A 63,878-nucleotide genomic window follows, 5' to 3' on the forward strand; every position below is an offset into this window, starting at 1 on the left:
AAGAATTATAAATAATAAAATACAAACATATTAGTAAAATAAACAATTTTATTGTATTTATAAATTTAACAAATAATTGGTTAGTTAATTGGAAGTTTTCATTTTATCTATTTATTTATGATGATTTTTTTTTAATTGCATCTCTGAACTGCCTCTGTCAATTTTAAAAATCTCATGTGGCCAGAGAGCACAAAAGTTTGACCACATGTTCTCGGTAAACACAAATGTATGGATCGATGAGAGGTACTGCTGGAAATGGCAAGGCAACAGAAACAGAAGGAGGCAAGAGGGGGAAAAAAATAATTGGACTCATTTCCCAGATCACATGCATTAGCCTTTCACATGCATTAGCCTTTCAAAAAAAAAGAATTAGATTTTTTTTTTTTTTTTTTTTTTTTAAAGACAAAATCTGTCTTCTAATGTAGCCATTATTGCTCCCAGACATACACAGTCATTTGAGACACCACTTAGCTGATGGGGGACATGCTAAAGCAGGGGTGCCAAACTCTTTTCTTGTCTCGGGCCGCATTGTAGTTATGATTTCCCTCAGAGGGCCGTTAGAACAGTGAAACCATATAAATGTTTAGACAAAGGCATTATTCGGCTATGCAATAGCACCTACTCGGCACCTCTCTGGCCAGTTCTAAAGACGAACGGTAAATGGCAGCCCACCATCGACTATCGTAGATTAAACACTCAAATTCCCTTGTCCCGCTGGCCTATGGCCCAGCTCGAACAAGAACTTCCTAAAGTGCGCAATGCTAAATTCTTCAACACGATCGATGTAGCCTCCGTCTTTTGGACCATTCCAGTGGATCCAGCACAAATTGGCTTTCACGTTTGCCAACAAGCAATACACATTCACCAGGTGTCCATTTGGCTACGCCAACTCACTGACTGAATTCAACATTTTCCTCAATAAGGCTCGCCCTGACGCTGCAGCCAGAGGCAACCTCATCCGTTGATGACATCATGATGAGAAGTCCCTCGCTGGATGCCCACCTGGCAGAAATTGACCACGTCCTATCCCAACTTGCAACCGCCGGGGCCAAAATCTCCCTCCTCAAGGGAAATTGGTGCCGTCAATTATGTCGGCCTCCTGATTGCCCGAATGGCATCGAACCCCAATCCGGCCGTATTCAGGGCCCCCCACTAATGTTTCCAAACTTCGCAGTTTTATTGGTGTGTGTAATTATTCCCGGCAGTTCGTCGAACACTTCGCGGATATCGCGCGCCCCTAACCGAACTCCTGAAAAAGGACACTCCTTTAGTTTGGGGTCAAGAGTAAGAAGCCGCGATGCAGTCCCTAAAAGAGCGGCTATGCTCTGCCCCATGTCTTGTCTATCCTGACAGCAAGAGACAATTCTTCCTCGAAGCAGGGTTTTCGGACCATTGCCTTAGCGGTAGTCTTTACCAAATGTACAACCAAGATGAGCGCGTCGTTGCCTATGCGAGCAAAACTCTAAACCGTCCCGAGTTTAAATACTCGGACTGTAATAAGGCCCTGCTCTCCACAGTCATCAAACTACATTGGAGGCCAAAAAGTGACCATTGGCACAAACCGCCATCCGGTTACCTTCCTTCACAACCAACGCATCAGAGAAGGGACCTTAACCTTCGCGGTAAAACACAAAACCACCTCCTTGGTTATCTGTACCGACTCAAACTACACACGTCTCGCATTCACCTGCCACTTACTGACGTGGGAACGTAATGGGTTACTCACGTTGGAGAGAAAACCGGTCAAACACCGCGATCGTTACATGCAACCATCTAGTTAATTCAAACAACATGCACGTCTATTGGAAGAAAGTCGGAGGTCACGCTCCTATTGTGGGACCGGATAAGGTTTTTAAATAGACTTGACTGACTCTCTGGCGATGCAAGGCGCCTTCATGGTACCCATTGGCAGTTTGACGCCTCATGGCTTCCAACCCCTATCAACCCATCGGTGTCTGTAATCATGCGCTGTCAAACCCCCTCCGCCGCACCTGCCATCGCTCGGCCGCATGATGAGACTTCGTATGACTCCGTCAACCCAATGCTTTGCGCCTCTGCGCCTCTGCGACTCGTGACTTTGACTTGACCGCTGTTAAATATATTCTAGAAGTTATCATTTATTTGCTTAGCTTGCATTAGTATTATGGACGATTTTAGATGTCTCGCCTTCAAAAAGATGACTCAGCATCATCCGATGGAAGGGCGCCTGGACCAAGGACGTGATCGGATGTGGTCGGGGACGTGACAGGTGTTGGTCCAATGTTTTGTGTTGTGTCTTATTGTTTAGAACATTATGTCTGGGAAAAACCCTCCTATTTTCAAATAAATGCAGGAGCGACGGGGGAGATTGGTTAGAGCGTGTTGAGAGACTGTGATCTGAACAATCTCCCATACGCCCTCCTCATGAGAAAAAGAAACCAGTGTCTTCATTCCTTTTGTGTCTATTTTTTATAATGTTGGGTAAGATAAATCCAACATTAAATTGGTCCTTCGAGCTGGATGTCAACACACCCGAGGATTCCAGTTGTGGAGCCGACTTCCAGTTAAGAGACCGTGGCCACGGCAAGTAAGACCCTTTACGGGACTGGTCTTCGTCCTCCTCAACTGGGATCTGAAGGTTGACGACAATCCACAGGATTGAAGACGACTGGTGAGTTAAATTCAAAAAAATTTTTTAGGAAAAAGGACGGCGGAGTCCACAAATTCCGTGAGGACGGCGGAGTCCTGTACGTACTTAAATTCCGTGTTTAATAAACCTTGTGTAATACTAGTCACTGGCAAGTAATGGAGGGACGGCGGAGTCCGACAAATTCCGCGAGGACGCCGGAGTCCTGTACGTACTTAAATTCCGTGTTTAATGAATAAAGAAACTAGGAAAGTTTCATGGCGTCGTAGTTAAATTCCGTATAGGACGGCGGAGTCCTCTAATGAGCTGTTGACAAACGTAGTTAAATTCCGTATAGGACGGCGGAGTCCTCTGACGAGCCAGTGTGAATGAAAACTGTTTGAATGAGAGTGTAAATGGGAAATGGGAAACCATTAGGTTTTTCATTCCATACCAAAACAGTGGGAAAGTAAACGGTGGACTTTTGTGGATGCAAAGGCAAGAATTCTCCACTCGAAAGAGTTGAAGTGAGAATTACCACAGAAAGTAAATTTTAATCACCGTCCTACTGAAAAGAAACAGTGTTCTAGACGACCCTAGGTAGTATTACACTGAACCAAATTCTTTCAAATGGGGAAAGGAAGTAGTAAAATAAAAAACAGGAATACACTGCAGTGTAAAGGTTGGAGGTTCATTAAATTAAATTTAAAAAAAAAAAAAACAGGATCCTGATAAAATTTAATATTTAGAGACAGGGATAACCGAACACGGTTTTAATGGTTGGTTAAATACACAAAAAATAGCCGCGTTGCAGGAATCAAATTATATAAAAAATAAAAGACAAACCACCGTTAAACGTGGGAAAGGCCCTATTGTCTGCAGCCTTGCAGCTTATGACAAAAATAGAAGATAAAAAAAAGAATGTGATGAGCTGCAGTAATACAGAAAGCAGCATGCGTACCAAACCCACGCACATTGTTAAATTCATTAAGACCAGACGCTACTGTGTTTACCGTAGTGGACATAAGTAATGCATTCTTTTCAGTACCAATAGAAAATAACAGTCAATTTTGGTTTGCATTCACATTTGAGAAAAAAAATATATATATATACATTTACTAGATTACCGCAAGGTTACTGTGAAAGTCCAACTAATTATTCACAAGTTATGACAACACGCATGTCTTCTGGCATCTACAGATGGAGAGACATGCAAGGATTCATTGGTCTTGCTGCATCATCTAACAGAAGAGGGACATAAAGTTAACAAAAATAAATTGCAATGATGTAAAAGGCAAGTCAAATATCTAGGCCTGTCATGTGTGTGTGTGTTCCGGGTTTTGTCTTCCCCCCTGTTTCACACACACCTGCTCCTGTGAGCATCTTCACCACCTGTGCCTCGTTCACCCTAATTACCCATTGTATATAACCTCGTGTCTCATTTCCTCTCGTTGCCAGTTCGTTGTACCTTGTTGTCGCGTTCCAGCATTCCTTGTTTCCACGTCATAGACTCACAGTAAGGCTTGACCCTGTTCCGATTATCGACCTTGCCTCTTTGCCTCATGTTTTTGGATACTGTTGCCTTTCTTGGATTGCCTGCCTGTGTACCGACCTATGCCCGTCTATTAAACCTCTCTTTTTGGAAACTGTCCATTTGTTTTGGAGTCGTGCATTTTTGGGTCCTATCCTCTGTTCCGTTCATGACAGAACGAACTGGCCATAACATGGACCCAGCAGACTCAGACCCGGTGCGCAAAGCCCTTCAAGCGCAGGGTCAACGCCTCTCGAAGCAGGATGAGCAGATTGGTGCCCTCCACCTTCATCTAGAGGGACTGTCAAGGCATCAGGACAATAGGTGGCCTCGCAGTTTGAACTTCTCGTGAAATTTTTTCAAGAGAAGGAACCAGTTGGCACCACACCCAATACCGCCACGGTATTTCCATGTGAAGTAGTCACCATGCAGCCACCTGCCACCTCCGCTGCTGTCTGCCCACAGCTCTCTCGACCGGAGAGGTTCTCTGGAAATTCTGAGAACATTAAGCCGTTCATCACGCAGTGCGAACTCCACTTTGAACTGCAGGCAGCTGCCTTCCCCACCGAGCGGGCAAAAATCGCATTCGTCATTTCCCACCTGACTGGTCGTGCGGAGGCGTGGGCTACTGCTGAATGGAGCCGCAATTCAGCCGCGTGTCAGTCATGGGCTTTTTTCGTAAAGATTATGGAGCAAATTTTTCAATTTTCCACTCCTGATCGTGAGGCAGCTCGCTCCCTTGTCACCTTACAACAAGGCAAGCGCAGGGTGTCAGATTACGCGATTGAATTTCGCATTCTAGCAGCTGAGAGTCATTGGAATAATTGGGCGCTACTCGATGCCTTTTTTCAAGGACTATCCCCCGCCGTCAAGGATCATTTAGTCCCGCTAGACCTGCCGACCGACTTGGACGCTCTCATTGCTCTTGCCGTAAAAATCGACAAGAGGCTTTTGGATCGCGAGCTAGATGGAGATCGGCGGAGGGCTGCGTCAACGCGCACTTGGAGGACGAGCCTCGGTGACCAGCCAAACCAAGGCAGATCCCCTGGTTCCGGTCTCAACCCACTGGCTAGCGTCCCCACGGATGAACCCATGCAACTGGGCAGGTTCCGTCTCTTCCCTGAGGAACGTCAACGCCGGCTGAGGGAAGGGCGGTGCTTCTACTGCGGTCAGTTGGGTCATTCCGTGAGCAACTGTCACGTCAAAGTTGCCGGTGCCGGTAGCAAGGGCACGGGAGAGGTGAGTCTGAATTTCATTAAGGAAGACCCTACACGGGTTCTTCCTAAAGTGACACTATGCTCTCCTGATCAAGAAATTCATACACCTGTAGTAATTGACTCTGGTTCTGACACAAACTTACTCAACTCCATCCTTGTTAGACGTTTGCCCCTTAGAACCTTTGGAATAAAACGCCACCGCAACACCTATGCTGCAGACGGCAGTTTTATGGGCAAGATCACTCACCGCACCCAAACACTCACATTGACATTTCCTGATTCTCACTCGGAACGCATTAGTTTTCATGTTTTTGACGCCATGAATCATGACCTTATCTTAGGGAACCCATGGTTGAAATTACATAACCCCCACATTGACTGGTCCTCTGAGCAGGTTATGTCATGGGGCAGCTATTGCGCCCAGAACTGTTTCAAGCCGCCATGTGATGTTCAGGGTCATGTTTCTAAGGACAATCCACAGACCCCATCTGGGGAGCCTGATTTATCTCAAGTGCCCACCTGTTACCAGGATATTAAAGACGTTTTTTCCAAGTCCAAGCCCAAATCCCTTCCACCCCACAGACCTTATGACTGTGCTGTTGACTTGCTGCCTGGAACCACACCCCCACGAGGGAGGTTGTTCTCTCTTTCAGGGTCGGAACACAAGGCCATGAAGGAGTACGTGGAAGAATCACTGGCAGCCAGGATCATTCGCCCATCTTCATCCCCTGCGGGAGCAGGATTTTTCTTCGTGGACAAGAAAGACAAGACCCTGCGACCCTGTATCGATTACCGGGGTCTCAACGAGATCACGGTAAAAAACAGGTACCCTCTTCCTCTCATCTCCACCGCCTTTGAGTTCCTGGAGGGAGCCAAGATTTTCACCAAACTGGACTTAAGAAATGCATATCATCTCGTCAGGATAAGGGAGGGGGATGAATGGAAAACAGCATTCAACACACCAACGGGACATTATGAATATTTGGTAATGCCTTTTGGGCTTACTAACGCTCCAGCTGTTTTCCAGAACCTTGTCAACGATGTCCTGCGTGACATGTTGAATGTTTATGTTTTTGTTTATTGAGATGACATCTTGATGTCCGCTCTGTTTTGCAGCAGTTACTGCAGAATCAACTCTATGTCAAGGCTGAGAAATGTGAGTTCCACAAGGCGTCCGTTTCTTTTCTGGGTTTCGTCCTGGCTCAAGGTGAAGTCAAGATGGACCCTTGCAAAGTCGATGCAGTTATTAATTGGCCTACTCCCACGTCACGCAAAGATGTACAAAGGTTCTTAGGGTTCGCAAACCTCTACAGAAAATTCATCAGAAATTTCAGTTCTATAGCCTCTCCTTTGCATGATCTTACCTCGCCACACAAACCTTTTGTATGGAACCCGCTTTGTCAGGCAGCTTTTCAAAAACTTAAGTCGAGCTTTACCTCCGCTCCCATCCTTACTTTGCCAGATCTCAAACAGCAGTTTGTGGTAGAAGTCGATGCGTCTGATGCCGGAATAGGAGCAGTGCTCTCCCAGAAATCTCTCAAGGATGATAAATTACATCCTTGTGCTTTTCTCTCAAAAAAACTGACCCCTGCTGAGAAAAATTATGACATTGGTGACCGTGAACTGTTGGCAGTCAAGGTGGCTTTGATGGAGTGGAGGCACTGGCTAGAGGGGGCACAGACTCTGTTTTTAGTATGGACAGATCACAAGAACCTTGAATACATTAAAACTGCTAAAAGATTAAATGCGAGGCAGGCTAGATGGGCTCTGTTCTTCACTAGATTTAATTTTACGTTATCCCACCGACCTGGTTCTAAAAATGGTAAGCCAGATGCTTTGTCACGCATTTTCTCCGAAGATAATTCTTTGTCCGACCCTAAGACTATTTTGCCTAAATCATGTTTCATTTCCGCTTTTGTTTGGGACATTGAAACTGTGGTTAAAGGGGCTCTGAAAGACACTCCTAGCCCTGAAGATTGCCCCGAAAACAGGCTTTATGTGGTTCCGACCTTAAGGGGAAGAGTCATCCACTGGGCTCACACAAACCGAACTGTATGTCACCCAGGCATTGTCAAGACGCAATCAGTGGTCGAACAGCGCTTTTGGTGGCCTAATGTTAGGAGGGATGTTATCGATTACGTCAATGCTTGCGAGGTATGTGCTGCTAACAAGCCCTCTCATCAACGTCCTTCTGGGGAGTTGCGGCCCCTGCCAATACCACAACGTCCTTGGTCAGACATTTCCGTCGACTTTGTGACAGGATTACCGGCCTCTAAAGGCAATACCACCATTCTTACAGTTGTTGACAGGTTCTCTAAGATGGCACACTTCATTGCACGTCCAAAACTCCCCTCAGCTAAAGACACTGCCGATCTAATGATTAATCAGGTTTTTAAGTTCCATGGTTTCCCCAAGAATGTGGTGTCTGATAGGGGTCCCCAATTCATTTTGCAATTTTGGAAGGAGTTTTGCAATCTCATAGGTGCTACCGTCAGTCTGTCATCTGGGTTTCATCCTGAAACAAACGGCCAAACCGAGAGGCTGAACCAGGATCTGGAGACGGGGCTCCGATGTCTCGCTTCACAGGAGCCGCGATCCTGGTCCCAGAAACTGGTTTGGGTCGAATTCTCCCACAATTCCCTCCCCTCTGCATCCACTGGTCTATCGCCTTTTCACGTTGTGCATGGTTACCAACCATCTCTGTTTCCTGCCATAGCCCCAAAATCCACAGTTCCAGCGGCATTAACCTTGGTGAGACGCTGCAGGAGGACCTGGGAGCGAGCCCAAGCCAGCCCGGGAGTCCCCTCGGGGGGCCCTGTGTTCTCTGTGAAGCGGCTGTTGTCGTCTGGTCAGAGGGGCAGGGGTTTCAATATCTGGTGGACTGGGAGGGCTATGGGCCTGAGGAATGTTCATGGGTACCGTCTGCGTTTATCATGGATGATTCGCTCATTCGGGACTTCCACGTTGCGCATCAAGGGGCCCCAGGGCCGTCTGGGGCCGGCCGTTAAGGGGGGGGGTACTGTCATGTGTGTGTGTGTGTGTTCCGGGTTTTGTCTTCCCCCCTGTTTCACACACACCTGCTCCTGTGAGCATCTTCACCACCTGTGCCTCGTTCACCCGAATTACCCCTTGTATTTAACCTCGTGTCTCATTCCCTTTCGTTGTGCCTTGTCGTCGCGTTTCAGCATTCCTTGTTTCCACGTCACAGACTCACAGTAAGACTTGACCCTGTTCCGATTATCGACCTTGCCACTTTGCCTCATGTTTTTGGATACTGTTGCCTTTCTTGGATTGCCTGCCTGTGTACCGACCTATGCCCGTCTATTAAACCTCTTTTTGGAAACTGTCCATTTGTTTTGGAGTCGTGCATTTTTGGGTCCTATCCTCTGTTCCGTTCATGACAGAAAGGGCAAAACACGATCACAAGCATCGACCGATATTTACAATTCAGTGGTACTTTGATGCGAGAGTCTCCTAATTTACGAACGACTTTATGTATAATTATCAGCCGGTCGATTTGTTTTGCTTTATGTTGGGAGCAAGAATTGGACTTAGAATACAGTATAATTCATTTATTTGATATATATGTCACAAAATATTGAATAAAAACAGATGCATTACTTTGTTTTAGCATGAGTGCTTTTTCTTTCTTTTTTGTGTGGGGCTGTTAGGTCAAGCAGAAAGGAGGATCTGTATCCCTTTTATGCCGGAACAGTTTTACTGTGTCACAGTAGACTTTTCAAGCTACCGCTGTGGTTTCTTAGTATTTTAATGGGTATTTATTTTGAATCAAAGTCTAACAGAACGTTTCTTGAAGGGAGTAAGAAAAGAAGACAACAAAAGACAAAGCACTAGCTGTAAACAAGATGGGGATCGTAAATCATTATCTACAGTACCTAGAACAACAACACATTAGATATGATTGTTGTGAGGGAAGGACAGGACAAGATGGAACAGGACAAGGACAGGAGGGGAAGCATGCAGGACAAGGGTCGTGAACCCGGCTGTACAACTGAAGTGTGGTGGGAGTGGATATGTAAATTGTAAATGTCTATAGGAGCAGTGTGAGTGAGAGGATACCCAAGAAATTTGCATAGTCACAAGTTATTTGTCGCAATGAATAAGTGGCCCCACACGCAGCAAATAAGTCCCAGGTGTGGGTGTGTGTCTGCGGACACTTGCAAGTGAATTGACATCGTTTTGCATGCACAATGACCATCAGAAGTGTCCTGTAATTGCTTTGCATGCACCACGGGGGCTGAGGACCCCACCCACTCAATCGAGAGGCGGGGTCGGGCCCAGGAGTTCACCCGAGAGCAACCCGGTGACTGACAGTCAGTGTTTAATGTTTGAATCTGTTCATGGAACGACACAATCTGTGTCTCGTCTGTCTGGACCTCAGTCCCAGGGACTTCATCCATCTGGACCTCTGCTTCTGGTGCAGGAGTTTGATGCAGAGTCAGAAGAGCTGTGGCAGCTAGCTCTCGACTTGTGTTCACAAGTCTTTTCGCCGAAGCTTCTTGAGATTGGAGACATCTTTCCAGTTTGTGGACACGCCGATTTCGATCAGTGGTGGAGGTGAAACTGAATAAACTTGGCACGTAGTCAGGGTGTAGGGGAGGGGTGGGCAAACTACAGCCCGCGGGCCACATCCGGCCCGTTGATCATTTCAATCCGGCCCGCCAAATATTGGAACAAAATTGCCCAAATCATATCAAAATCATGACTATATTCATTTGACCCTGTCCTGTCATGCCGAGTGGTTCCAACAGGTAGTGCAGTAGGTACAGTGATACATTGATTTGACTTTGGCTGGTCTGTTTTTACTCTGCTACCGTTCTGAACCCTTCTTCAACCATGAGTGGGCCAAAGAAAGGAAATGTCGACTGAGTGCTGTGTGTTTAATATAGAATGGACAACTAAATACTTATTCACTGAAGTCCAGTCAAAGGCTGTATGTCTAATTTGATAAGAAAGCATTGCGGTTTTAGAGGAATGTAACATCAGCCGTCACTTTTCTACCAAGCATGCTGATTATGCTAACAGCCAATCGACGCAGGAACTGATGGCTACGGCTCAGCGGTTAAAATCAAGCTTGCAGGCCCAGCAAAACAACTTTATCTGACAAACTGCCATCCAAGATTCAGTCACACAAGACCGGTGAAACAGCGCCACCGGAGCTGCAGATGGAACTGATTGATCTCCAATCTGATACTGTCTTAAAAGAGAAGTTCAACTCTCAAACTGGATGAGTTTTATGCTTCATGAAGCCCAGACAAATTTCCAAAAATCCAGAAGATGGCACAGAGGATGCTGGTGGTTTTTGGCTCTACATATGTGTGTGAACAGACTTTTAGTGTGATGAGCACCAACAAAACATCCTACAGATCCCAGCTGAGTGATGAACACCTCAGATGTGTTCTGAGAATTGCCACAACAAAACTAACAACAGACTTTGATGCACTGGCAAAAAAAAAGGTGATCAACAAAACAACACTGTTCCCATTAAAAGTAAGTCTAAGTATTAACACTACAATGCCTTTTTTGTTTGTTTATTTTTTTATATGTAAGCATCTGGTCCTGTCTTGGCCCCCCTGTCAAATTTTAAAAGTCAACATTGTCCCTGACTCATTTGCCTTTCCCTGATGTAGGGGATCATGGCTCTTTCTTTCTGAATAAAAAAACTAATAATAATAATAATGTTTTATAATTATTAATAAATAATATAAAATTATATGTATCATATTATATAATAGGCGGCACGGTGGAGGTTGGTTAGCGCGTCAGCCTCACAGTCCTGAGGACCCGGGTTCAATCCCCGGCCCCGCCTGTGTGGAGTTTGCATGTTCTCCCCGTGCCTGCGTGGATTTTCTCCGGGCACTCCGGTATCCTCCCACATCCCAAAAACATGCATGGTAGGTTAATTGACAACTAAATTGCCCGTAGGTGTGAATGTGAGTGCGAATGGTTGTTTGTTTGTATGTGCCCTGCGATTGGCTGGCAACCAGTTCAGGGTGTACCCCGCCTCCTGCCCGAAGATTGCTGGGATAGGCTCCAGCATGCCCGCGACCCGAGTGAGGAGAAGCGGCACAGAAAATGGATGTATGGATGGATTTCTGAACATTTGCATTCAAATTGTCAAAATGAAAGCAATTAAAAACATGTCAGGAGTGGGATTTGAACCCACGCCTCCATTCAGAACCAGAAATCCCATTTAGAAGGTGCTGAACCTTGAGTCTGGCACCTGAGACTGCTCTGCCATCCTGACATGTTGAAAAGCTGGCATGTTTTGCAACATAATTATATATGCCAGCTTTTCAAATTTGTTGAAAGTTTAAAATCTTTATTGAAATATAAGAAATCCAGACTGCCAAACCATATGGTACATGTGTTGGTTTCTCTGCCACTTATTCTTTCCAAAATTCCATGCTTTTTTTTCTAAGCGCCATATGTTGGAAATTTTCTGCATGATCAAATCCCAAATGGTGGAAAACAGGGAACATTCCCATTCACGGAGTCAGACCCTGGCCTCCTGGGTGAAAACCAGGAATCCTGACTGCTTGCCCATATGGGAAACGCCTTTGGTTTGGTTTTTTTTTTCCAAAATATTGAACGCTTCCCCAAGTTCAATCGGTCGTTTTCTGCATGAATGTTGAAGCCAAATGGGTGGAATGCAGGGTAAAAAAATCGCTCTCATTCTAGGAGTCGGAACTGGTTCCCTGGGTGAAGATCCCTCCCATAATATTTTTCAGGTGACCAAGTCTAAAAAATGCGGCACGGTGGCCGACTGGTTAGAGCATCAGCCTCACAGTTCTGAGGACCCGGGTTCAATCCCCGGCCCCGCCTGTGTGGAGTTTGCATGTTCTCCCCGTGCCGGCGTGGGTTTTCTCCGGGTACTCCGGTTTCCTCCCACATCCCAAAAACATGCATGAATTGGAGACTCTAAATTGCCCGTAGGCATGACTGTGAGTGCGAATGGTTGTTTGTTCCTATGTGCCCTGCGATTGGCTGGCAACCAGTTCAGGGTGTACCCCGCCTCCTGCCCGATGACAGCTGGGATAGGCTCCAGCACGCCCGCGACCCTAGTGAGGAGAAGCGGCTCAGAAAATGGATGGATGGAAGTCTAAAAAATAGAGTTCAGAAGAGATTCAAGGAACATTCCCATACCGGGTGTCAAACCTGGCCCACTTGGGTAAAAACCATACGAGACACATAGTGGTGTGAGTTCAAATTATTGTTTTTAAATTATTCACCTTCTTTCAAGCATTCGTAATCAGGCCAAAACAGAAGAATTCAGGTTACATTCCAATTCCTGGAGTAGGAAACCAGTGAAAACCACTAATCCTGACTGCCAGATCATATGGGACACGTGTTGGTGTCTCTAACTCTGATTCTTTCCAAAATGATGAATAAATTTTTTCAAGTGCAAAATATTGGAAATTTTTTGCATGAAGATCAAAGCCCTTCTTCTTCTTCTTTTCCTTTGGGCTTGTCCCTTTAGGGGTCGGCACAGCGCGTCATCCTTTTCCATGTAAGCCTATCGCCTGCATTCTCCTCTCGAACACCAACTGCCCTTATGTCTTACCTCACGACATCCATCAACCTTCTCTTTGGTCTTCCTCTAGCTCTCTTGCCTGGCAGCTCCATCCTCATTATCCTTCTACCAATATTCCTCTATAGTTCCCACAGCTCTGCACATCACCCTTGTTCTTAAAAATGCGCACTAGCACACTTTTCCTCCATTCCTCAGGCATCTTCTCACGCGCTAGAATTCTGATGAACAAGCTGGTCAAAAACTCCACACCCACCTCTCCTAGATGCTTCCATACCTCCACAGGAATGTCATCAGGACCAACTGCCTTTCCATTTTTCATCCTCGTTAAAGCCTTTCTAACTTCCCCCTTACTAATCATTCCCACTTCCTGGTCCACCACAGTTGCCTCCTCTACTCTTCCTTCCCTCTCATTTTCCTCATTCATCAACTCCTCAAAGTATTCTTTCCATCTAGCTCGCACACTGCTGGCACCAGTCAACATATTTCCATCTATGTCCTTAATCACCCTAAGATGCTGCACATCCTTCCCATCTCTATCCCACTGTCTGGCCAGCCTGGATTGATCCTTTTCTCCTCCTTTAGTGTCCAACCTGCCATATATGTGATCATATGCCTCTTGTTTGGGCTTTGCCACCTCTACCTTTGCCCTGTGTAGCATCTCAATATATTCCTTTCACCTCTCCCTCGGTCCTCTCAGTGTCCCACTTCTTCTTAGCTAACCTTTTTGCTTTTTCCTGTACTGTGTGGTTCCACCACCAAGTCTCCTTCTCTCCTTTCCTGCCAGAAGATACACCAAGTACTCTCCTGCCTGCCTCTCCTATCAACTTGGCTGGCTTGGCACATGCACACAACTAAGCTATGGTAACTTTCACTGCAGAACATCACCAGCACACCACGTACAACAGCTGCCTGATAAGCAAGAAAAGCTGTTTCCACTCGGTCTCGAACCGGGGACCTTTCGCGTGTTAGGTGAACGTGATAACCACTACACTATGGAAACTGTAGTGGCTGTTGTGTCCAAAAGCGGACATGGATTTATTGACAGACCAGCCCACCAAGTAACCAACTCACAAGCAGAATTTAATATTTACAAATGATAAGTCATAATGGAATTTATTTAAGCATTACTGAAGTCAGAATTCTTTGGAGTGGACCAAGTGTTTTGAGCAGTTATCGAGCCAAACATCTTTTCTTCTTATTTCTACATCAATGGAATTCCTACGGTCGTTTGTGATTTGAAGAAAGGAAACAAGGAAACAAACAAAGTGAACATATGCAATGCAGCACTCTGAATTGGGTTTAACACAATATGCAAAGCTGTACACGAGTTAGCCAGGAGTTGATACTAGAATCTTCTGATCCAAAGTCAGATGTATTATCCATTGCACCATTAGCCCCAGGAAGGTTTGAGCCCTCTACAAGTCCCTGTGGAGGATTTTCACTGTCCAAGCAGCACTGCACAAAAAGCAACTGCAGGAGTTCGCTCTTGCCGTGACCCGGATTTGAACCGAGCTTGTTGCGGCCACAACGCAGAGTACTAACCACTATACAATCACGGCTTGGGTTGGTGGAAGAGTATTTTCTGTCATTTTGATGCGTAATGGGGACCAATTAAAACCACTAAAACCACATGTGAATAACCCAACACAGCTACAAATGGAAAATGTGCTCTAATGTGAGGATCATTTGAGTGTTTGCACCTCATTCAGCTGTTAAATGTGTAACTACAGTATTTGTGCAGACGACCTCAAGTTTCTTCCTCTCTCCTCCTTTGTTGGGGCTGCCACGTGGGAGTTAGAACAAGTGGTCAAAAGGGCTCAGAGAACGCCAACCGGATCCCAAGACTGGACTTCCAGACTGGCTTTTCGTCCCCAATTTCACACGCTCTGAAGTACTTCAGTGGGCCCACAACTCCAACTACATTTGGAAGGACGTCAGGGCTCGGTCGCTCCCCTACGCCTGTATACAAGGTGGGTCAGATGGTTTGGCTCTCCTCCCGTGACCTTTCTCTCCAGACCAAATCACGGAAGCTCACGCCACGCTACATTGGTACTTTTCCGATCACTAAAGTCTTAAATCCCACCTCTATTCAGTTGAAGCTCCCTCATTCTCTCAAAATCCACCCGACATTTTATGTGTCTCTGCTCAAGGCTGTCACCACCAGTACCCTTAGCCCTCCGGCCTTACCCCCCTCCGCCCCACATAATCAACAAACATCCTGCGTTCACGGTGTCACGCATCCCTTTCGGGGGGGTGGGGGGGGGGGCTGTCATGATCTGTGCCCTGCAGTTCCTTTTTGGAACTTGGGTGCCACTTTGTGCCTCCCTTTTCCCTCTCTAACTCTCCACCAAGCATCACCTCCTCTCCCGCGCACCTGTTCTCAATCAGCACTAATCACTGCCTGCATATACAGTAAGCCTTCCAGATCCATGAATCCAGCACCAGTAGTGTCGTCCGTGGTACTCTTGTGGTTCGTTCTCTTGTGTTCGATTGATTACTTGGCTACCCGCATTTGTACTGACTCTCTTGTGTTTTCCTCCACCTCCAGTCTTCCTTACACATTTGGCAAACATAACAACCACTACACGACTGAAACTGTTGCTCTCGTGCTATCCGTCAGCAGGACAAGCAAACCGTCTCGCTGGCATTGCCATGCATTCAGGTGCATACACTCAGTCAAAGTAGGTCAAAAGACTCCTCGTTAATATAGTGGACAGTATATCCGCCTGTCACGTGGAAGACAGGGGTCCGATTCACTGACGGGGATTTAACTTCAACTGGTCTTTAGCTTTTCGTGGGGCTCTTCTTTGTGGGAAAACAAAAAAGCCCATCAGCCTCGTTTCCAAACAGGGACCTTACGCCTGTTTGGTGAACATAACAACCACTACACGACTGAAACTGTCGCTCTTGTCCTATCCGTTAGCAGGACCAGCAAACCGCCTCGCTAGCTGGCATTGCTGATGCGTTCAGGTGAATTGACGTGGTAGACACTAGGTGAATGCAGTACAAGGGACTCCTCGTTAGTATCGAGGGTATGTCACATTCCCACTGGAACACGGCCCCTCATTGAGGTGCCACTCGGATTGAGTGGCAAAACATGCCTGCGTTCAACACATTCTTTAGGAGTTACTTAGGAAATAAAAAAATTTGACCCATCACTTCTAAATTTAAGTTTCAAAAGGTAATTAAATACCAAAAAAAAAGGTTTGCATACATTTCAATGATGCACCAGAGAGAAGAGAGTACTTTTTCCCCCCATTTTTATTTGTGTGTCTCATTGCTGAAATGCAAAACAAACATTTCTGTCGACAAGTAAATCTGACAATTATCAAAGTATGTTAGACTTAATGAGGAATCGCAGAGCTTTCTGTTGCTAATTAACTGATACGGGATGACGGTGAATTCTGATCTTGATGCGCCTGTTATTCGTTTTTATATAAACATTAGAATTTTTCATCCTGCATATCACCCTTGTTCTTAAAACCGGGCACCAGCACACTCTACCTCCATTCCTCAGGCATCTTCTCACCCGCTAGAATTCTAAAACAAGCTGGTGAAAAACTCCACAGCCACCTCTCCTAGATGCTTCCATACCGCCACAGGAATGTCATCTGGACCAATTGCCTTTCCATCCTTTTCATCCTCTTGAATGCCTTTCTAACTTTCCCCTTACTAATCATTACCACTTCCTGGTCCACCACAGTTGCCTCCTCTACTCTTCCTTCCCTCTCATTTTCCTCATTCATCAACTCCTCAAAGTATTCTTTCCATCTATCCAGCACACTACTGGCACCAGTCAAGACAATTCCATCTCTATCCTTAATCACCCTAACCTGCTGCACATCCTTCCCATCTCTATCCCTCTGTCTGGCCAACCTGTAGAGATCATTTTCTCTTTCTTTTGTGTCCAACCTGGCATAAGTTATCATATGACTCTTGTTTGGCCTTTGCAACCTTTACCTTTGCCCTACATCACATCTCAATGTATTCCTTTTGCCTCTCCTCGGTCCTCTAAGTGTCCCACTTCTTCTTAGCTAATCTCTTTCCTTGTATGATTTCCTGTACTGTGAGGTTCCACCACCAAGTCTCCTTCTCTTCTTTCCTGCCAGAAGATACACCAAGTACTCTCCTGCCTGCCTCTCTGATCACCTTGGCTGCAGTGGTCCAGTCTTCTGGAAGCTCCTCCTGTCCACCGAGAGCCTGTCTCACCTCTTCCCGAAAAGCTGCACAACACTCGTCCTGTCTCAGCTTCCACCACATCATTCTCTGTTCTGCCTTTTTCTTCCTAATTTTCCTCCCCACCACCAGAGTCATCTTACACACCACCATCCTATGCTGTCAAGCCACACTCTCCCCAACCACTACCTTACAGTCGGTAAACTCCTTCAGATTACATCATCTGCACAAGATGTAATCCACCTGCGTCCTTCTACCTCCGCTCTTGTAGGTCACCCTATCTTCTAGCCTCTTTTGAAAAAAGTGTTCACGACAGCCATTTCCATCCTTTTTGCAAAGTCTACCACCATCTGCCCCTCCAAGTTCCTTTCCTGGATGCCGTACTTACCCATGACTTCTTCATCACCCCTGTTTCCCTCACCAACATGTCCATTACAATCTGCACCAATCACGACTCTCTCTGTCTGGGGTGCTCAGAACTAAATTTTTTAGCTCTGTCCAGAATTTCTCCTTTACCTCTAGGTTACATCCTACCTGTGGGGCATAGCCACTAATCACATTATACATAACACCCTCAATTTCAAGTTTCAGCCTCATCACTCCATCTGATATTCTTTTCACCTCCAAGAAATTCTCAGCTAACTCTTCCTTTAAAATAACCCCTACTCCAGTCCTCTTCCCATCTACACCATGGTAATGAAATTTAAACCCATCTTCGACCCACAGTAGCTGAATTTCGGACGTTGCTAACCCTGGCCACGACCGATCCAGTATGGAATTCTTTGGATGAACACTCACATTTTTTTGGCAAAGTTTTAAGACGGATGCCCTTCGTAACACAATCCTCTGCATTTATCCGGTCTTGGGACCAGCCTACAGTTTGCACTGGCTTTTGCCCCCCATCGGGCTGCAGTTAGAGAGGACCAAACCCAGGTCAACGGAAATCACAGTAAATGCTGAGCAACACATGACCAAATAGGTTTAAGGATTAACATTGCCTGACCGGGAATCGAAACCAGGCCACGGCGGTGAGAGCGCCGAATCCTAACCACTAGACCACCAGGGACTGCTGGTGTAGTCAACAATTGTTAATCTAGACAATCCCTAAGCGGGTCGTCTCGGCCCCCCTGCCCCCACAACGGATGTGAACCCAAATGTGCAAAGATTGACAGATCTTTTCAGTGGAGCACGACTTTCCAGCATCACGACTTCAGGTGGGCACAGTGGGAAAATGGCAAAATATTACACCGAGCAGAGCATGCATTTGTTATCCAAATTATTTGGTACACAAAATTGTTCATTACTTGAGTCCTTATGTATTGCAAGCACTGCAATTGGCTGGCAACCAGTTCAGGGTGTACCCTGCCCCCCGCCCGAAGATAGCTGGGATAGACTCCAGGGCAGCCTGGAGCCTTGTGAGGATAAGCGGTACAGAAAATGGATGAATGGATGGATGTATTGCAAGCATCGTTGATTCTTGTTGTCTCTGTGACCTGACTTTGTGAATTACACTTTAAGCAATTCAGGGCTACTTACATATTATTTGACATGTGAACGAATGAGCGGGTTTAATTTGATATAAGAAACCGTAAACCTTCAAAGTGGGTGTGTGTAGGTGTGTAATTTATGGCATTTTCTGACATGGAATGTCTTTGTGTATTAAGAACATAACTCTTGCTAAAATTATTATTGTTTTGTTATGATAAGCAGCAGCATCAGGGGTTGAGGTCACGAGCAGAGGGGTTATTGAGGGACTGGGTGACCCCATGGTGAAGAGGTGGTGCTGGTCAATTATGTAATGCAATCAAAATTATTCTGCATAATGTTCAATTGAAAACATAATCATGATTCTGTCTAATTGTTAATAAATTATGGCTTCAATGTTTATCCCCTCTTTGAGCCATCACCTTATCGTGGTGTAGGGGTTTGTGTGTCCCAATGATCCTAGGAGTTGTCTGGGGCTTTATGCCCCTGGCAGGGTCACCCATGGCAAACAGGTCCTAGGTGAGGGACCAGACAAAGCACGGCTCCAAAAAGCCCTAAGACAAGTACAATAAATGGATTCAGGTTTCCCTTGCCCGGGCGCGGGTCACCGGGGCCCCCCTCTGGAGCCAGGCCTGCATCCGAAGGCGAGCGCCTGGTGGCTGGGCCTGCATCCATGGGGCCCGGCCGGGCACAGCCAGAAAGGGTAACGTGGGTCCCCCTTTCCCTGGGCTCACCACCTGTGGGAGGGGCCATAGGGGTCGGGTGCAGTGCAAGCTGGGCTGTGGCCGAAGGCGGGGACCTTTGCGATCCGATCCCCGGCTACAGAAGCTGGCTCGAGGGACGTGGAATGTCACTTCTCTTGCAGTGAAGGAGCCCGACTGCAATGGACAATCAAAACTGCTGAAAGGATTGTCGGTACCCCCCCTACCCACCATTGAGGACAGAACTAAGACAAGGGCGTGCAAAATCCTCTTGGACCCTCCGCACCCCGGTCACCGGCTCTTCCAGCTCCTTCCCTCAGGTAGGCGCTACCGATCAATGCAAACTAGAACTAGAAGACATTCCAACAGCTTCTTCCCTCTTGCGATCAACTTCTTAAACACCTAACCTATAATTCCATTACAACAAGCTGGCAATTTTTTGACTTGAGTTCGTTGTCACATTTCTGTGGGGCCAATTATGTATTACTCGTGCACTCACTGTAGTTGTCTCGCCATGCTGCACTATTTGCATATACTGGCCACTCATGCCAGAGTAGCACACTGATTGAGGAGTATCTGTAACATTTGCACAACCAACATTGTCCCAGATTATCGCACTACTCGTCACTTTCAACCGCATACAATCCTTGAAGTCTCAGCGCCCCTTGCACAATGGTCATTGCACCGGACTATTGCAATATTAGTCATTCGAACTGCTCTAAGTGCTAGAGGACTCTGCATCTTTTTGCACAATTGTTTTTTGTCAATGTCTCTGTCTCCAAAGTGTTCTGTAAATTGACTGTCTGTTGTACTAGAGCGGCTCCAACTACCGGAGACAAATTCCTTGTGTGTTTTGGTCATACTTAGCAAATAAAGATGATTCTGATTCTGATTCTGAGAAGTTCCGACTAGATATAGTCAACTCGCCTCCACGCACAGCTTGGGCTCTGCGTGGAGGCGAGTTGACTATATCTAGTCGGAACACAAGCAGAATTGAATGTTTACAAAATGATAAGTCATAATGGAGTTTATTTAAGCATTACTGAAGTCTGAATTCTTTTGAGAGGACCAAGTGTTTTGAGCAGTTATCAAGCGAACCATGTTTTCTTTGTATTTCTCCATCAATGGAATTCCTACGGCCATTTGTGATTTGAAGGAAGGAAACAAGGAAGGCAACAAACAAACACATCCAAGACAGCACTCTGAATTGGGTTTAACACCATATGCAAAGCTGTACACAAGATAGCCAAGAGTTGAACCTAGAATCTTGTGATCCGTAGTCAGATGCATTATCCATTGCGCCACTAGCCCCACAAAGGTAGTGGGCCCTCTGCAAGTCCCTGTGGAGGATTTTCACTGTCCCAGCAGCACGCCGCAAAAAGAAACTGCAGGGGTTCGCTCTTGCCATGATCTGGATTAGAACCAGTCTTGTTGCGGCCACAACGCAGAGGACTATCCACTATACGATCACAGCTTGGGTTGGTGGAACCTATCTCTCAAAGTATTTTCTGTCATTTTGATTCGTACTGTGACCAATGCGCTAAAACCAGATGTGAATAACCCAACACAGCTACAAATGGAAAATGTACTCTAATGTGAGGATCATTTGATTGTTTGCGCCTCATTCAGCTGTTAAATGTGTAACTACAGTATTTGTGCAGACAACCTCAAGTTTCTTCCTTCCTCCTGCTTTGTTGGGGCTGCCACGTGGGAGATAGACAAGTGGTCAAAAGGGCTCAGAGAACCCAACCGGATCCCAAGACTGGACCTCCAGACCGGCTTTTCGTGCCCAATTTCACACACTCTGAAGTACTTCAGTGGGCCCACAACTCCAACTACATTTGGAAGGACGTCAGGGCTGCCCTGGCTCGGTTAGCCGAAAGAAACAAGCGGTTGGCGGATCTTCATCGCTCCCCTTCGCCTGTAGACAAGGTGGGTCAGATGGTTTGGCTTTCCTCCCGTGATCTTTCGCTCCAGACCATGCTTCATTGGTCCTTTTCCGATCACTAAAGTCTTAAATCCCACCTCTGTTCAGTTGAAGCTCCCTCATTCTCTCAAAATCCACCCGACATTTTATGTGTCTCTGCTCAAGCCTGTCTCCACCAGTACCCTTAGCCCTCCGGCCTTACCCCCTCCACCCCACATAATCAACAAACATCCTGCTTTCACGGTGTCACGCTTCCCTTTCCTTTTTGGAACTTGGGTGGCACGTTGTGCCTCCCTTTAGCCTCTCTAACTCTCCATCAATCATCACCTCCTCGCCCACGTACCTGTTCTCAATCAGCACTAATCACTGCCTCCATATACAGTAAGCCTGCCAGATCCAGGAATCCAGCACCAGTAGTATCATCCGTGGTACTCTTGTGATTCGTTCTCTTGTGTTTGATTGATTACTTGGCTACCCGCATTTGTACTGACTCTCTTGTGTTCTCCTCCACCTCCAGTGTTCCTTACGCGTGTTTGGCAAACATAACAACTACTACATTACTGCAACTGTTGCTCTCGTGCTATCAGTTAGCAGGACCAGCAAACCGGCTCGCTGGTGCATTAACGTGTGCTCGACACTCAATGAATGTAGGTCAAAAGGCTCCTCGTTATTATAGTGGACAGTATCTCCGCCTGTCACGTGGAAGACCGAGGTTTGATTCCCTCACGGGGAGTTAACTTCAACTGGACTTTAGCTTTTCGTGGGGCTCTTCTTTGTAGGAAAACAAGAAAACCCATCAGCCTCGTTTCCAAACAGGTACCTTACGCCTGTTTGGTGAACATAACAACCACTACACGACTGAAACTGTCGCTCTTGTCCTATCCGTTAGCAGGACCAGCAAACCGCCTCGCTAGCTGGCATTGCTGATGCGTTCAGGTGAATTGACGTGGTCGACACAAGGTGAATGCAGTACAAAAGGACTCCTCGTTAGTATCGAGGGAATTCACTCATGTCCCATTCCCACTGGAACACGCACCCTCATTGAAGTGCCACTCGGACTGAGTGGAAAAACATGCCTGCGTTCAACACATTCTTTAGGAGTTCCTTAGGAAATTAAAACATTTGACCCATCCATCCATCAATTTTCTGAGCCCCTTATCCTCACTAGGGTCGCAGGCGTGCTGGAGCCTATCCCAGCTATCATCGAGCAGGAGGCGGGGTACACCCTGAACTGGTTGCCAGCCAATCGCAGGGCACATACAAACAAACAACATTCGCACTCACATTCACACCTACGGGCAATTTAGAGTCCCCAATTAATGCATGTTTTTGGGATGTGGGAGGAAACCGGAGTGCCCGGAGCAAACCCATGCAGGCACGGGGAGAACATGCAAACTACACACAGGCGGGACCAGGGATTGAACCCCGCTCCTCAGAACTGTGAGGTTGACGCTGTAACCAGTTGTCCACCGTGCTGCCAACATTTGTCCCATCACTTCTAAATTTAAGTTTCAAAAGGTAATTAAATACCAAGAAAAAAATAAGTTTGCATACTGTTCAATGACGCACCAGAGAGAAGAGAGTACTTTTCCCCCCCATTGTTATTTGTGTGTCTCATTGCTGAAATGCAAAACAAACATTTCTGTCGAAAAGTAAATCTGACAATTATCAAAGTATATTAAACTTAATGAGGAATCGCAGAGCTTTCTGTTGCTAATTAACCAATATGGGATGACGGTGAACTCTGATCTTGACGCGCCTGTTATTCGTTTTTTATAAGCATCAGAATCTTTTTTCTTCAAATATGTTTCATCCTGAAGAGTTCATCTACTGTTTTTCACTTTTTAAATAAAGTATTCAGTGAATTATACACAAAAGAATAACACGCTTAACCCGGCCGGGACTGAAAGAAGTGTGTAAATGAAGTATGCAATGCTGTACATTAAGGACTGTAAAACGGAAAGTGGAAATGGAAGCAATTTTATTTTAAAATGACTCTCCTTAGTTCCGGGCCTGACGGTGGAGGTTGAGGTCTGCAGGATGGTAGATAATAATCGTTACTCTGTTCCTTTTGTCCTCTCTGTTTTTTGTTTTAGGTTTTTCAGGTTATTGATTACGCCATGATTTATGTTCCAAAACGTCAAATGCAGTTTTTTTTCATCGGGTAACTTGGCTGGCAGTGCCCTTTAGTGCACGGTGGGCTGGTCTGGACAGAATAACACAGCAGTTTCCATAGTGTAGTGGTTATCATGTTTTCCTTGCACGTGAAAGGTCCCTGGTTTGAAACTGGCTGCCTCTATTTTTTCATCTGCCATGATTAACTATGGGTAGAGATTTGTCTCAAAATGATTTCCACAAATATATCCATGATTTACACACATTTCTTAAATGTTTTGTGTGCATTTATCACAACTTGACATGATGATGATGAATATTTACAAGATATCATTTGTCAATATTAATTTCTGCTTGTCGATTGTTGAAGGTGCGTTTGTGGATCAGCGGGCAAGCGTGTTTATTTTTTATACAAACGTAATGCAGTTTTCAAGATATTCTCACACATGCACACACACACTATAAAATAGATGATTGAGAGCTAGCCACTTTTTATTTGAACACTGTAATAATAAGCTGTTTTTTGGATCTTGCTGACAGATGAGGAAGGCAATTTCTTTTAATTTTCCTTACTAATGACGGGGCTGCCTGTTTTCCACCTGGTTCAGTGGAAAATCAGAGGATGTCAATATTGATTGGATCAAAGGCTTTTGACAAGTCCAAAACAGGTGGGCTGCCATAGTTTTACAGGTGGTGGGTCACTTAGTGGAGGGTCTCTCCTCTTTGTCTCATTTGCATGTTTAGGTTGCTGTATATTTTTATCCTGTGTGCCTTTTCATTTTGTAGTGTGTGTGACCTGTCGTTCCCCGCACCCTGAAAGAATCTCCGAAAGTGGGTATTCTCTGACTGGAGCCTTGTCAAAACGGGCATTGTAAATAATTGGCAATAACAATAATTTTTTACTTTTCAAATAAACAGCATACACTCGCCTGACTTTGGTGCAAGCAGCGTGGGTTCAGTTCCCATTCAGTGACGGTGTGAATGTGAGTGCGAATGGTTGTCGGTGCCCTGCGACTGACTGGTGACCAGTTCAGGGTGTAGTCCGCCTATCGCCCGAAGTCAGCTGGGATAGGCTCCAGCGTCCCGCGACCCTAACCAGGATAAGCGGTGTTGAAAATGGATGGATGGATGGATGGATAAACAGCTTGAAGCAAGCACGCTTGGGTCTTATTTGGAAAACTATGCAAGTGAGAGTGAGAACAGGTAGTAACAAACACATTAATAAGCGTGTTTTAATAAGTTTAAATGTGCTTATAGCATGTGAGATGTGAAAACATTTTTTAACTATATGGTCTGTCTAAATTGCTGATTTTCATTCTCAATTGTCTTCATTTCTCATTTACTTCTCATTTTCACTGATTAGGTCTGTCTGGAACGTATCCCCTGCGATAAGTAGGAGCGATTACAGTTGATACCGCAGCAGTGCAATGTAACAATTTGTCAAAGGAAATTCAAAAAAGTGATTGCTTGACTATCTTTAAAAGAGGCTAAAAAACGTCGCTTAATTTACACAATTTTAGTCATATCTTTATTTTTATGATCTAAATTTGGCTTATCAGCTCTATTTCCCTGCTGCTGCCATTACCCTGATTCTCAGGTTCATGCACCTTAAAAGAAAAAGGAATATGTGATCATGAATATGTATTACTGTACATAGCTTTCAGTCCTCAGGCGTTATTGTGTTTTTATCCTCTGTGGCGACGCGTTACTGTATGTCAGGAAGAGCTAATGTGCTCTTTTTTGTGCTATCACCAAATAAAAACAATCAGAGCTGCAGGTGAAGGGGAATCAAGCCAGAGAGGCTCAAGCCTAAAAGTGTACACATGATTTGCTTGTTCCAAAAAAAAATATTGTTTTATTTTTTTTTTTATAAAAGGCCAATACATTTTTAAAAAACATCCATCCATCCATTGTCTTCCGCTTATCCGAGGTCGGGTCGTGGGGGCAGCAGCCTCAGCAGGGAAGCCCAGACTTCCCCAGCCACTTCATCCAGCTCTTCCGGGGGGATCGCGAGGTGTTCCCAAGCAAGACGAGAGATGTAGTCTCTCCAGCATGTCCTGGGTCGTCCCCGGGGTCTCCTCCCGGTGGTATGTACGAGGAACACAGGCGTCCTGTCCTAAACAGATGCCCGAGCCACCTCATCTGGCTCCTCTCAATGCGGAGGAGCAGCGGCTCTACTCTGAGCCCCTCCCGGATGACTGAGCTTCTCACCCTATCTGCAAGGGAGAGCACAGAAACCCTGTGGAGGAAACTCATTACGGCCGCTTGTATCCGGAATCTTGTTCTTTCGGTCACGACCCACAGCTTGTGACCATAGGTGAGGGTAGGAATGTAGATCGACCGGTAAATCGAGAGCTTCGCCTTTCGACTTAGCTCCTTTTTCACCACAACGGATCGATACATAGTCGCATCACTGCAGACGCTGTGCCGATCCGCCTGTCGATCTCCCGTTCCATTCTTCCCTCACTCGTGAACAAGACCCCAAGATATTTGAACTCCTCCTCTTGGGGAAGGATCTCATCCCCGACCTGGAGAGTACACTCCACCCTTTTCTGACTGAGGACCATGATCTCAGATTTGGAGGTGCTGATTCTCATTCCAGCAGCTTCACACTCTGCTGCGAACCGCTCCAGTGAGTGTTGGAGATCACGGCCTGATGAAGCCAACAGAACTACATCATCTGCAAAAGCAGAGATGCAAGACTGAAGCCACCGAACCGGACCTCCTCGACACCTAAAAATTCTGTCCATAAAAGTTATGAACAGAATCGGTGACAAAGGGCAGCCTTGGCGGAGTCCAACCCTCACCGGAAACGACTCAGACTTACTGCCGGCAATGCAGACCAAACTCTGACAGCGGTCGTACAGGGATCGAACAGCCCGTATCAGAGGGACCCCATACTTCCTAAGCACCCCCCACAGGACTCCCCGAGGGACATGATCTGCTCTGGGTCCTTTTCCTTGTCCTTTAAGTATCAATGTACGTGTTTTATTTATTTTTATTTTGTTCAACTGTACCTATTCTTCCTGTGTGCTGTTGTCTTGCCCCTTTTTAATGTATGAGACCTGTCAAAGACAAATTTCTGTCATCTCTGGTGTCAGACGAATAAAGTTTCGATTCAAATCTATTCTATTTTACTGAATATTTTCCATATGACTCATTCTCAAACAGAATATTTGTATTTATATTGTCTTGTCAAAGTGTTTTGATGAGATGGTCTTCTTTTCCTTTGGGCTTGTCCCTTTAGGGGTCGCCACAGCGCGTCATCCTTTTCCATGTAAGCCTATCTCCTGCATCCTCCTCTCGAACATCAACTGCCCTCATGTCTTCCCTCACGACATCCATCAACCTTCTCTTTGGTCTTCCTCTCGCTCTCTTGCCTGGCAGCTCCATCCTCATCATCCTTCTACCAATATACTATTTCTCCTCTGGACGTGTCCAAACCATCAGAGTTTGCTCTCTCTAACTTTGTCTCCAAAACATCGAACCTCGGCTGTCCCTCTGATGAGTTCATCATTTATAATCTAAAAAAATATGACAAAGTGGAGAGTGACATGAGTGGCACATTTCATCACCACACAAGATGTGATCATGAAAGCGGTTGAAATGGTAATCTGTATTAAATGTTGATTAATATTCTTATCAATACAGTAAAATGTTGAGATGTTTCACTTGATCGACAGTTTAATACCTATCATGCCCTTCACATTAATTCACTGTCGTCCTGGCTCAGCATCATGCAGGGTTTCCTTTCAGCCTTGGTACAGCCAACAGTTTTAGACAGACAACTTTCGTGCCAGGTTCTACCTACCCAAGCCGTGATCGTATAGTGGTTAGTACTCTGCGTTGTGGCCGCAGCAACCCCGGTTCAAATCCGGGTCACGGCAGAAATGAGCCCCTGCGATGACTTTTTTTAGTGCTGCCGTTTGGTTTGTGGGACAGTAAAAATCATCCACAGGGGCTTGCAGAGGGCCCAATACTTTTGTGGGGCTAGTGGCGCAATGGATAATGCGTCTGACTATGGATCAGAAGATTCTAGGTTCAACTCCTGGCAAGCTCGTGTGCAGTTTTGCATGTGGTATTAAACCCAATTCAGAATGCTGTATTTGTTACGTTCACCTGAAATGTCTGCGTCACGCTAACTCATGCAACACTGTCAACGCAAACCATGTGGAGGAAACTAATTTCGGCCGCTTGTATCCTGGATCTTGTTCTTTCGGTCACGACCCACAGCTCGTGACCATAGGTGAGGGTAGGAACGTAGATCGACCAGTAAATCAAGAGCTTCGGCTTAGCGCCTTCTTTTGTCACGTTCGTGGTTAGGGCGAAGGCGCGGAACGCAAGGCAAGAACATGGAGGACCCAAGTGCAGGGAAGCAGAGAGGCAAGGCAGGAGTGCGGGAGTCTCAAAAAATATTATTTAATCTTCAAAAATGGCAAACAAGGATATTGGATAAAGCAAAACTAAACAAAGTCCCACAACAGATAACAACAAAACCAAAGTAACAAAGACACACTTGAATATCTAAAACTGGAAACAAACTATGACCTGTGAGTAAGACGTGGAACATGGTGAATAACTAGGACAAGTGGGGGGCACAGATGAAAAGGACAGAAAAGACTTAACGATAGGGCTTACTGGAGGAGGGTAGGTATGGTTGGCAGGCTGAGGACGGTGGGAGGCAGTTTGGTGGTGTCCAGGGTGACACCATGTTCTTCCCGCTGGGTCCTGTTCTGGTCACTGTGCCAGATGATCCTGTTCTTTCAAAAACTGACTCCAGCCGATAGAAATTATGACATAGGTGATCGTGAACTGCTGGCGGTCAAGGTGGCTTTGGTGGAGTGGAGGCACTGGCTAGAGGGGGCACAGACTTCGTTTTTAGTATGGACAGATCACAAGAACCTTGAGTATATTAAATCTGCTAAAAGATTAAATGCGAGGCAGGCTAGATGGGCTCTGTTCTTCACTAGATTTAATTTCATGTTATCCTACCGACCTGGTTCTAAGAATGGTAAACCAGATGCTTTATTACGTATTTTCTGTGAAGAGAATTCATTGTCCGACCCTAAGACTATTTTGCCCAAGTCATGTTTCATTTCTGCTTTTGTTTGGGACGTTGAAACTGCGGTTAAAGAGGCTCTGAAGAACACTCTTAGCCTTGAAGATTGCCCTTAAAACAGGCTTTATGTGGTTCCGATCTTAAGGGGAAGAGTCATCCACTGGGCTCACACTAACCATCCCGTATGTCACTCAGGCATTGCCAAAACGCAATCTGTGGTCGAACAGCGCTTTTGGTGGCCTAATGTTAGGAGGGATGTTATCGATTACGTCAATGCTTGTCAGGTATGTGCTGCTAAAAGGCCCTCTCGTCAACGTCCTTCTGGGGAGTTGCGACCCCTGCCAATACCACAACGCCCTTGGTCAGACATTTCCGTAGACTTTGTGACAGGATTACCGGCCTCTAAAGGTAATACCACCATTCTCACAGATTTTAAAATAGAATTTTTTTAGAATCATCTTTTATTGTCGTGAACATGCATGCATGCATGCATGCACACGAAATTTGTTCTCTGCATTTAACCCATCACAGTGAACACATACACATGTTAGTGGAACACACTGGAGCAGGGGGAAGCTGAAGCGCCCAGGGAGCATTTCGGGGTATCAGTGTCTTGCTCAAGGACACCACAGCCGTGAATCAGGGGGATGTTGGCAGATAGTCCAGTCGGGGTCTTGAACCTAGGTCCCCCACGGTGGCAGGTAAGGATCTTAACTATTGGGCCACAGCTGCCCAATTCTCTAAGATGGCACACTTCATTGCACTTCCGAAACTCCCCTCAGCTAAAGTGCCGAGTTGATGATTAACCAGGTATTCAAGTTTCATGGTTTTCCCAAGAATGTGGTATCTGATAGGGGCCCCCAATTCATTTCACGATTTTGGAAGGAGTTTTGCAGTGTAATGGGTGCTACTGTCAGTCTGTCATCTGGGTTTCATCCTGAAACCAACGGACAAACCGAGAGGCTGAACCAGGACCTGGAGACTGGGCTCCGATGTCTCGCTTCACAGGAGCCACAATCCTGGTCTCAGAAGCTGGTTTGGGTCGAGTTCTCTCACAATTCCCTCCCCTCTGCATCCACTGGTCTATCGCCTTTTCACGTTGTGCATGGTTACCAACCATCTCTATTTCCTGCCACAGCCCCAGAGTCCACAGTTCCAGTGGCATTGACATTGGTGAGACGCTGCAGGAGGACCTGGGAGCGAGCCCGCCAGATGCTGCTGCGCCAGGGACGGTCCTACAAGACCCCAGCTGACTGTAGGAGGACATCGGCCCCGAACTACAAAGTGTGTAAGCGAGTTTGGCTCTCCACCAAGCATATTCCACTCCGGGTGGAGTCCCGGAAGCTCGCTCCCAGGTTCATTGGGCCCTTCCCCATCACAAAGATAATCAACCCTAAGTCGATGCGGGTCCACCCTACTTTTCACGTCAGCCTGCTCAAGCCCGCCCGGGAGTCCCCTCTGGTCCCGCCTTCCAGGCCCCCTCCTCACCCCCGGTTTGTGGATGGAGGCCCTGTCTTCTCTATGAGGCGGCTGTTGTCGTCTCGTCGGAGGGAGAGGGGGTTTCAATATCTGGTGGACTAGGAGGGCTACGGGTCTGAGGAACGTTCGTGGGTGCCGTCTGCGTTTATCGTGGATGACTCGCTTATTCGGGACTTCCATGTTGCGCATCCAGGGGTTCCGGGGCCGTCTGGGGCCGGCAGTTAAGGATGGGTACTGTCATGGGTGTGTGTTCCGGTTTTTGTCTTCCCCCTGTTTCACACACACCTGCTCCTGAGAGCATCTTCACCACCTGTGCCTCGTTCACCCGAATTACCCATTGCATTTAACCTCGTGTCTCATTCTTTTTCGTCGCCAGTTCGTTGTACCTTGTCGTCACGTTCCAGCATTCCTTCTTCCCATGTCAAAGATTCACAGTAAGACTAGACCCTGTTCCGATTATCGACCTCGCCTTTGTGCCTCATGTTTTTGGATACTGTAGCCTTTTTTGGATTGCCTGCCTGTGTACCGACCTCTGCCTGTATATTAAACCTCTTTTTTTTAAACTATCCATTTTTTTTGGAGTCGTGCATTTTTGGGTCCTATGGTTTGTTCCGTTCATGACATCTTTACCACAACGGATCGATACAAAGTCCGCATCACTGCAGAGGCTGCACCGATCCGCCTGTCGAGCTCAAGTTCCATTCTTCCCTCACTCGTGAACAAGACCCCAAGATACTTGAACTTCTCCACTTGGGGAAGGATCTCATCCCCGACCCGGAGAGAGGACGCCACCCTTTTCCGACTGAGGACCATGGTCTCAGATTTGGAGGTGCTGATTCTCATCCCAGCCGCTTCACACTCAGCTGCGAACCGCTCCAGTGAGAGTTGGAGATCACGGCTTGATGAAGCCAACAGAACCACATCATCTGCAAAAAGCAGAGATGCAATACTGAGGCCACCAAACCGGACCCCCTCTACGGGTCCGCTGCACTGAGAAATTCTGTCCATAAAAGTTATGAACAGAATCAGTGACAAAGGGCAGCCTTGGCGGAGTCCAACCCTCACCGGAAACGAGTCCGACTTACTGCCGGATATGCGGACCAAACTCTGACTTTGGTCATAGAGGTACCGAACAGCCCGTATCAGGGCCAGGGAAGAATGGAACGGGAGATCGACAGGTGGATCTGTGCAGCGTCTGCAGTGATGCGGACTTTGTATCGATCCATTGTGGTAAAGCAGGAGCTAAGCCGAAAGGCGAAGCTCTCGATTTACGGGTCGATCTACGTTCCTACCCTCACCTATGGTCACGAGCTGTGGGTCGTGACCGAAAGAACAAGATTCCTGATACAAGCGGCCGTAATGAGTTTCCTCCACAGGGTATCCGGGCTCTCCCTTAGAGATAGGGTGAGATAGAGTAGAGCCGCTGCTCCTCCACATCGAGAGGAGCCAGATGAAGTGGCTGGGGCATCTGATTCGGATGCCTCGCGGACGCCTCCCTGGTGAGGTTTTGGGAGTATGGGGTACTGAACCCCCTGATACGGGCTGTTCGGTCCCTGAGATGTTCCGGGCATGTCCCACCGGGAGGAGACCCAGGGGACGACCAAGGGCACCCTGGAGAGAGTACATCCTTCGGCTGGCCTGGCAACGAGCTGGATGAAGTGGCTGGGGAGAAGAAAGTCTGGGCGTCCCTGCTAAAGCTACTGCCCCCGCGACCTGACCTCGGATAAGCGGTAGAAAATGGATGGATGGCTGGATGGATGGTGTGCATTTATCATAACTTAGCATTTGTAAATATTCAATTGTGCTGTGCATTGTTGATGGTGCATTTGTAGATCAGCGCATTTATTTTTGAGACAAACGGAACGCAGTTTTCAAGATACACACACACACACGCACACACACACACACACACACACACAAAAGTTGAGAATCTTCACACGCAGCCTTTTGATCCTGATTCTCACTTCACTGGAAGAACTATTCACGGTGTCCGAGCAGGGGAGAAGGTTTTTATCAAAGCTGTTTTTCAAGGCAAATTAATTTTAAAAATAATAATAACAATAACCAGTCCTTGCTCATACTAAGATTTGAACAAGGAACCTTTCACACATGAGGTGCACATGCACACCACTAAGTTATGGTAAAATTCACTGCAGAACATCACCAGCACACCACGTACAACAGCTGCCTGACAAGCAAGAAAAGCTGTTTCCACCCGGTATCGAACCAGGGACCTTTCGCGTGTTAGGCGAACGTGATACCTTGTCACAACGGGCATTGTAAATAATTGGCAATAACAATTATGTTTTACTTTTCAAATAGCTTGAAGCATGCACACTTATTTCTTATTTGGAAATCTATGCAAGTGAGAGTGAGAACAGGTGGTAACGCACACATTAATAAGTGTGTTTTAATAAGTTTAAATGTACTTACAGCATGTGAGATGTGAAAACCTTTATTTTAACTACAACCCCAACGTTGTGTTAAACAGATAAAAACAGAATACAATAATTTGCAAATCATGTTCAACCTATATTTAATTGAATACTCTACAAAGACAAGATATTTAATGTTCAAACTGATCAAGTTTATTGTTTTTCGCAAATAATCATTTACTTTGAATTTTATACAACACATTCCAAAAAAGCTGGGACAGGGTCATGTTTACCACTGTGTTACATCACCTTTTCTTTTAACAACATTCAATAAACGTTTGGGAACTGAGGCTTTGTAGGGGGAATTCTTTCCCATTCTTGCTTGATTTACAGCTTCAGCTGTTCAACAGTCTGGGGTCTCCTTTGTCATATTTTCCGCTTCATAATGCGCCACACATTTTCAATGGGAGACAGGTCTGGACTACAGGCAGGCCAGTCTAGTACCCGCACTCTTTTACTACAAAGCCACGCTGTTGTAACACGTGCAGAATGTGGTTTGGCATTGTCTTGCTGAAATAAGCAGGGTCGTCCATGAAAAAGATGTTGCTTGGATGGCAGCATATGTTTCTCCAAAACCTCTATGTACCTTTCAGCATTAATGGTGCCTTCACAGATGTGTAAGTTACCCATGCCATTGGCACTAACACAGCCCCATACCATCACAGATGCTGGCTTTTGAACTTTGCGTCCATGACAGTCCGGATGGTTCTTTTCCTCTGGCGTCCATAATTTCCAAAAACAATTTCAAATGTGGACTCGTCGGACCACAGAACACTTTTCCACTTTGGATCAGTCCATCTTAGATGAGCTCGGGCCCAGAGAAGCCGGCGGCGTTTCTGGGTGTTGTTGATAAATGGCTTTTGCTTTGCATAGTAGTTTTAAGTTGCACTTACGGATGTAGCGCCGAACTGTATTTACTGACATTGTTTTTTTTTTAAGTGTTCTTGAGCCCATGTGGTGATATCCTTTACACATTGATGTTGGTTTTTGATGCAGTACCGCCTGAGGGATCGGGCATTCAATGTTGGTTTTCGGCATTGCCGCTTACATGCAGTGATTACTCCAGATTCTTTGAACCTTTTGATGATATTATGGACCGTAGATGATGAAATTCCTAAATTCCTTGCAATTGTACATTGAGGAACATTGTCCTTAAACTGTTCGACTATTTTCTCATGGACTTGTTCACAAAGAGGGGAACCTCGCCCCATCTTTGCTTGTGAACGACTGAGCAAATCAGGGACGCTCCTTTTATACCCAATCATCAGAATCAGAATCAGAATCATCTTTATTTGCCAATTATGTCCAAAAACACACAAGGAATTTGTCTCCGGTAGTTGGAGCTGTTCTAGTACGACAAAAGACAGTCAATTTACAGAACACTTTGGAGACAGAAAGACATTGACAAAAAAAAATTCACTGAGCAGTAAAGGGTTGCTTGTTATCTGGTAATGCAGGTACTCTTTTTTTTTTTGACAATTGTGCAAAAAGATGCACAATTGCACTAGCACTTAGAGCAGTTCGAATGACTAATATTGCAATAGTCCGGTGTAATGACCATTGTGCAAAGGGCGCCGAGACTTCAAGGAGTGTATGCGGTTTAAAGTGACGAGTAGTGCGATAATCTGGGACAATGTTGGTTGTGCAAATGTTGCAGATACTCCTCAATCAGTGTGCAAATGGAGCAGATGCTACTCTGGCATGAGTGGCCAGTATATGCATATAGTGCAGCATGGCGAGACAACTACAGTGAGTGCACGAGTAATACATATTTGGCCCCACAGAAATGTGACAACGAATTCAAGTCAAAAAATTGCCAGCTTGTTGTAAAGGAATTATAGGTTAGCTGTTTAAGAAGTTGATTGCAAGAGGGAAGAAGCTGTTGGAATGTCTACTAGTTCCAGTTTGCATTGATCGGTAGCGCCTACCTGAGGGAAGGAGCTGGAAAAGATCTGGCCCGGAGGACACGATCTGGCCCGGAGGACACGGCGTCCATAGTTTCCAAAAACAATTTGAAATGTGGACTCGTCGGACCACAGAACACTTTTCCACTTTGCATTAGTCCATCTTAGATGAGCTCGGGCCCAGAGAAGCCGGCGGCGTTTCTGGGTGTTGATGATAAATGGCTTTTCCAAAAACAATTTGAAATGTGGACTCGTCGGACCACAGAACAATTTGAAATGTGACCGGGGTGCGGAGGGTCCGAGAGGATTTTGCACGCCCTTGTCTTAGTTCTGGCGGGTAGGGGGGGTACCGACAATCCTTTCAGCAGTTTTGATTGTCCATTGCAGTCGGAGTTTGTCCTTTTTTTTAGCAGCACCAAACCAGGTTGTGATGGAAGAACACAGGACTGATTCGATGACCGCTGTGTAGAACTGTCTCAGCAGCTCCGGTGGCAGGCCATGCTTTTTCAGAAGCCGCAGGAAGTACATCCTCTGCTGGGCCTTTTTGAGGACGGAGTTGATGTTGGTCGTCCACTTCAGGTCCTGAGAGACTGTAATTCCCAGTAACTTGAAGGTCTCCACGGTTGACACAAGGCAGCTGGACAACGTGAGGGGCAGCTGTGGCGAAGGATGCCTCCTGAAGTCCACGATCATCTCTACAGTCTTGAGCATGTTCAGCTACAGGTTGTGTCGGCCGCACCACAGCTCCAGCCGCTCCGCTTCCTGTCGATATGCAGACTCGTCACCGTCCTTGATGAGGCCGATCACAGTGGTGTCATCTGCAAACTTCAGGAGTTTGACAGTCGTGTTCGCTGAGGTGCAGTTGTTTGTGTAGAAAGAGAAGAGCAGCGGAGAGAGGACACAACCTTGGGGCGCCCCAGTGCTGATGCTGCATGTGGATGAGGTGGCCTCCCCCAGCCTGACCTGCTGTGTCCTGCCCGTCAGAAAGGTGTAAATCCACTGGCAGATGGTAGGTGAGACGCTGAGGTGGAGAAGCTTGGATGAAAGGAGTTCAGGGATGATGGTGTTGAACACTGAGCTGAAGTCCACGAACAGGATCCTCGCGTAGGTCCCTGCACTGTCGAGGTGTTCTAGGATGAAGTGCAGTCCCATGTTGACTGCATCATCCGCAGACCTGTTCGCTTGGTAGGCAAACTGCAGGGGGTCCAGCAGGGGACCTGTGACACTCTTGAGGTGGTCCAGCACGAGACGTTCAAAGGACTTCGTGACCACAGATGTCAAAGCGACAGGCCTGTAGTCATTCAGACCCGAGATTGCAGGTTTCTTGGGGACTGGAATGATGGTGGAGCGTTTGAAACAGGATGGAACTTCGCACATTTCCAGAGATCTATTGAAGATCTGAGTGAAGACTGGAGCGCGCAGACTTTGAGGCAGGATGGGGACACATGGTCCGGGCCTGCCACTTTGTTAATCTTTTGTTTGTTTGAAGATGCGTCTCACATCCTGTTCATGGATGGTTAACGCAGAAGTCAGAGGTGTGATTGTGGTCACTGGTGCGGCCAGGTGGGTGTGTGGTGTGAAACTGTCCTTTTCAAATCTGCAGTAGAAGGTATTTAAGTCGTTGGCTAGTGTGCTATTGTTCTCAGCTTGGGGGGATCGTCGCTTGTAATTAGTCAGCGATTGGAATGCATGCCAGACTGATTTAGAGTCGTTTGCGCAAAACTGATTTTCCAACTTTGCTGCATAGATCCTCTTTGCAATGTTAATTTCTTTAGTCAGCTGGTTTCTTGCTCGATTATACAGGGCCCTGTCCCCGCTCTGATATCCGTCCTCCTTAGCTTGGCGAAGCTGCTTAAGTTTAGCAGTGAACCACGGCTTGTTGTTGTTGAATGTGCGAAATGATTTTGTTGGTACACAAACCTCTTCACAGAAACTGATATAGGATGTGACAGTGTCTGTATATTCATCCAGGCTGCCAGCTGAATTTTCAAAGACACTCCAGTCTGTGCAGTCTAAACAGCTTTGAAGTTCCATCTTTGCTTCATTGGTCCACTTTTTCACTGTTTTCACTGTAGGCTTCGCGCATTTAAATTCTTGCCTGTACCTCGGTATTCAGTGAATTAAGCAGTGATCAGACGAGCCCAGGGCTGCACGAGGTATAGCACGGTATGCGTTTTTTACCATAGTGTAGCAGTGGTCTAAAGTATTTTTGTCCCTGGTAGGACAGTCGATGTGCTGCTTGTATTTAGGGAGTTCGTGGTTGAGTTTAGCTTTGTTAAAGTCCCTGAGAATAATGAGGGGTGAGTCTGGGTTTTTTTTTTCCATTTCGTTCAGAATCATCTTTATTTGCCAAGTATGTCCAAAACACACAAGGAATTTGTCTCCGGTAGTTGGAGCCGCTCTAGTACAACAGACAGTCAATTTACAGAACACTTTGGAGACATAAAGACATTGACAAAAAACAACAACAAACAACAATTGTGCAAAAAGATGCAGAGTCCTCAGTTCGAATGGCTAATATCGCAATAGTCCGGTGCAATGACCATTGTGCAAAGGGCACTGAGACTTCAAGGAGTGTATGCGGTTTAAAGTGACGAGTACTGCGATAATCTGGGACAATGGTTGTGCAAATGTTACAGATACTCCTCAATCAGTGTGCAAATGGAGCAGATGCTACTCTGGCATGAGTGGCCACTATATGCAAATAGTGCAGCACGGCGAGACAACTACAGTGAGTGCACGAGTAATACATAATACAGAAATGTGACAACGAACTCAAGTCAAAAAATTGCCAGCTTGTTGTAATGGAATTGTAAGTTAGCTGTTCAAGAAGTTGATTGCAAGAGGGAAGAAGCTGTTGGAATGTCTACTAGTTCTAGTTTGCATTGATCGGTAGCGCCTACCTGAGGGAAGGAGCTGGAAGAGCTGGTGACCAGGGTGGGGAGGGTCCGAGAGGATTTTGCACGCCCTTGTCTTAGTTCTGGCAGCGTGCAAGTCCTCAAGGGTGGGTAGGGGGGTACCGACAATCCTTTCAGCAGTTTTGATTGTCCGTTGCAGTCGGAGTTTGTCCTTTTTTGTAGCAGCACCAAACCAGACTGTGATGGAAGAACACAGGACTGATTCGATGACCGCTGTGTAGAACTGTCTCAGCAGCTCCGGTGGCAGGCCATGCTTTCTCAGAAGCCGCAGGAAGTACATCCTCTGCTGGGCCTTTTTGAGGACGGAGTTGATGTTGGTCGCCCACTTCAGGTCCTGGGAGATTGTAATTCCCAGGAACTTGAAGGTCTCGACGGTTGACACAAGGCAGCTGGACAGCGTGAGGGGCAGCTGTGGCGAAGGATGCCTCCTGAAGTCCACGATCATCTCTACAGTCTTGAGCGTGTTCAGCTCCAGGTTGTGTCGGCCGCACCACAGCTCCAGCCGCTCCGCTTCCTGTCGATATGCAGACCCGTCACCGTCCTTGATGAGGCCGATGACAGTGGTGTCATCTGCAAACTTCAGGAGTTTGACAGTCGGGTTCGCTGAGGTGCAGTCGTTCGTGTAGAGAGAGAAGAGCAGCGGAGAGAGGACACAACCTTGGGGCGCCCCAGTGCTGATGCTGCGTGTGGATGAGGTGGCCTCCCCCAGCCTGACCTGCTGTGTCCTGCCCGTCAGAAAGCTGTAAATCCACTGGTAGATGGCAGGTGAGACGCTGAGCTGGAGAAGCTTGGATGAAAGGAGTTCAGGGATGATGGTGTTGAACGCTGAGCTGAAGTCCACGAACAGGATCCTCGCGTAGGTCCCTGCACTGTCGAGGAGTTCTAGGATGAAGTGCAGTCCCATGTTGACTGCATCATCCGCAGATCTGTTCGCTTGGTAGGCAAACTGCAGGGGGTCCAGCAGGGGACCTGTGACACTCTTGAGGTGGTCCAGCACAAGACGTTCAAAGGACTTCATGACCACAGATGTCAAAGCGACAGGCCTGTAGTCATTCAGACCCAAGATTGCAGGTTTCTTGGGGACTGGGATGATGGTGGAGCGTTTGAAGCAGGATCGAACTTCGCACATTTCCAGTGATCTGTTGAAGATCTGAGTGAAGACTGGCGCGAGCTGGTCCGCGCAGACTTTGAGGCAGGATGGAGACACGTGGTCCGGGCCTGCCGCTTTGTTAATCTTTTGTTGTTTGAAGATGCGTCTCACATCCTGTTCATGGATGGTTAACGCAGAAGTCAGAGGTGTGATTGTGGTCGCGGGTGCGGCCGGGTTGGTGTGTGGTGTGAAACTGTCCTTTTCAAATCTGCAGTAGAAGGTATTCAAGTCGTTGGCTAGTGTGCTATTGTTCTCAGCTTGGGGGGATCGTCGCTTGTAATTAGTCAGCGACTGGAATGCATGCCAGACTGATTTAGAGTCGTTTGCGCTAAACTGTTTTTCCAACTTTGCTGTATAGCTCCTCTTTGCAATGTTAATTTCTTTGGTCAGCTGGTTTCTAGCTCGATTATACAGGGCCCTGTCCCCGCTCTGATATGCGTCCTCCTTAGCTTGGCGAAGCTGCTTAAGTTTAGCAGTGAACCACGGCTTATTGTTGTTGAATGTGCGAAATGATTTTGTTGGAACACAGACCTCTTCACAGAAACTGATATAGGATGTGACAGTGTCCGTATATTCATCCAGGCTGCCAGCTGAATTTTCAAAGACACTCCAGTCTGTGCAGTCTAAGCAGCTTTGAAGTTCCATCTTGGCTTCATTTGTCCACGTTTTGACTGTTTTCACTGTAGGCTTCGCACATTTAAGTTCTTGCCTGTACGTCGCTATTAAGTGAATTAAGCAGTGATCAGACGAGCCCAAGGCTGCACGAGGTATAGCACGGTATGCGTTTTTTACCGTGGTGTAGCAGTGGTCTAAAGTATTATTTTCCCTGGTAGGACAGTCGATGTGCTGCTTGTATTTAGGGAGTTCGTGGTTGAGTTTAGCTTTGTTAAAGTCCCCGAGAATAATGAGGGGTGAGTCGGGGTGTTTTTTTTCAATTTCGTTGACTTGATCGGCGAGCGTTAGCAATGCGGCGTTCGTGTTAGCTTGAGGCGGAATATAGACGCCAGCGAGAATGAATGATGCGAACTCACGTGGGGAGTAGAATGGTTTACAGTTTACGAATAGCGACTCCAAATGTGGGCTGCAGTTTGTGCTGAGCACCGTGACGTCCGTACACCATTTTTCGTTGACATAGAGGCATATCCCGCCGTCCTTTGTTTTCCCCGATGATTCCATGTCGCGGTCCGCTCGATGAATGTGGAAACCGGGAAGCATAACAGCGCCATCGGGTACAGCGTTGCAAAGCCAGGTCTCCGTGAAGCACATGGCCGCGGAACGTCCGAAGTCTTTACTGGTCTTTAACAGAAGATGAAGCTCGTCCATTTTGTTGGGTAGGGAGCGTACATTCGCGAGGTGGATCGACGGGAACGCCAATCTGTGTCCTCTCTTGCGGAGTTTCACCTGAATGCCTGCTCGCTTCCCTCTGTGGCGACGCTTCCATCTCCATGCGCCGAAAACCGAGGACGCCGCTCCGGTGAGTAACTCGGGGAAAAAACTGAGCGGATATTCGAAAGTTGGTGACAGAAAGTCCGGAGTAGACTCCTTGATGGTTAGCAGGTCTCCCCTTGTGTAAGTGAGTCGTGTAAGGTCTCCAAAGACGGACGAAAAACACAAAAAACACAAAAACAAAGACAATACTAGAGAGCGCGTTACCGAGGCGACCACACTGGTAGGCGCCATCTTGATTATTGACAGTCTGTGACGAGCACATTATTCCTATAGTAAGCACGACTCGCGCTTAGATCGGGAGGGGAGGAGGCTTTCGCCTTTATCACGCCCTTCCGAGTCACATTGTCACTCGCCATGTGAGCACTGAATTCCCCCTCAGCAGAGGCGCACTCACAAAAAGGAAATGAATGACAGAATGGACACATTGTCTTTATACACTAGACACTGTCAGGAGTGGGATTTGAACCCACGCCTCCATAGAGACTGCAACCTTAATGCAGCGCCTTGGACCGCTCGGCCATCCTGACAGTAGTACGTTGTGTTGTTTAGAAGGAACAAAGGGTCCGGATCTTTATTCACCCCAGGCGGTCTGCTCATCCGGTGGGCGACCCGTTCGAGAGCATTGGAATGTAGTCAAAGTGCAAGAGACCCCATACCAAGCATTGGTGGTTCAGTGGTAGAATTCTCGCCTGCCACGCTGGAGGCCCGGGTCCGATTCCCGGCCAGTGCAGCTTGACTGTTTTGTGTATATTCAGCTCTATTTGAGGTAAATGAGTACAAACTCCTTCTGCTTGCAAAACACACATTTTCCCCTCCCGGTTCTGGACGACCGAGGACAGGAACCAAGTGTTTGTTGTTCACATCTTGTCAGAAGTGGGTCATATGCGTAGACTTTGCGAACTTAGTTCACCAACTTGGCGCGCTGGGCCATCCTCACAAATATTCCTTGTGTTGTTTCGTGGCAGTGTACGGCAGAAACAATGATAACACCCTCGTTGTACCAATTTTTGTTGGACAAGAAAGCCAAGGAGAGGAAACAGACAGTTTTTGTCAGTCTAATCACACAAGAAGCAGAATGTCAACCCGCATACCCGTAGATATTGCAACCTGAATGGAGTTGCTTGGACGGCTCAGCCACTCCGACAGACTTCGATTGTGTTGTTTTTCATTGCATCATAGTTTTCTGATGTTTATATGCATGCCAGTGCCTCTGACTTACTGACTCAATACTCATCTGAAATGTACGAATCCATGTCAAGAGCAGGAGAATGAAGACAAAGTCAGTTGACAGAACATGGGTCACTCATACTTAATGTCCCCTGCTTCCCCCGGGACATGGACAAAGTTTTGCCGGAGGTGGGAGTTGAAGCTCCTTCTGACTGGGGACTCTGCCAGACATTACCAGCACACCCTAACAATACGTAATTCTCTTTCATGTCGAACTGACATCTGCCCCCAACATCGAAGCAAACACACCACCCAGTGGGAATCAGATTGCAGCTCCGCCCCTCTTTTCACCCCAGTGTCCAAGAAATGCGGCAGCATGTCCGATGACACGACCACAAAGTCGATCATCGAACTGCGACCTTTGGTTGTCCTGTTGTCGAGTGCTCATCTGGAAACCCTTATGTGTGAAGATGGTGGTCATTATTGACAGTCTGTGACGAGCACATTATTCCTATAAGTAAGCACGACTCGCGCTTATATCGGAGAGGGGTGAGGAGGCTTTCGCCTTTATCACGCCCTTCTGAGTCACATTGTCACTCGCCATGTGAGCACTGAATTCCCCCTCAGCAGAGGCGCACTCACAAAAAGTAAATGAATGACAGAATGGACACATTGTCTTTATACACTTGACACTGTCAGGAGTGGGATTTGAACCCACGCCTCCATAGAGACTGCAACCTTAATGCAGCGCCTTGGACCGCTCGGCCATCCTGACAGTAGTACGGTGTGTTGTTTAGAAGGAACAAAGGGTCCGGATCTTTATTCACCCCAGGCGGTCTGCTCATCCGGTGGGCGACCCGTTCGAGAGCATTGGAATGTAGTCAAAGTGCAAGAGCCCCCATACCAAGCATTGGTGGTTCAGTGGTAGAAATCTCGCCTGCCACGCTGGAGGCCTGGGTCCGATTCCTAGGCTAGTGCAGCTTGACTGTTTTGTGTATATTCAGCTCTATTTGAGGTAAATGAGTACAAACTCCTTCTGCTTGCAAAACACACATTTTCCCCTACCTGTACTGGACGACCGGGGACAGGAACCAAGTGTTTGTTGGTCACATCTTGTCAGAAGGGGGTCACATGCGTAGACTTTGCGAACTTAGTTCACCAACTTGGCGCGCTGGGCCATCCTCACAAATATTCCTTGTGTTGTTTCGTGGCAGTGTTGGGCAGAAACAATGATAACACCCGAGTCGTACAAATTTTTGTTGGACTGGAAAGCCAAGGAGAGGAAACAGACAGTTTTTGTCAGTCTAATCACACAAGAAGCAGAATGTCAACCCGCATACCCGTAGATATTGCAACCTGAATGGAGTTGCTTTGACGGCTCAGCCACTCCGACTTCGATTGTGTTGTTTTTCATTGCATCATAGTTTTCTGATGTTTATATGCATGCCAGTGCCTCTGACTTACTGACTCAATACTCATCTGAAATGTAGGAATCCATGTCAAGAGCAGGAGAATGAAGACAAAGTCTGTTGACAGAATATGGGCCACTCGTACTTAATGTCCCCTGCTTCAAGGTTAAAATGATAATATGACAGAAAGGGTTTGTAATCTAAAATAAACAATAATGAGAATAATAACAATGAAAATAAGTAGAAGTAGTTTAAAAGTAATAAATCATAAAAACCAGTATTACCTTTTGAGTGAGCCTTAAGGAGTGATCAAGTCCTACGGAGCCGTGATGCCAATTAATAATAAGATAATTTGGAATATAAGAATCCCTGGACAGCTGACTAGCCCTTTTTCCTATCCACGCAATGTCAATAGCGGTTCTATTAGTTACCTTATTATAATATTCTTTTAGTCTTACCCAATTAAAGAGGAAGATTCAAAGATGAATTCCTCCTGCCAGCATGTCATTTTCATTGCGAGGGAAAAAGGACGTGTGTCTCCCTTTCTCGAGAGAAGAAGGAGCCCCGTTTCTGAGCATGTGAGGCATTTATAACCTTGGTTTTACAGAAACTCCCTTTTTCTAAAAATATTCCTTTGTTTACTCTATCCTGATACGACCCGAGTGGGAAGCACCTGTTTCTCCCTCAGAGTGGCGGTATCTTTTACTTTCACTTCTCAGCGTGTCCTTATTTTGACCTGAGTGGGAAGCACCTGTTTCTCCCTCAGAGCGTCCTGACGTGACCTGAGTGGAAGTATCTTTCACTTTTACTTTCAACGTTATCCTGACTTGACCTCTTATTTGCTCACCCAAATAGGCTTCTTAGTAAATACATTCAAGCATATTCATATGTCTTGAACTCAACCAATACATGTCATCACACTATGTCAATCTCTAAGCAATCTGCAATACATGTATATATGTAATTGTTAAATAAATGTATATACATTCATGTGAATACCATTCTCTCCTGTATTCAACAGGTACGCTTTTCGTAGTACATCTTGTGATGCGATGCCTGAGAGAGACACTCTTACACAGGTTACAGTTCTTGCACAAAAGCAGTTTCAAAGCATTTTCTATCAGTAATATAAGAGTAAGAATAATGTATAACAGTCTTACTAGGCTTGATGTACTTCTTATCAATGATTTCCAAAAGAACATCCAAGTTATAACATCAAAAGAGAACATCAAAATATCTCAAGGATATAAAATCAAACAAATGGTTATAAGCGGTTGACTTCAGTATGTGTTTGTTTACTATGATAGGGGGTTTAATAGTTTTAAGATATTCAAGAAGACAAACTTGACATGGCGACTCATACTTCATGATCTAAATTTGGTTTGGCAACCTCTGGTGGTTGAACCAGGAATTTAATCTGGGGCTAAACACAATCAAATGAACCCAGCTACATAAGCCAATTATCACCTTTTGTTTCCATCGCTTTATGTGGCTTGGCCGCCCACTTGACAAAACTACAAAATGAAATTTACATTAGCACAGAAGGGAAACAAATACTTCCAAAGAACCTATTTAAATGGGCTGCTATATTGAGCCATGGTGTGTCACATGTCTCAACTGGAGGGATGGTGGCACAGATACATCGACACTTTACAACCATCCATCCATCCATTTTCTGAGCCGCTTCTCCTCACTAGGGTCGCGGGCGTGCTGGAGCCCATCCCAGCCGTCATCGGGCAGGAGGCGGGGTACACCGTGAACTGGTTGCCAGCCAATCGCAGGGCACATAGAAACAAACAACCATTCGCACTCACAGTCATGCCTAAGGGCAATTTCGAGTCTCCAATTAATGCATGTTTTTGGGATGTGGGAGGAAACCGGAGTGCCCGGAGAAAACCCACGCAGGCACGGGGAGAACATGCAAACTCCACACAGGCGGGGCCAGGGATTGAACCCGGGTCCTCAGAACTGTGAGGCTGACGCTCTTACCAGTCATCCACCGTGCCGCCACTTTACAACCTATGGTTTCAATTTATATTCAAAGAATTATTGTAGAGCATGCATGATCTGTGCACGACATAATCCGCAAGGGCAATTGCGACCTACAAGAGGTAAATTCCCAGTGCCTACATACCCCTTCCAACGCATTCACATGGATTACATAGAATTAAGTCAAAGTGAGGGAAAGAAGTACTGTTTGGTTATCATAGATGCATTTTCTAAATGGATCGAATTATTCCCAACAAAATCACCTGATGCTCTGACGGTGGCAAAAGCACTATGTAAAGACATCATTCCAAGAAATGGCATACCTGAAACCATTTACAGCGATAATGGGACTCATTTTGTAAATCAAATAATCAATAAAATAGGAACCATGTTCCACATCAATTTGATAAACCATTGTGCTGACCACCCTCAGAGTGCAGGTCTAGTGGAAAGAATGAATGGGACAATAAAAAATTTACTGAAAAAATGTATGGAAGAGACAGGAAGGTCATGGACACAGTGTTTTGACCTCGTTAAAATGTACATCAACATTACAAGCACCACAGGTTTAACACCTTACAAAACATTGTTTGGAAGACCTTATAGACTTCCGTTGTTTAAACAAAAATGGGAACTTGATGACGAAACAAACTTAGCTGATTACATGAGAAAGTTGTTCGAGAAACAAAATGATTTAAAAGTATCTGCTGAAAGTAAACATGTTTCCCAGCAGGAAACCAAGTTGGTTGGACCAGGAGACTGGGTCCTAATTCGAAGCATCAAAAAGAAGCACTGGCATTCACCAAAGTGGGAAGGACCGTATCAAGTGTTATTGACAACTCCAACAGCCCTAAAAATAGCAGAAAGAAATACGTGGGTTCATTTAACACAATGTAAAAGAGTCATTTCAGCTGAGTACTCAAATAGGGAAGGTGAGCAAAAGTCTGATAACGGAGCGGGAGCAGATGTGTAGATTCTGAAAACGCTTGCTGGTCAGTGAAGAAAAAAGACACCAACCCGTTTAGTGAGAACTCAGCAGAATGGCACACCCACGTTGGTTACGAGATTCGATAAGTTGTTGCGTAGCAACTTTGGCTACTATGGTGTTGGTTTTGTTTTTGTGGTACATGGGACGTCCACAACCAATTTTTTAGATAGAAAATCACCTACCAACTGGACCAATATGACGAACCCAATAATGGAAAATTTTAAATAATTAACTCGTATCAAAAGGAGTACAGCTGATGATCAGAACTGTGGGCATGGCCTCCAAACGCGGCAAACCGGTTTAATATTTTGTGCCCCCCAAAATCAAACTGCTTTAATCATAATTCCATATGCGGCTCTCACCATTGATGCTCAAGAGAATGGGCAGAATTGGGGATTTGGATATGACTGGTATGCAACTATAGGCTTTGGATGGGATCACCTCATTGGTGAAACAGGTTATGATTGGTCCAGTTGGTCACTAAAAACAGCAAAAGAACATATAAAGAAGTTTAACATAAGCAAAACGGCCCATAGTTTAATATTGAAATACAAATCAAGTCACCCAATGTGTTTGATGATGAGCTTGTGGGCATATTCTGGCGGAAAAGGTGTTGGTCCCATGTTTTCACCTTGAAACCCTACCCTTAGTGTGTTGTGTCTTGTTGCTTAGAACGTTATGTCTTGTAAAACCTTCCTATTTTCAAATAAACGCAGGAGCGACGGGAGAGATTGTTTTGAGCGTGTTGAGAGGCTGTAATCTGAACAATCTCCCATACGCCCTCCTCATGAGAAAGAGAAACCAGTGTCTTCTTTCCTTTTGTGCATTTTTATTGGTGTTGGGTGAGATAAATCCAACAGCACCAAACCAGACTGTGATGGAAGAACACAGGACTGATTCGATGACCGCTGTGTAGAACTGCCTCAGCAGTTCCTGTGGCAGGTCATGCTTTCTCAGAAACCGCAGACTGAGGTGCAGTCGTTCATGTTGAGAGAGAAGAGCAGCGGAGAGAGGACACAACCTTGGGGCGCCCCAGTGCTGATGCTGCGTGTGGATGAGGTGGCCTCCCCCAGCCTCACCTGCTGTGTCCTGCCCGTCAGAAAGCTGTAAATCCACTGGCAGATGGCAGGTGAGTCGCTGAGCTGGAGAAGCTTGGAGGAAAGGAGTTCAGGGATGACGGTGTTGAACGCTGAGCTGAAGTCCACGAACAGGATCCTCGCGTAGGTCCCTGCACTGTCGAGGTGTTCTAGGATGAAGTGCAGTCCCATGTTGACTAATTCCTCCGCAGACCTGTTCGCTCTGTAGGCAAACTTCAGGGGATCCAGCAGAGGACCTGTGACACTCTTGAGGTGGTCCAGCACAAGACGTTCAAAGGACTTCATAACCACAGATGTCAAGGCGACAGGCCTGTATTCATTTAGACCCAAGATTGCAGGTTTCTTGGGGACTGGAATGATGGTGGAGCGTTTGAAACAGGATGGTACTTCGCACAGTTCCAGAGATCTATTGAAGATCTGAGTGAAGACTGGCGCGATCTGGTCAGCGCAGACTTTGAGGCAGGATGGGGACACATGGTCGGGGCCTTTGTTAATCTTTTGTTGTTTGAAGATGCGCCTCACATCCTGTTCGCGGATGGTTAACGCAGAAGTCGGTGGTGTGATAGGGGTCGGTGGTGCGGCTGGGTGGGTGTGGGGTGTGAAACTGTCCTTTTCAAATCTGCAGTAGAAGGTATTCAAGTTGTTGGCTAGTGTGCTATTGTTCTCAGCTTGGGGGGATCGTCGCTTTGAATTAGTCAGCGATTGGAATCCATGCCGGACTGATTTAGCGTCGTTAGCGCTAAACTGTTTTTCCAACTTTGCTGCATAGTTGCTCTTTGCAATGTTAATTTCTTTAGTCAGCTGGTTTCCAGCTCGATTATACAGGGCCCTGTCCCCGCTCTGATATGCGTCCTCCTTAGCTTGGCGAAGCTGCTTAAGTTTGGCAGTGAACCATGGCTTGTTGTTGTTGAAAGTGCGAAATGACTTTGATGGTACATTCTTCGCGCATTTAAGTTCTTGCCTGTACGTCGGTATTAAGTGAATTAAGCAGTGATCAGACGAACCCAGGGCGGCACGAGGTAAAGCACGGTATGTGTTTTTTAGCACAGTATAGCAGTGGTCTAAAATGTTATTTTCCCTGGGAGGACAGTCGATGTGCTGCTTGTATTTAGGGAGTTCGTGGTTGAGTTTAGCTTTGTTAAAGTCCCTGAGAATAATGAGGGGTGAGTCCGGGTGTTTTTTTTTTCAATTTCGTTGACTTGTTTGGCGAGCGTTAGCAGTGCGGCGTTCGTGTTAGCTTGAGGCGGAATATAGGCGCCAGCCAGAATGAATGATGCGAACTCGCGCAGCGAGTAAAATGGCTTACAGTTCAAAAACAGCGACTCCAAATGCGGGCTGCAGTGTGTGTTGAGCTCCGTGACGTCCGTACACCATTTTTCATTGATATAGAAGCATATCCCGCCGCCTTTTGTTTTCCCCGATGATTCCATGTCGCGGTCTGCTCGGTGAATATGGAAGCCGGGAAGCATGACGGCGCCATCGGGTACAGCATCGCAAAGCCAGGTTTCCGGAAAGCACATGGCGGCGGAACGTCCGAAGTGTTTACTCGTCTTTATCAGGAGATGAAGCTCGTCCATTTCGTTGGATGGGGAGCGTACATTCGCGAGGTGGATTGACGGGAACGCCAATCTGTATCCTCTCATGCGTAGTTTCACCTGGATGCCGGCTCGCTTCCCTCTGTGGCGTCGCCTCCGCCTCCATGTGCCGAAGACCGCGGACGTCGCTCCGGTGAGTAACTCGGCGAAAAAACTGAGCGGATTTGCGAAAGTTGATGAAAGAAAGTCCAGAGGAGCCTCCTTGATGGTGAGCAAGTCTCCCCTTGTGTAAGTGAGTCGTGTAATGTCTCCAAAGACGAAGGAAAAACACAAAAACAAAAACAATACTTGATAGCGCGTAACCGAGGCGACATCATGAATTGGGAAAGACCAAATGTGTCTTGTAACCTGATCCAGCCATGAGACAACCGGAACAGCCATGTTGCTGGCGGCTGCCTATTTGTCAGACGGTAAAAGAGTACATACAAACTGCAATGACTAGTGAGTAGAGTGGTTCAGCGGAAGCGTGCTAGGCCCATAACCCAGAGGTCGATGGATTGAAACCATCCTCTGCCGTTGTTTAACTGCATTTAATGTCTTATCTTAGAAATATTATGCAATTTAGACTTGTCAACTCATTGGCTGAGGTCCACGGGTAATGACCCTTTCCTCAATTCACTTTTGACTGAAAAATAAAATCATCCTTTATTTACTGTTCTGCCAATGTAAAATCACTGAGTAAGTACCCATAAAGTTGGCACGACAGTACAGCGTGAAATACAAAAGTAATGACATTCTGGCAAACACTTTCAGGGGAGCTAATATTTTACGGCGATAATCAAACAGTCAAAAGAGAACGGCAAAGAGCTTGACTTTCTTGTGGCCGAAAATATCTATTGTCCCAAACGCCTTGTCGGAGCCAATGACAAAATCGTAAGACATTAACTATATTGACAAGGAAGTGGCAGTGGTGGCATTTGAACCCATGCCTCGTGAGTGACTGGAGCCTAAATCCAGCACCTTGGACTGCTCGGCCAGAAAACCCCATCTTTGTAAGTGGAATATTTTGGCAAATGTAAGCCCGACCGAACGGGAATTGTGTTATGGGATCCCCGGCATTCCATATCATAGCCAACCTTGACATGAAAAATGTGGAAAGGAGAGCTCTGAAATCATTGAAGCCAACAATTTCAAGTCACTGGATGGGAGAATAATCTTCTCATGCCAAGATCAAACGAAAGGATTTTAGCCCAGATATTGGCCCGATAAGCTATCGCAGCCGATTTCCCAGATAGGGCCCGACATATAATGTCGGGAACGACAAAACCTCTTGTCGTGTGACATAAGCCACGACCAACGATTTGGCCCTACGACGCCAAAATGAACTGGCAAATTGGACTTTTTTGGATATATATATATATCTATATATATATATATATAGATATATATACACACACACACACACTTGGTCTGTATCCATCCACCAAGTTAACGATTCGGTACATATCACAGTTTCTGACAGTTTCGATTCGCAATTTTTGGGATGATTATAAGAGAATTAAAAAAAAATAATTCTTTATTCAGAACACTTCGATAAATTGTTATAATATATACATATATATTATAAATATCCATCCATCCATTTTCTGACCCGCTTATCTTGTCGAGGGTTGCGGGTATCTCAGCTGACTCGACTATTGGACTATTTTGGAATTAATTCATAGAGTAAGAGATCGAATTGATTCGATCGTTGGTGGTCAAAGACAATACGATACGAATACTGGAAATTAAATAACAAAATATGTAAAAATGAAGACACTTTTGTCTTTTCTGTTTAAAAATACTCACACCCAACTCAGGTCACACTCCTTTTATTTAATTTTTTGGTCACACTTTTTGTCAGAAAATGTTCTGTGTCCTGGCAGTCCCAGTCGCAAGCACCGCTACTGTACTTAGTTTGCATCAGTGTCACGGACCAACTACTTAGTGATTCGAGCTGTGGCCGTCGTACGTTGCCATCAGCACACAGCTGTGATCGGTCGCCGTTTCAAATAACCAGTGATTATTTTTATTTTTTTTTGTACAAGTCACATGATTGTTAATGAATACTGTTGCCAGTGTGAGTATATGAAGTGCATTGCAGTATTATTATGGTCCACATGTAGTCGCCATTTTCACATGCATTTTCAACACAGGTACAATGCAGAAATGTGTAAATGATTGTGTGTTTATTGCTCTGTCAAAATCACTATATAATCACAGTTGATTGATCCTTGATCCTTTATCATTTGAAGTCACTTGGTTCAGTACGGCATTTGCTCAAAACATCGTGATCGGACATTTAAACAGCAGTAGAAGCAAGTCCTCTGTAACAGACATAAAGACATTGTTACACAATTGAAAACTTGGACACTTGTACAGTTGAACAATTTTGATGTAGTGGTTTGAACAAGTGATTGATCTGGAGACAGTGATGTAAATTTGGTGTGAAAGGTGGGGGAATGACAAACGTTGCTTTTTGAGGGGTGGGGGGGGGGGGGGTGGAGATGATTCCCCCCCCCCCCCTCCCCCAATTTTAAATGCATCAATAAGTGTACCTTGAGGGTCACATGGACAACAATTAAGTATAAATGAACAGCAGAGAGCAGTGGTTCTCAAATTGTTGAGTGGTGCGGGTTCCCTCTAGTGGTACCTGAAAAAAATCCCAATTAAATATTCAATCCATCCATTTTCTGAGCCGCTTCTCCTCACTAGGGTCGCGGGCGTGCTGGAGCCTATCCCAGCTGTCATCGGGCAGGAGGCGGGGTACACCCTGAACTGGTTGCCAGCCAATCGCAGGGCACATAGGAACAAACAACCATTCGCACTCACAGTCATGCCTACGGGCAATTTAGAGTCTCCAATTCATGCATGTTTTTGGGATGTGGGAGGAAACCGGAGTGCCCGGAGAAAACCCACGCAGGCACGGGGAGAACATGCAAACTCCACACAGGTGGGGCCAGGGATTGAACCCGGGTCCTCAGAACTGTGAGGCTGACGCTCTAACCAGTCGGCCACCGTGCCGCCCAATTAAATATTCAAACTGCGTATTGTCACAGCGGTTTCAACTTTTCTTAAACACAGTTTAGTACTTCTGTTAAGCGCACACACACACACACACACACACACACACACACACACACACACTCACAAATTCTGTACAATTACAGGTATTATTTTCATGTCTATTTGGTCCAAATACGATGCATGCAGTGAGGATGGTGCGGCTGCATGGGACACGGCCTGTGCCCATGCAAACTGTTTTTATTAAAGGTATGTACGGGTTTTTTCCGCAACTGTACTCATTGTTCAGCTTCGAACATGCATTCTGAACTCATATGTATTTTTTTAACTATTCCAGGATGAAGTCAGTAAAATTCGCACTCTGGAGAGAAACCGAGTAGTCGTCCATCTACAAATCGGCGCTTTCTGAGTTCACTCACCTGAGTGCCCGTTTGAATGCATTTGGAATGACAATGAACAGCACCGAGCATGCTGAAATAAATGTGAGTTCATAAATGACTCCATTGGGGCCACTCAAAAGGCAGCGGCCTATTTCTGGTCCCCATCTGTGAAGGCCCCTGACATGATCAGCCGAGATCGGGCATTCTCTATGTAGTATGGCCGAAAAGTAGGGATGTCCCAGGGAAAACCACCGAATTTTAGCATTACCACAACCATATTATTGACACACATTTTAAACGATTGCATAAGTGTATTACCACTGTATAAAATCATTTATGATTATGATCACTATTTTACAATGGGTTTGCTCGCAAAACAAACCAATTTACCTATTTCAAATTATCGTCCCAAACAGAGCATCGATAAATCATTACTCACCCAATTACTACACTTCATTTTAACAATTGTTTGTTTTCCTGTACAATCCTCTTTGAAGGAGTCTGGGCTTTTTAACTTTTGCACATATCTTTATGTCTACACTACAAACAGGGTTTGGAGGGTAACTGTTTGGGAGAGATGGGCAGATGGGCAGAGAGATGGATAGATTTGATTGCTCATGAATAGATAAATAGACGGACGGACGCATAGTTAGCTAACCTTTGCATATAACTTGTTTGTTATAAAAAGTGAAATGAAAACAAGAGACAAATTAAGTCAAAAATCTTTGCAGTTCGGGGTAAAGAGAGACTTTTACTGCCCACATCAGCAAGCGCATGGATGATGTCACCACCACGAAGTCCATCACTGTCCGTGCTTATCAGAAGTCATGGCTGTTGGGGGAGGTCTACAGACTACTGAAGGTCCGCAACACGGCTTTTAGATTTGGGAATGAGGAGGGCCTGAGGACAGCCAGGGCCAATTTGTCCCGTGGCATCAAGGAGGCCAAGAGGGAGTACTCCAGGAAGATCGCCCACCGCTTCAGTGACAGCAGTGACACCAGGAGTCTGTGGCGTGGTATTCAGACCATTACGGACTATAAACCCACACCACAGACCTGCGACAGCTCCACCACCCTACCAAATGAGCTAAATGACTTCTTTGCTCACTTTGAGGCACACAAAAGCACTCCTGCACACAAGACTCCACCCCCTCCTGGTGACCGAGTGCTGACACTGACCTGGGACAGCGTGAAAAGATCTCTCGACAGGATCAACACACGAAAAGCCCCGGGCCCAGATAACATACATGGTTGTGTTCTGAGGGACTGTGAAGCTGAACTCACAGATGTCTTCACAGACATTTTTAACACCTCCTTGAATCAGGCTGTTTTCCCCACGTGCTTCAAAGCCCCCACCATCATCCCAGTCCCGAAGAAGTCATCTCCCTCCTGCCTCAATGACTACCGTACGGTGGCGCTCACTCCCATCCTGATGAAGTGCTTCAAGCGGCTAATCATGCACCACATCTTGTCCTGCCCCCCCCCCCCCCCCGACTCCTTGGACCCCTTCCTCACCTGCAAAGTCCTCCGCATAGCGGGGGATGCCACCCATCCATCACACAGCCTCTTAAATCTGTGCCATCAGGCAGGAGACTGCGGAGTCTCCGGCCCAGGACTAGCTGACTCAGTTTTATTCATAAGGCCTCTCAGGAATCTGAACTCTCTGCCCGCTCTGCCCCCTCTTCCTCTTCTGTCCTTTGCCCACCTGAACTCTGACACCCCACACACATGCACACACATTCACACACTGATTACCTATCGCAGCCGATTTCCCAGATCAGGTCCCGACATATGTCGGGAATGACAAAACTTCTTGTAGTGTGACATCAGGCACGACAAACGATTTGGCCCTACGACGCCAATGAAGTCTGGCAAATTGGATTTTTTTTGGGGATATCTTCCGTGCATTGTGACATATCAACAACAACTCTCCGACAGCGCAACTTGACGGAGACCAGTAGGATTGCGTATTGTGACCGGCGCATCGCCTCCCGTACTTGCCGTTGTACACATACTTGCGCGCCGTTGTTAACATTTATTCTCACGCACAAACAAATGTTTACTGAAGCTGATTGATTCCACGGAATGCCGGCATGTTTACGTACAACTGTATGTGCTTGCGCTTGCTAGGGTACATAATATTTTGTTGCCTGCTTGCGAGCCGTATTGTATGAAAAGTACGTGAACATACCTCAAGCAATCCTTCAATGAACGTTCTCTCCCGAGCACCAGTGACGAACAGGTTTTTCCACATTTTGTCCCCCCACAGTCACTCACACGCACAGGCATACACAGAAACAAGAGATTGACGCGGCGCATTGTTGTTGTCGTCACCATCGTAACGAGTGTGTCCCGTCGCGTTGACCGGTGACACGTTTTCTACTTCCACCTCTCAGACAGTGTTTGATTTGACAAGATAGAGCCCAGTGATGGTAAAAGACGGGATAGGGTGCTATCGGAATAAATGTCGAGTAGTGTTGCCACTGTATGCCCCAGAAACGGCAAGGTTTGATGGCAGTAGTCTGACATAGTGTCATCGGGAAAGACCAAATGTCTTGTCGCCTGAGCCAGCCATGAGAACCCGAACAGCCCTGTTGCACATACCAACTACAATGACTAGAGAGCAGAGTGGTTCAGCGGAAGCTTGCTGGTCCCATAATCCAGCGGTCGATGGATCGAAACCATCCTCTGCTATCTGGAGCTCGTTCTCTGTTGTCATATGTCTGCTCATAGGATGTTGTGGAACTGCTAACATTTAACGTCTTACTCTTTGTGAGAAATATTGTGCAATTAAGACTTGTTAACTCATTGGCTGAGACCCACGGGAAGTGACCCTTTCCTCAATTCACTTCGTACTGACAAATTTTTTTTGTCCTTTATTCATTGTTCTGTCAATTTAAAATCACTGTGTCAGTACCCATAAAGGTGGCACGACAGCTCAGCGTGAAAGACAAAGGTAATGACATTAAGGCAAACACTTTCAGGGGAGCTAATATTTTACGGCGACAAGCAAACAGTCCAAACAGAACGGCAAACAGCTCGACCTTTTTGTGGCCAAAAATGCGTATTGTCCCAAACGCCTTGTCGGAGCCAATGACAAAATGATAGGATATTAACGATATTGAAAAGGAAGTGGCAGTGGTGGGGTTTGAACCCACGCCTCCTGAGAGACTGGAGCTTAAATCCAGCGCCTTGGACCGCTCGGCCACACTACCTGCAAACCCCTTTTTTGTACGGGGAATTTTTTTGATAAATGTAAGCCCGACCGAACGGGAAGTATGGTGACAAAACTTGTAGTGTGACAAAAGCCACGGCAAACGATTTGGCCCTACGACGCCAAAATGAAGTCTGGCAAATTGGGTTCTTTTTTTATATCTTCCGTGTAGTGTGACATATCAACGACAACTCTCCGACAGCGCAACTTGACAGAGACCAGGATTGCATATTCTGACCGGCGCATCACCTCCCGTGCTTACCGTTGTCAACAAACCTGCGCGCTGTTAACATTTCTTCTCACGCACAAACCAATGTTTACCGAAGCTTTAGGGCATGATTCGACGGAACGCCGGCATGTTTACGTGCAACCGTATGTGCTTGCGCTTGCTAGGGTACACAACGTTTTGTTGCCTGCTTGAGAGCCGTATTGTATGAAAACTACGTGAACATACCTCAAGCAATCCTTCAATGAACGTTCTCTCCCGAGCACCAGTGACGAACAGGTTTTTCCACATTTTTTCCCCCCACAGTCACTCACACGCACAGGCACACACAGAAACAAGACATTGACGCGGCGCATTGTTGTTGGCGTCACCATCGTAACGAGTGTGTCCCGTCGCGTTGACCGGTGACACATTTTCTGCTTCCACCTCTCGGACAGTGTTTAATTTGACAAGATAAAGCCCAGTGATGGTAAAAGACGGGATAGGGTGCTATCGGAATAAATGTCGAGTCGTGATGCCACTGTCTGCCCCAGAAACGGCAAGGTTTGATGGCAGTAGTCTGACATAGTGTCATCGGGAAAGACCAAATGTGTCTCGTCGCCTGAGCCAGCCATGAGAACCCGAACAGCCCTGTTGCACATACCAACTACAATGACTAGAGAGCAGAGTGGTTCAGCGGAAGCTTGCTGGTCCCATAATCCAGCGGTCGATGGATCGAAACCATCCTCTGCTATCTGGAGCTCGTTCTCTGTTGTCATATGTCTGCTCATAGGATGTTGTGGAACTGCTAACATTTAACGTCTTACTCTTTGTGAGAAATATTGTGCAATTAAGACTTGTTAACTCATTGGCTGAGACCCACGGGAAGTGACCCTTTCCTCAATTCACTTTGTACTGACAAAATTTTTTTGTCCTTTATTCATTGTTCTGTCAATTTAAAATCACTGTGTCAGTACCCATAAAGGTGGCACGACAGCTCAGCGTGAAAGACAAAGGTAATGACATTAAGGCAAACACTTTCAGGGGAGCTAATATTTTACGGCGACAAGCAAACAGTCCAAACAGAACGGCAAACAGCTCGACCTTTTTGTGGCCAAAAATACGTATTGTCCCAAACGCCTTGTCGGAGCCAATGACAAAATGGTAGGATATTAACGATATTGAAAAGGAAGTGGCAGTGGTGGGGTTTGAACCCACGCCTCCTGAGAGACTGGAGCTTAAATCCAGCGCCTTGGACCGCTCGGCCACACTACCTGCAAATCCCTTTTTTGTACGGGGAATTTTTTGATAAATGTAAGCCCGACCGAAGGGAAGTATGGTGACAAAACTTGTAGTGTGACAAAAGCCACGGCAAACGATTTGGCCCTGCGAGGCCAAAATGAAGTCTGGCAAATTGGGTTCTTTTTTGATATCTTCCGTGTAGTGTGAGATATCAACGACAACTCTCCGACAGCGCAACTTGACAGAGACCAGGATTGCGTATTCTGACCGGCGCATCACCTCCCGTGCTTACCGTTGTCAACAAACCTGCGCGCTGTTAACATTTCTTCTCACGCACAATGTTTACCGAAGCTTTAGGGCATGATTCGACGGAACGCCGTCATGTTTACGTGCAACCGTATGTGCTTGCACTTGCTAGGGTACATAACGTTTTGTTGCCTGCTTGTGAGCCGTATCTTATGAAAAGTATGTGAACATACCTCAAGCAATCCTTCAATGAACGTTCTCTCCCGAGCACCAGTGACGAACAGGTTTTTCCACATTTTGTCCCCCCACAGTCACGCACAGGCACACACAGAAACAAGACATTGACGCGGCGCATTGTTGTTGTCGTCACCATCGTAACGAGTGTGTCCCGTCGCGTTGACCGGTGACACGTTTTCTGCTTCCAACTCTCGGACAGTGTTTGATTTGACAAGATAAAGCCGGTATAGTAAAAGACGGCATAGGGTGCTATCGGAATAAATGTCGAGTAGTGTCTGCCCGAGAAATGTCAAGATTTGAATGCGGTAGTCTGATATAGTGTCATCGGGAAGGACCAAATGTGTCTTGTAGCATGATCCAGCCATGAGACAACACGAACAGCCCTGTTGCTGGCGGCTGCCTGACATTTGTCAGACGGTAAAAGAGTACATACCAATTACAATGGCTAGCGAGCAGAGTGGATCATTGGAAGAGTGCTGGGCCCATAACCCAGAGGTTGATGGGTCGAAACCATCCTCTGCTATATGGTGCTCATTCTCTGTTATCATATGTCTGGTCATTGGATTTTGTGGACTTGCTATCATTTAACATCTTACTCTTAGTGAGAAATATTGTGCAATTAAGACTTGTCAACTCATTGGGTGAGGCCCACGGCTAGTGACCCTTTCCTCTATTCACTTCTTACTGGAAAAAACAAAATCTACAAAGAAGAGTCCCACCAAAAGCTAAAGACCACAAGAACTAAACTCCCAGTCGGGGAACCGAAACCCGGGCTTCCACGACAGGCAGAGATACTGTCCACTATACTAACGAGGAGTCTCTTGCCCTACCTCCACCTAGTGTCAAGCACACGTCAATGCACTGAACGCATCGGCAATGCCAGCTTGCGAGGCGGTTTGCTAGTCCTGCTAACGGATAGCATGAGAGCACCAGTTTCAGTCGTGTAGTGGTTGTTATGTTCGTCAAATCCATGTTAGGTCCTTGTTTGGAAACATAATGATGGGCTTTTTTGTTTTCGCGCAAAGAAGAGCCCCACCAAAAGAGAACATGAACTCACCTCCCCATCAGGGAAACGAACCCCGGACTGCTACGTGACTGGCGGAGATACTGTCCACTATACTAACAAGGAGTCTTTTAACCTACCTACACCTTGTGTCAAGGACACGTCAATGCACTGAACGCAGCAATAGCTAACGAGGCGGTTGGCTTGTCCTGCTCACTGATTGCACGAGAGCAACAGTTTCAGTCGTGGAGTGGTTGTTATGTTCGCCAAACACGCGTAAGCTCCCACTTTGGAAACGAGGGTGATGGGCTTTTTTGTTTTCCCACAAAGAAGAGCCCCACGAAAAGCACAGGAGGTCAACTCCCCGTCGGGGAATAGAACGCCGGTGTTCCGCGTGACAGGCAGAGATACTGTCCACTATATTAACGAGGAGTCTTTTGCCCTATCTTCACCTACTGTCAAGCACATGTCAATGCACCTCAACGCGTCGGCAATGCCAGCGTGCAAGGCGGTTTTGCTGGTCCTGCTAACAGTTTCAGTCGTGGAGTGGTTGTTCTGTTCACCAAACACGTGCAAAGTCCCTGTTTGGAAACAAAGCTGATAGGCTTTTTTGTTTGCCCGCAAAGAGCCCCACCAAAAGTTGAAGAGAACATGAACTCAACTCCCCGTCAGGGAATCGAACCCCGGTCTTCCGCGTGACAGGCGGAGATACTGTCCACTATACTCACGAGAAGTCTTATGACCTACCTTCACATAGTGTCAAGCACACGTCAATGAACCTGAATGCATCGGCAATGCCAGCAAGCGAGGAGGTTGGCTGGTCCTTCTCACACATGGCACAATAGCAACCGTTTCAGTCGTGTAGTGGTTGTTACGTTCGCCAAACACGCGTCAGGTCCCTCTTTGGAAACGAGGCTGATCTGCTTTTTTTGTTTTCCCACAAAGAAGAGCCACACGAAAAGCTGAAAAGCACAGAAGGTCAACTCCCCGTCAGGGAATCGAACCCCAGTTTTCCGCGAGACAGGTAGAGATACTGTCCACTAAACTAACAAGGAGTCTTTCGCCCTACTTTCACATAGTGTCAAGCACACCTCAATGCACTGAACGCATCGGCAATGCCAGTTAGCGAGGCGCTTTGCTCGTCCTGTTAACGGATAGCATGAGAGCACCAGTTTCAGTTATGTAGTGGTTGTTATGTTCGCCAAATACACGTAAGGTCCCTGTTTGGAAACATAATGTTCGGCTTTTAATTGTTTTCCCGCAAAGAATAGCCCCACCAAAAGCTAAAGAGCACATGAACTCAACTCCCTGTCCGGTCCACTATAGTCTATTACCTTATATTCACTGATTGTCGAGCACGTCACTGCACCTGAACGCATCGGCAATGCCAGCGAGGCGGTTTGCTGGTCCTGCTAACATATAGCACGAGAGCAATTCAGGGATACTTACATATTATTTGACGTGAACAAATGAGCGGGATTACTTTGATAAAAGAAAGCGTAAACCCTCCAAGTCTGTCTGTGTGTAATTTATGGCATTTTCTTACATGGATTGCCTTTGTGTATTAAGAACATAACTCTTGTTATGATTGTTATTGTTTTGTTATGACTAGCAGCAGCATCAGGGGTTGAGGTCACTAGCAGAGGGGTTATTGAGGGACTGGGTGACCCCATGGTGGCAGTGAAGAGGTGGTGCTGGTCTTGGAGAACATGGAGGAGGAGGAAGATGCGGTGCTCTTATTGGGGGAGAAGGAAGAGAATGGAACAGGAAGCAGCAATAACCCGACCGGTAGAGATGCCGTGTGTAAGGCTGCCGTACTGGGTAGGCAATTGTATTACGCAGTGTATCCAGCAAAAATGATTAAATCACGGTGACCGCTCATTAGAAGTTTATTTTTCCATGCGCAATATGTTGGAAATTTTCTGCATGAAGATCAAAGCCCAGCTGTCCAGCTGCCTTGTGTCAACCGTCGAGACCTTCAAGTTCCTGGGAATTACAATCTCCCAGGACCTGAAGTGGGCGACCAACATCAACTCCGTCCTCAAAAAGGCCCAGCAGAGGACGTACTTCCTGCGGCTTCTGAGAAAGCACGGCCTGCCACCGGAGCTGCTGAGACAGTTCTACACAGCGGTCATCGAATCAGTCCTGTGTTCTTCCATCACAGTCTGGTTTGGTGCTGCTACAAAAAAGGACAAACTCCGACTGCAACGGACAATCAAAACTGCTGAAAGGATTGTCGGTACCCCCCCTACCCACCCTTGAGGACTTGCACGCTGCCAGAACTAAGACAAGGGCGTGCAAAATCCTCTCGGACCCTCCCCACCCTGGTCACCAGCTCTTCCAGCTCCTTCCCTCAGGTAGGCGCTACCGATCAATGCAAACTAGAACTACGAGACATTCCAACAGCTTCTTCCCTCTTGCAATCAACTTCTTGAACAGCTAACTTACAATTCCATTACAACAAGCTGGCAATTTTTTGACTTGAGTTCGTTGTCACATTTCTGTATTTCTGTATTATGTATTACTCGTGCACTCACTGTAGTTGTCTCGCCGTGCTGCACTATTTGCATATAGTGGCCACTCATGCCAGAGTAGCATCTGCTCCATTTGCACACTGATTGAGGAGTATCTGTAACATTTGCACAACCATTGTCCCAGATTATCGCAGTACTCGTCACTTTAAACCGCATACACTCCTTGAAGTCTCAGTGCCCTTTGCACAATGGTCATTGCACCGGACTATTGCGATATTAGCCATTCGAACTGAGGACATCTTTTTGCACAATTGTTGTTTGTTGTTGTTTTTTGTCAATGTCTTTATGTCTCCAAAGTGTTCTGTAAATTGACTGTCTGTTGTACTAGAGCGGCTCCAACTACCGGAGACAAATTCCTTGTGTGTTTTGGACATACTTGGCAAATAAAGATGATTCTGATTCTGATTCTGATTCTGATGGTGGAATACAGGGAACGTTCCCATACCCAGAGTCAAACCCAGGCCACATGGGTGAAATCCAGGAATCCTGACCACTTGGCCATGCCTTTGTTGTGTTTTTTTCCCCCAAGGTCAATCGCAAGTTTTCTGCATGAACAGCCAAATTGGTGGAATCCTGGTTAGGGTCACAGGGTGCTGGAGCCTATCCCTGCTGACTTCAGGCGAAAGGCGGACTACACCCTGAACTGGTCACCACTCAGTCGCAGGGCACATATAGACACGGACAACCATTCGCACGCACTTTCACACCATCACAGTGTGAGCTGAACCCACGCTGCCCACACCAAAGTCAGGCGAGCGTACCACTAGACCATACTGGGAGTCGGACCTGGTTCTCTGGGTGATCCATGCCATAATACTGGAACTGAGGTAGTTACCATACGAGGTGACAAAGTCTAAATGGCAGAGAGCCAAAGCGTTTCAAGGAACTTTCCCAAAATGGTAGTCAAACCCGGGCTGCCAGGGTGAAAACCAGGAATCTTGACCACAAGACCATATAGTGGTGTGACTTCAACTTTTTATTTAAAAAATTCTTCACTTTCTTTCAAGCCCAATTTTTCGTTAGACCATGAGGCCAAAACAAAAGAATTCAGGTTCCCATTCCCATACCGCGAGTAGGAGACCAGTGAAAACCATCCAATCCTGTTGGCGTCTCAACCACTTATTCATTCCAAAATTCTAATTATTTTTTTCAAGTGCAAAGTATTGGAAATTTTTTGCATGAAGATCAAAGCCCAAATGGTGGAATTTAGGGGACATTCCCATACCAGGAGTCAAAACCAGGACACCTGGGTGAAAACCACAAAAGCTGACCGCTTACCCATATGGGACAGTCCTTTGTTTTTCTTTCCAAAATATTGAGTGTTTCCCCAAGCGCACACTTAGATTTATTTATTTATTTTCTTTTTTGCACGTTCAAGCCAAATTGGTGGAATTCAGGGTAAACAAATGTTCTTGTACTGGGAGTCGGGCCTGGCTGCAGATTCATGCCATACTTGAACTCGTGGAATGTTACCATACTGGGTGTCAATTAACATCAAAATGGAAGAGTTGAGGAGAGATTCAGGGCACATTCCCATACCGGGAGTCAAACCAGGGCCACCGGGGTGAGAAACACAAATCCAAACCGTTAGACTATATGGGATTTATGTAACTGTTTCCTCAACATTTAAAAAAAAAATTCTGTACTTTCTTTCAAGCAGGATTTTTTTTTAATTTTAAATTTCGCAGGACGATCAGGCCAAAACAAAGTAATTCAGGATACATACCAGGAGTAGTAGACCAGTGAAAAGCACTCACCTTGCTGCTAGACCATAGGGAACACATGGACTCGCTGGTCTTGCTTCAACTTAGTCTTTTTGAAATTCTGTATTTTCAAATTTTTAAGTTATCATCAAATCAGACCAAAATGAAAGCATTCAGGGGAAGTTCTCATACCAGGAGTCAAACCCGGGCTGTCTGGGTGAAAACCAAGGGTGACAACCAAAAAAATACAACCCCAATTCCAATGAAGTTGGGACGTTGTGTTAAACATAAATAAAAACAGAATACAATGATTTGCAAATCATGTTCGACCTACATAAAATTGAAGACACTACAAAGACAAGATATTTAATGTTCAAACTGATAAACTTTATTGTTTTTAGCAAATAATCATTACCAGCTTTGGATCTTAGTTAGTATAGGACAAACTACAACATGTCCTAGGATTTCTCAAGTGTTCACCTTAGCAATCCATTCATAGCCAACATTCACTCTTGCTTTATCTCTCACCCATTGTTTTTTCCTGTGCAAACATTCCAAGTGGCGAGGGGCGGGAGAAAGAGGACCCCTTCGTTGCCGTAAACGTCGGACTTGTGTTTACTCAGGGAAATCCGATGACTTGTGTGTGTGCCAGCGCACTTCCAGGACAGCGTCTGTTTGGAATCACAATAACATGAGAGGTGCCATCTCTGGCTAACATCTCTCCCACCCCCTTCACACACACACGCACACACGCATACGCTCACCCCTTCACAGACGTCGTCTTCCCGCCTGAGTCGGGAGCAGGCTCGCGTCAGAAGCTTGTGGCGCCAAGCCGCTTCCTTGAGGAACGCCTTCACGCAACTCAGGACCTTCGCTGAAAGGTGAGTGCGCAGTAAACAAAAAGCACCCAGAACCCCTCACTAACCCATTTCACACAGTGGATTTTTTTTTCAGTTGTTGGTGCTCTTTGTGAAAGCTTTTCAAGATGCAAGTCATCATGAGGCCAATTATTTGGCTTTGACTTGCAAGTGCTGACTTGAGATTTGAGCTCTGTATGCTGGCGGTGAAGTTAAATCAATTCACTCCACAATAAGAAGCAAGTTGGCAAATAGCAAACAAGTCATCCAAAAAAGAGGCTTCAAGCTATTAATGCCACTCTCAGTTGAAGTTTACTGTCAGACTAAACATTAAACTAAGAGGATTACACTTTGTGTATTTAAAACAATTAGACAACTTTGTTTATGCTATCTTAATGCAAGCACACAATTCAAAACGCCATGGACAGGCTAACAAATAGCATCTATAATCGCTATTCCCTTTCATAGAGTTTCCACAAAATTAGCACAAGGAAGACAGTTAAAGTTACTTCTCGCCTCGTTGGGTTCTGGGTAAAGGTACAGGGAAATGAATACTAGCTCTACCATTAATGGCTCTGCTGCGCCTTACAGAACACTGTCCGACATGCGAGGCGAAATATTATTTAAATAAATATTTAAAATATTTATTTTAATGATTGCAGCACATTGCAAATAAAAAAAATTCCCCATATTGAGAAACTAAAATATAACATCAAACGAAATAGTGAATTCATTCAAGAAATAGTGATTTTTAATGTAGAAATTAGGCTGGAATTTGCCCTCTGAAAAGTACTTCAGCGTTTAATCACTGTATGAGTACTGAAGAAAACCTTTTCAACTATATTCTAATTTATTGAGAGGTACCTATATATATATATATACATATATATATATATATATATATATACAATATATATATATATACTTATATATATATACATACATATATATATATATATATATATATATATATATATATATATATATATATATATATAGGGTTAGGGTTAGTTGTTATGTTATGTTATGGTTAGTAGAGTGGTTGTTATGTTCGCCAAACACACGTAATGCCCCTGTTTGGAAACATAATGATGGGCTTTTTTGTTTTCCCGCAAAGAAGAGCCCCACCAAAAGCTAAAGAGATAATGAATTCAACTCCCCGTCAGGGAATCGACCCCCGGTCTTCCGCGTGACGGGCGGAGACACTGTCCACTATACTAATGAGGGGTCCATTGCCCTTCCTTCACCTAGTGTCAAGCACACGTCAATGCACTGAACGCATCGGCAATGCCAGCTTGCGAGGC

The 63,878-nt window shown here is 46.1% G+C and overlaps 1 long non-coding RNA gene and 7 other non-coding genes across 8 annotated transcripts; 2 read left to right on the forward strand and 6 right to left on the reverse strand.

The window, feature by feature from the left end:
• Window positions 1-13,835: 13,835 nt before the first annotated feature.
• trnav-aac (transfer RNA valine (anticodon AAC)) lies at window positions 13,836-13,908 on the reverse strand. Its single transcript has one exon. It is a non-coding gene; the product is annotated as a tRNA-Val (tRNA).
• A 13,219-nt stretch (window positions 13,909-27,127) lies between these two features.
• On the forward strand, window positions 27,128-27,199 carry trnah-gug (transfer RNA histidin (anticodon GUG)). The gene has a single exon. It is a non-coding gene; the product is annotated as a tRNA-His (tRNA).
• A 12,952-nt stretch (window positions 27,200-40,151) lies between these two features.
• Window positions 40,152-40,233, reverse strand: trnal-aag (transfer RNA leucine (anticodon AAG)). Its single transcript has one exon. It is a non-coding gene; the product is annotated as a tRNA-Leu (tRNA).
• Window positions 40,234-40,365: 132 nt separating this feature from the next.
• On the forward strand, window positions 40,366-40,436 carry trnag-gcc (transfer RNA glycine (anticodon GCC)). Its single transcript has one exon. It is a non-coding gene; the product is annotated as a tRNA-Gly (tRNA).
• Window positions 40,437-41,566: 1,130 nt separating this feature from the next.
• Window positions 41,567-41,648, reverse strand: trnal-aag (transfer RNA leucine (anticodon AAG)). Its single transcript has one exon. It is a non-coding gene; the product is annotated as a tRNA-Leu (tRNA).
• Window positions 41,649-49,759: 8,111 nt separating this feature from the next.
• On the reverse strand, window positions 49,760-53,934 carry LOC133473642 (uncharacterized). The gene is made up of 3 exons (XR_009787181.1): window positions 53,525-53,934; window positions 50,489-50,583; window positions 49,760-50,257 (listed from the first exon to the last, which is right to left on the reverse strand). It is a non-coding gene; the product is annotated as an uncharacterized LOC133473642 (long non-coding RNA).
• A 532-nt stretch (window positions 53,935-54,466) lies between these two features.
• trnal-uaa (transfer RNA leucine (anticodon UAA)) lies at window positions 54,467-54,548 on the reverse strand. The gene has a single exon. It is a non-coding gene; the product is annotated as a tRNA-Leu (tRNA).
• Window positions 54,549-55,945: 1,397 nt separating this feature from the next.
• Window positions 55,946-56,027, reverse strand: trnal-uaa (transfer RNA leucine (anticodon UAA)). The gene has a single exon. It is a non-coding gene; the product is annotated as a tRNA-Leu (tRNA).
• Window positions 56,028-63,878: the final 7,851 nt, after the last annotated feature.

The sequence above is a fragment of the Phyllopteryx taeniolatus genome, unplaced genomic scaffold (genome assembly GCF_024500385.1).
Source record: "Phyllopteryx taeniolatus isolate TA_2022b unplaced genomic scaffold, UOR_Ptae_1.2 contig_33, whole genome shotgun sequence".
Lineage (NCBI taxonomy): Eukaryota > Metazoa > Chordata > Actinopteri > Syngnathiformes > Syngnathidae > Phyllopteryx > Phyllopteryx taeniolatus.